General features: G+C 42.9%; 2 protein-coding genes across 6 annotated transcripts; one reads left to right on the forward strand and one right to left on the reverse strand.

Moving 5' to 3' along the window:
* Positions 1-14,857: 14,857 nt before the first annotated feature.
* traf2a (Tnf receptor-associated factor 2a) lies at positions 14,858-28,461 on the reverse strand. 2 transcript variants are annotated; one of them, XM_068605228.1, is made up of 11 exons: positions 28,031-28,461; positions 25,854-25,932; positions 24,374-24,472; positions 23,893-24,054; positions 23,548-23,622; positions 23,322-23,396; positions 21,568-22,053; positions 20,719-20,896; positions 20,480-20,628; positions 19,546-19,764; positions 14,858-15,559 (listed from the first exon to the last, which is right to left on the reverse strand). In XM_068605228.1, the coding sequence occupies exons 1-10, from the start codon at positions 28,216-28,218 to the stop codon at positions 19,546-19,548; spliced, it is 1,710 nt and encodes a 569-aa protein (XP_068461329.1). In that variant the 5' UTR covers positions 28,219-28,461; the 3' UTR covers positions 14,858-15,559. The 2 variants fall into 2 exon arrangements, with proteins under 2 accessions (XP_068461329.1, XP_068461330.1); XM_068605229.1 differs by lacking the exons at positions 14,858-15,559; positions 23,322-23,396 and having other exon boundaries at positions 15,841-19,764.
* A 417-nt stretch (positions 28,462-28,878) lies between these two features.
* On the forward strand, positions 28,879-40,843 carry rabl6b (RAB, member RAS oncogene family-like 6b). Of its 4 annotated transcripts, XM_068605103.1 has the most exons (18): positions 28,879-29,016; positions 30,536-30,932; positions 31,035-31,169; positions 31,282-31,296; positions 31,520-31,567; positions 31,766-31,795; positions 32,742-32,794; positions 32,941-33,029; positions 34,374-34,514; positions 35,734-35,839; positions 35,944-36,047; positions 36,852-37,237; positions 37,406-37,553; positions 38,449-38,646; positions 39,415-39,676; positions 39,848-40,034; positions 40,241-40,299; positions 40,503-40,843. In XM_068605103.1, the coding sequence occupies exons 2-18, from the start codon at positions 30,803-30,805 to the stop codon at positions 40,692-40,694; spliced, it is 2,283 nt and encodes a 760-aa protein (XP_068461204.1). In that variant the 5' UTR covers positions 28,879-29,016; positions 30,536-30,802; the 3' UTR covers positions 40,695-40,843. The 4 variants fall into 4 exon arrangements, with proteins under 4 accessions (XP_068461204.1, XP_068461206.1, XP_068461205.1 ...); XM_068605105.1 differs by lacking the exon at positions 31,766-31,795; XM_068605104.1 differs by lacking the exon at positions 31,282-31,296.
* The last annotated feature ends 11,552 nt before the right edge of the window (positions 40,844-52,395 follow it).

Raw genomic sequence — 52,395 nt, forward strand, 5'->3', positions numbered from 1 at the left:
GGATCTATAAAGAGTTCATTTACATCGCAGCTCGTGAGAACTGTTTTCATGTAGTTGTAATTCAAGCCAATACTGTGATATGAACAAAAGGATTAAATGACAACACGTATTGTGAAAAGAGCTGGTAATGATCAAGTCACAGAGAATCATCACCCGCCTCCGCAGTCCCCCTCGGCTCCACGGAGCTTATTTCAGCTCATAGTTTTGGTTTTCATCAGCATCATTTCTGGCTGCAGCTGTGTTCGGCAAAAAGTTGTAAAACCCACCGAAACTAAATCACTATATTTAACTACATTTTAGTCCCTTCTGCGACACATGGGCCCGAGATTCTGACATCGCATTCAGGCCTCTATCGTTTTAGCTCACATTACACTGCAGTGGTTTATAGCACATTTTAAAACCTATCGAGAAAGAAAGGTTAATAAATCTGTCTGTCTGTCTGTCTATCTGTCTGTCTGCCTGTCTGTCTCTGTCTGTGTGTATATCTGTCTGTCTGTCTGTCTGTCTGTATATCTGTCTGTCTGTCTGTCTGTATATCTGTCTGTCTGTCTGTATATCTGTCTGTCTGTCTGTCTGTATATCTGTCTGTCTGTCTGTATATCTGTCTGTCTGTCTGTCTGTATATCTGTCTGTCTGTCTGTCTGTATATCTGTCTGTCATCCACTCATCCGATCTACTTCACGCTTTGCGGGTGAATTGCTGGAGAGTTTTTTTCCTCAAATTTGGTGTAATTTTGAGACGCGACACGTTAAACATCAACACACTTTGAATGAACAAGCGAACAGCGGTCGGTGAGGTAGAAGGGGCGGAGCTTCAGGGCTCGACAGAAGAAGTCCAGCAAGTAGTTGGCAGCAGGAAAGACAGCGGCTCATCAACTGCAGTTCACTTTGAGACAAAACTCTTGATGCTACTATATAATAACATTTTTTAAGGGATTATATTAAATATTAATAACGTCCTCTCCGCCAAAGTACCTCTGCTTTACAACTGCATTGTTTAAATTTAAAAAAAGACGTCTAAACATAAATAATGAATCTTTAGTTGTTCGGAGACCTTTTACGCCGCTTACTCGCTTGTCTTTTTTCTTGAACCAGACTGTATTTCACCAGAGTTTCTAGTTTTATGTTGTCTCGACGTGTCTGTGTGACATAACTCTGTCGATGGAGGTGTACTCCTGAGGAGCCAAGGAACGCAGTCCTGAGAGGGAAGTTTATGTGATCGCTTTCCCAAGAAAGCTGGGAACACCGCAGACTAAGTATTCGGCCCAGTTCTGAACGGGATGCCGGCGTTTCAAACTGCCACACCTTGAACCTCTGCGTGTGGACGGTCTGGGTTCCCACAGGCCTTTCCCTGCTTGGTGTCTCTCTGCTGTCACTCCATTGTTTTCTGTTTTTTCATCTCCACAACCAGTGCCAGGGCCCCATCCCCTCCACCTACGGCTCCTTGGGGAATCTCTGGAATGACGGCTATTTACGGGGTTTCACCCCCATAAATGGATTTCACTGATGGGGTCAGTGTCAAAGCGCTTTTAATTACTGAAGTAAAAAAAAAATGCGTTTTCCCAGATTAAGATGTTTCTCTGCACCAGTTACACAGCTAAACGCCAATAACCGGACCTGCAACGGCTTTACAGCAGCAATAAAAAGCATCCGGAGGGGCCCTCGTACAAATACTGCCGTGCCACAAAGTTAGATAGAGAAAAGGAACTTTAAACTTGGAGTCCCTGAATCTCAGCCAGTAATTTGTTCAACACAACTCCAAATTCATCCTTCATGTCCACTGAGACGGCAGGAAGCCGTGTGTACCGCCGCTGACGCTTTGACTACCGGATCTGCCGGCATTTGTTTAGTCAGGCAAGTCGCCACAGCTACTGAGCCCCCAGATTAATTCTCTGACAGGACTCATAATAAATACAAGGGGGAAAAAAAGGAAAGCACTTCACCAGTTTGTGTAAATAGCAGGAGGATGAAACGTAAAGTCAGTGCTATCACCTCAAGGTCATATTTTTAATAAGAGCCAGGTGCGTTGGCGACATTTCTTTCCATTTGACACGTAAAATAAATGAATACACTGTACACGCATTGCTTCACATCGCCTTCTTCTTCACCTCTCGTGGATCCTCCTCGCCATATCTGTTTTGCAGCCTTAATGATCATGTTGAGATGCCCCCCATTCCATGTTAACATCCAGCTTTCAAACAGCAGTCGATGGCAATAATAACTATCATTATCTGCCACATAGCTGCACCCTCTAAACCACCAGGTGCTCGTCGTGCACCCGTCTTTGAACGTAAATGATCAAAGCCTTTTCGGTGAGAGCGCACAAACGCTGTCCTTCATATCAAAGAAAGAGCTGATATTTAGTCCTCAACGTGACACAGTACCTGTGACGTTGAGCTAAGTAGCAGCGGCTTGTCTAATGAATGGCTAGGTGAAGCGAGCTGGAAGGCCGCGGCTCACCCGGACATCTTTAGTGACGGGGTCAAGTGTCGGGACAGTGATTTAGAGGCAGGGCGTTGAAAGTGAAGCAGCCTTTCTAATTAGCGGCCCCTCACAGTCTTTCACCTGTTTTTCCATTACATAACCCAGCATGCTCTCTGTCTCCCAGAGTTTCCTAGCATCTGGAGAACACAACTGCGACATTTCTTTTTTTATTATCGCTAGCTTTTTTAATAATTTTGCTTGAAGTGAATCCACCCTTTTTCCAACATCATTGTGCTTATTTACTTGTATATTTGTTTTCAAGTTTTTATATCTTAGAATAGTTTTTACTCTTTTCAACTTGTTTTTATTGCAAGTGTTTTTCTTATTTTTTTAATCACCTTAGGACTCCATGACGGTATCTCCTGGTTTTAATACTTCTGTTATTGTTTTTTTGTTCTTGTAGAGTAATTTGAGTTGCATTTTATGTTATGAAAGGTGCTATATGAATTGAGTTTATTATCATTTATTTATCTATTTGGCTGGAGGGAGGTGAGTCGAGAGCTTTTGGGGGGAGGGGAAGCCAAAAGAGGGTATTTTAGATTTCTCTGCCAAGATTTCTATTTTTCGAGACTGCTCTGGGAGTCTGGGTCCTCGCCAGCTCCGTTCATGCACCAGCCTCAGTGAGTACACTCAGTGCTCGGTAGCCTGCGGATATTTTTCCTCCTGCTTGTGGACTTTAGGGAGACTCACTGCTGCTGTTTGGTTACACAACCTTTAGTGGCTGGTAGTGTTAGAATATGTTTTTGCAATTTGATTTAATAGGTCATTTTGTCGACGGTCGTGGTACGACACATTTTTGCTGATTTTCAATACACCCTGAAATGCTGTATCAGGTATTCGGCGAGTAATTCGAGTCTATGCCGCAATCCGATAACATGTTATTTAATTTATAAGCTCAAACAGAAACTAGTACTACACACCTGTGGTTAAACATTCTCATGCGCTCTGTTTCTTTTACCCCCCATCGCGCTACATTGTGAACAACAAATCTGTGTCGGAAAATCAGCAGGAGGAGTTCTATTAGTGGAAATAAATAATGTTGTTTTTGACTTTGACGAGAACCTTGAAAAAGTAGAGCTGTGTGATGTCTGCACAGAGAAAATATAAAAAAGATAGATGAGAGGAAAATTACGACCCGTTTGACATTTTGTGTTTTTAATACACTGGCATAGGAACGTCTCTCGACCCGGGCAACCGAGAAACACTCGCACCCACACCTGGTAAACCTGTGAAGTTATTTTTCTTCAGTTAAATTGTTAATTGAGGAAACTATAATTCCACTAAGCATACTCTTGGGATTGAAATATTGAATATATTGAATATTAGGCGGGGCCCCCACCTCAATCATTTTCATAGGCCCCATCACAAAGAAATGAAGTCCCGTGAAGATGCAGTGACAGCCCGAATGTGAGTCCAAGAAGAAATGTGGACCAGAGAGGAAGAGTTTGCCCGAATGAAGACGAGTATCTTAATGTGAAAAGCAGGTTACACACATCTGCAGGATATTAAACGTCGTGCCACTGAAGGCCAAGTCCGACTTAGACGACTTAAGCCACCGACCGTGATTTACATCCTTCTGCATCACATGACATCACATTTTCACAAAACAGCAACATCTGTGTGGCAGTCCGTGTTGGAGCTAAGCCGGGCTCATAAATCGAGGGTTTTAGGACAGAAGGCGTGATAATGAGAACCACACAGAGGTTTTCTTCTCCGGTGACTTTTAAACATTTTTTTTTTGACGTCGAAATGTTTTTTGCTCCACGAGCGTCATTTGGTGAGGAGAACTCTTCACCTCACGCTCTAACTGCGGCGCCATCGGTGAGAGTGCGCCGAGGCCTCCAAAGAAAACAGTAGCCGTTGACAAGGAAAACACGAGCCCCGGGGCCAGAGGCCCCCGGTGCTTCAGAGGATACTGCTTCCAGCAATGAAAATAAAGCCTCCTTTAGGTCCAGACCGTCCAGAGACAGACGGACACGAACGTCTCGGAAGCCGACCGCACGGCGATCTGAAAGGAGCGAATGTTCTGGCGGTTATGAGAATTGAAGCTTTGTAAGAAGGACGCACATCACGCTTTTCAGCCTGCGGAACAGTGGAGCGCTTCGACTGAAGAGCCTTTGTCTTCCAGGCACACTGAGGACCTGGTTGAATCAGCACAGTAATGATGGTCGAGTCTCTTATTTCACGAGCAGGAAGTTTGAGTCTGTATATTTACAAGAAATCTCAGTCACACCAGTGGAACCCTTCTTCTTGTTTCGAGAAATACTGCATTACTCAACCATATTTGTGTACAAAGATAAGTTGAGATTATTAAATTCTACCTCGGACCTTAGAGGTGATATGATTAGTGTCATATATCAAAGTCATTTCTCATAACTTTCGTCAATCAATTTGTTCCGAGTCACTTCATGTCATTTCTCTGTATTCGTTTTAATTAACATAATCCGACCAGTTATGGTTGACTGGCTGTTAAATCCACAATAAAATTACGCTCCAAATTGTTTTTGTCTGTATAATCTAAAACTCAAATGGAAGACGTATTTGTTTCTCTTAACCAGAAGAAAAGAGGTATCCGATGGAGCGGTGCGGCATGGCATAGGTGGGTGGCTCCAGGGTGTTTTTGCTAGTTGTTTTAATGAATACATTCCTGCAGGTTTATTAAGAGTATGTGCACATGTACTCATTCAGAAACAACCACTTTGAATCTTGTGCCATGTCTTTGATCTGGTTTCACTTCACATATATCTGTCTGTACACACTGTATTCTTTTGTTAGTGCTTACAATTTTTGTTGAACTATTCACAATGATGTTTTTTTTGTTCTTTTTTCTGTTTCAAATCTCTTGACCGCGTGACACTGACCTAAACATCAGGCCCGCCAAAACAAATGGGGAGCATCGGTCCGTCGACCGTTATTGTGAGTGAAGAGCTCACATCCTGTTTCATTTTGTATCTTCAACCTGGAGAATCACTCCGTCCTGCAGTGAGCGGCTGAAGAGCCCTTTGGGCACAACTGTTGCTTTTCACAGAGAAGCGCCTTTACAGAAGCCCTATTCATTATGATTTTTTTTGTGTCGCAAACCATACCTGAAACTTGTCTTTGTTGGAGTAGGACTTGGCGGGCCCCCCCGTTTGTCAAATTCAATCAAGCCCTCAGTGCGAGGACGTGGCCATAACCGCATTTGAGCGTGGAGTGGGTTGTTTTATTAAAGGAAACTTTGTATCGCAGATCCTCATCCTGAAGGATCCATTACACGTAATCGTATCAATGTGCCTAAAGTGATGACCTTCCCCCTTATAGCTGCACATATACACATACATATACATACACATACACATACACATATATATATATATATACAAATATATATATATATATATACACATATACATATATATATATATATATATATATACACATATACACATATATATATATATATATATATATATATATATACATATACATATATATATACACATATACATATACATATACATATACATATATATATACATATACATATATATATACATATACATATATATATACATACACATGCATATATATATATACATACATATACATACATACATATATACATACATATATACATACATATATATATACATACATATATATACATACACATATATATATACACATATATATGTGTATATCTATATGTATATATATATTATACATATATACATATACATATATATATATTATTTACTAAACATTGTGTTGTTTTTTAGAGTAAAATTCTAAGAATTACATAATATTCCAATTGATTTTACATTTAGGAGCACCATGCATGAACCCAGCTTGGTTAAATTCTCTAAATACTAAGGAAGGCTGCTTCTTATCTCCTTGAGCATCGTGAACACTGGAGTTGTCACATAGTTTCTTTAAAGCTACGCATCACTTTGTCAACAACGTCCTTCAACGTGAATCCTGACTTGAACTGTACAGCATTCAGTTTTTCACTGTGCTTATTTTCTATAGATGACAAATAAAGTTGGATTTTGTATATATTTTTAAACATGCGTAGTGTAAGTGCAGACATATTCTCTTAGCACTGTGGTCGTCTTTTCCTAAGTCCTTATGAACTCTCCTTCGAATCTTTCCTCGACCTCATGGTGTTTTTTTAACCGCGTCAAGAAAATGTGGTTTATGAAAAGGCATTCGGGCTTCATTTGTTTGACTATTCTCCCTCAGCCTTGGCCTCAGATCGCATATGATGTCAACGAACTGTTGAGGTTTCCTGAGTCAGCCAGCAGGGACCAGCCGAGGCAGCGGTAGCACACTTTCCTATATTTGGCGATGGATGACGATAAGCTGATGAAAGATACACAATCCGTCCCAACGCCCACTCAAATAAATGTGTAATACGTAGGCTGATATCTTATAATCTTAATATTGAGAAACAATGAATGATTTAACAGCACGTTTAAATGATGCATTAAAATGTTCATTCTGAATGTAATCTCTTACAGGAACGTTTCATTGTGAGACTCTTGAGGTGAGCTTATCACATAAATTGGACATGTATTTGAAAAATATTAAAAGTGGTTATGACAGTATGTCCTTTAACTATGAAATTGTTTTATGGATAACATCCCACATACCATATATTGACGCTTTTCCCAAGTTTAGCTTTTGTAATCATATACGTGATGTCCTACTTTTTACGGAGAATGTTTGAACTGTTGGGAAGTTCAGCACCGTTGTCAGGACCCGATTCCAGTCCACATCTGCAGTTCACATCTGTAGTCTGGATCTCCATTTCCATCGAACCGAGGACCATTTCCTTGCTTCATCCAAGACCCAACCCCATACTCGAACCATCAATCAAAAACATCCAACCCTCCATTTCTTTTAATTCATCCGTCTCACTTTCCTGCTGTGAGGAAAACTGAGTGTCTCATACTGAGCTCATGATTGTGAAGCGTTCTTAGACGTAGTATTTCAGCGATATCGGTGCATTCGTAACAAACTTCTGTAAGTTGCAATCAATCGTCGCCGACTCTCTGCAGAGCACGCCTTGTTATAAATGACAAACGGCTTCCGCCGAGTGTCAGCTGCTTTTTCATTCCGATACCCTGGAGACGGGACTCCTACATCCAACTCTCTCCATCACGCTGTGGCCCTCAACAGACCCGTCCTGGAGAAACAATGACTTGTGGAAAGGCCGAATAGCACCTGTGTTTTGCTGCATGGGTGCAGTGCATATGGCCATTTGATAGCCGTGCTCTCTGGCGAGTCACCAGGCCCTGTCAACTCCGCTGCCCATGCAGGTGAACCCTAACATGACCCTGACCGAATCGCTTCCCCATCTGGTTCAACAGGCCAGCCACATGTTGGCAGTGTTAGACGCGGGCCAGGCCGCCGGGGTATAAAGTTCTGGTGGACGCTTTCGTCTCAGTCGAAGACTGGGTGGCCCAAATTGGACATATTGGTCGTGGTGGAGCCAGTTTTGTACCACACTGAGTCACACAAGATCATACGAATGCCCTTAGCCAAGAGGGTAAGAAGATCTGACAGTTCTCGCAATGTTGCGATGTCATGGAGATTTTGAAGAAAACCTAAACAAATACAAGACGCTTCGTATTCGGCAGCCTGCATCCAGATGTTGTAAGAAACGCCTGTCCGTACAGTGTTTATGGAAAAAGTAATTCACAAGAGGAAGCTGCTCTCGCTTACTGCCGATGGTGTTGCCATGGCACCAGGAGCAGACGGTTTAGCTACCCCCCCCCCCCCCCACGCCGCCGTCACCTCCAGTTTGTTCCATTCCCAGCAGCCGCTGACTGCGCGCATCTGTTTCAAAGCGCGTATTCGCGAGGACTAATGAAGGACATTACGAGCATGTGCGTATTCGCCACATCAGCAGGGGGAGGCAGAACCACGAGATGGCGGTGGAAGTGAGCTCAGTCCACCAGAATGTGGGTTACGCCGGTTAAAAAGAAAGACCACATGAAAGGGGCTCCTGTGGGAACCCATGACTTTTTATTTTTCCCCCCAACGCGGGAGCTTTCCAACCATGTTCATCGTGGGTTAACGAGCGTTGCCGAGTGATACGTGAACATAGCAAAGCAGCTACTGTTCATTTAGCTACTTGCTGACGTACCTCTCCAGACCTTTCAACAACCACATCCGGACGGGGGGGAAACTATTCTATAATTGAGTGTGAGGTGAGGACGACTCGATCCCAACTGATGAACTCTGCCATCTTTGACCCCGAGCCCCGAGACCTGACGTGCCTCTGGCGAGTCAGTGCTAAAAGGTGGCGAGCGTTCACCACTTTTCCATCTTAACAACTTGTTGTTTTTTAGCTAACAGGCTTATTAAGGTTCAGTTCAAAGTACAAGGGGGGAGTGTTCAGTAACAGTCCTGCCACTCAGTGGGTAACTCTTTACGGTAACGATGAACAACACAGCGGGGAGAAACTCTTGAGAGCCCACGGCATCTCCTGAATGCCATTCACTCTTTCCATTGAGTAGTAAAACAGCTGCCGGTCCAGAGACAACAGACCAGAGAACACACAGTGCTGTTTGTCTGCTCCAGGGCCTCCAAAAGCGATAACAATAAGTGATTTTGTGGCGCAGAGTGATCTAAGACAAACATAAGAAGGGAGAGTAGTCCGGTCTATCTCTGCCACGAGAGATACCAAGGCGAACGAGACACTAAAACTCCATAGATAGATATATCTTTAGCCTTTTAAAAAAAAGGACGCCGCTCTGGTAAACAGCAAAACTCACTGCAGATAAACGTTATTGGCTATTTCCATCATTATAGTGTGTCCCAGGATGAAGCTTATCTATTTCAAGTCGGACTCTTTATGTTCCTTCATGACATGATTGATTTCAGTTGTGGAAAGGAAGGGCGACTCTGCCTCCCCAGTCCATGTTGACGGGCAAGATACTTTATCCCAGATTGTGTGTGAATGATTAGTTAGTGCTGATGGGTAGTGAATGCATGGGTGTGACTGGTTGAATGACATACAGTTGAAAGTTGGAAATCAAGTAATGTATTTAAGATTTTTTTTTAAATTTCATTTTAGTGTTAACTTGGCTTTAAAAAAAAAAAAGTAACATGCAATTCCAGTTAGCACTAATGTGTTCATTTTAAGGTCAAGAAAACTGTCATCTAAATTAAAATCTACTTGTTTTTTCTTTGGCATGTTATCGTGCTCTCAATGACGAGCTCAGTTACCGGTTCATTCGATACATAAAGCGCATGCCGTCTGATCAGTCTTGTGATACATCCTGAAGTTTATGATATTATACGGAGGCCAGGGGGAGAAATATCCTCCAGCTCACTTATAGTAAGGGAACATTAAATATGAGGGGACAATAAATTAAGTGTAATTAAACTGACAACGATGTGTATTTTAACCAGGGGGCAACTCCCGGTGTGAAAAGTGAAGCCAATGAGGAAGTGACTTAAACCTGCATTATGTCTAATGATAGGGGCGACTCCTCTGGTTTATAGACCATAAACTCTCGTTCCAAGTCTTCTTCAATACGGCATGACGTTCATTTAGTAAACGATGTTCCACTTGGACCACCCTGTACAGCGAAAAACCAGTTCAGTTAAAACCTGGGAATGAAGACATCATTTGACCTTCAAATTAATTCTTATTTGGGATATTCCACATTGTAATTCGCTGTGAAACGTTGCTAAACCGTTGTATAACTTGGTACGACTGATGAATGAAAGCCTGGTTGGCAGAGCTGGGGAACTAGAAGAGCCAACAACACACTAACAAGCCAGAACAGCAAGCAAACAAGGATCCAGTGATAACGTTACCATGAATCACCGTTTCTTTGTGAATCACTTCTAATGCAATGCTACCTGGTGATTCGTATTCATGGACAGCCTTAAACGTGTTCACTGTAACCAAGCGAAAATGGCGCGTAGCAAAATTCTCAATTCATAACACTTAAGTAGAAGAAACATGAATAATTAAACTGAGAGTTAAGAGTCTTGCTGGAACCCCCCCTGCATGGTTGATGTAGTCGCATCACCGTCCTGCAACGTACATGAGCAGCAGGAAGATTGCTCAGTGGAAGCCCTTTGAGACGGAGAATGGCTGCTTGTGTATCTAACAGAGGAAACACACAAGAGTCCTCCATGTAGATCTCGTCATAAACACCGGGCTAATAGAGAAATGTGGTTTGGAAACTATAGACCCAGAGGATGGTGTGTGTGTGTGTGTGGGGGGGAGGAAGGCGGAGGGAGTGGTTTTAAAATATCATTGAGAGGAAAAAGGACGCAGACTACTTCCCACAATGCCTGATCTCAGTGGGTTATGGTGACCATGCTGAGGAGGTGGCATGGCGGGGGGATGGAGAGACGCATGGATGGGAGACATTAATCATTCTCCTCACCTGCCACTCTATCTCCCCCCTTGTATCTCTAATGATACACACAGGTATATTGAATCCCACACTGCGACAGCGGCTGGATCAACGGATAAAAATACATCAGAGGAACACTTCTGGTGACTATACGTGAAACAGGAAATGGTTTGTGGTGTGAAAACACAAGAAAAGAAGCTCGAGGGTTGCTCATATTTAAGTAAAAACTGAGGCAAGCCTGCCCTCTGCAGAGCAACATGATGCACAAAGACATACTAAACACAACCCATATGGAAAATGTATGTTTCACTTTGATTGTTTGCCTTCATTTTCTTTTCCACATAGGTTTGACCGGCCTGTCTGAATCTGTTTTGCTGATAGTGATGATGGTCCAAACCATGAAAATAAGAATGAAGTCTTTATGAACCACAATTTTTCTTCAACTTAATCACAGGAAAGTAAAAAGCTGTAAAAGGATGAGACTGCTTATATTTCCGTATAGTAAACAAATCCCATAAAAGACCCAAACTAACAATGACTGTAACCATTAACATTTATTATGTGTGTACCCAAATATATTTTCTCAGTACAGAGCTTCATGGTTTTGTCCAATGTATCTATTAAAACCACACCAGTGAGTCATTGGGTGCATAACATGAACTGTGTGACTCCCAGATACACAATACTGCTGCACCAAGTACTCGCTAGACGCTAGAGCTCTAAATGTGAAATAATCCACCGCTGAAAACAGTCTTCAACAAATGTTTCTTCCTGTTTGACTCCCCTTTGATAAAAACTAAGGTGACCAGATGTTCAGGTGGTTAGATTGAGTTTTTCACCCACTCCATGCAGAGTTTATCTTCAGGCATTTCTTGCCTCCGAACAATTCTTTTCACAATGGTTATGGTTAGTGATGCTCCGGCCCACGCTGAACAAACTGGTCAATGCCGGGTTACAACACCTCAGACTCTTGGTTTTAGAAGCACAGCCTGGACTGTAGCCTGTATTAATATGATTATTGACATTTCAAAATAAAGTCCAGCACCACGTCACACCAGACCCAACAGGCGGGTGAAAATCTGTGAAGCAGTCCAGTTAATCCAGTTAATCTTATAGAATGTATTGACAGAAAACTTAAAATCAGCATTTAGTTATCTCTAGTCACGGTTGCAACAACGGCTTACATGTACATAGCTTGACTGAAGTTTTTGACGGAAGTTTGACTGAAATTTACTTGTTTTTTATTTGTGTTTTAGTCTTCATCGCATGTGACAAAATACATTTATCAAAATCTGGAGAAAGGAAGCATGGAGATTGGAATTATTTGTGGGGAGCGGACTCAGAGCCGGTCCCGCTAAGCTAAGCAAATGGTAAACATTACACATCTAAACTTCAGCACGTTAGCATTGTTATTGTCATCAGGTTAGCATTCTGAGATTAGCATTTAGCTCACAGCCCCGCTGTGCCGAAGTAAAGCCTCACAGAACTGCTGAGTCTTGTTAAGGTCGAGACAAATACGAGCTAAGACAAAGGACTAAGGGAATTCTTCGGGCCTGTGTCCACACAGTGCAGAGCACATGCGTGCAGCTGCCTCAAGGAAAAGACTCTGTGCCTTTTTTTATGAGCGCTTTGCCTTTTCTGTGCGAGCGCTTCAAGATGACTTTACAGGAAAGCGCTGGCGACAAGGACAAGATACTTTTGTCATCGAAACAGAAAAAAAAAACACTTTGCTGGCTTTAATGATGAAGTGCTTCCCAGCCCCCTGCCGACGCTTATCTGCCAGAAAAAGGCACCATGTGGAATCACATCTTAGACACCAAGAATAGTTGTCTGGAGGCTGGAACATCATCGACACAAAATCACTTACATGACGTTGTCCGGCCACTTCTTAAAGCAAAACTGTTTGGCACCCACAAACTAAAGATGGGTCAAAAAGCCATTAGAGTGAAGGATGACTGATGGGGCACATAGTTTCCAGACGACATTTATTGTTGCTTTAATATTTACCCACTGAAAGTGCTGCAAGCCGCTGTGTGACACATGAAGAGAGACTTTTTCATGAGAGGTTCAAATCCTGGTCCATTGCTGGGAGTGGCCAGCGTGTGTCGATTAGGTGGTTTTGGAAGGTAAAGAAGAAAAATAGAGGGCAGTTGTGAATTTGAAAAGGTGCACTGTGAGGGGCTTTTAAGCTCTGTCCCACAACACTTCGCTGGAAACATACTGACTGCATTATTCCTTTTTTTTCCTCAGTGAATTATACTAATTCAGTACTTTAACTGCCAAGTACAAACAAAAGGATCACAGTGACGTTGGTAATGAGGTCTCTGTTGAGGGAAAACCTCAATTCCACAACACTTAATCCACTTTTCAGCAACTGCATAATATTCTTTTGATGTGGTATTCCCCCGGAGAAGGCCTTTCTTTCCATTCTCTTTCCGGCCTGCATGGTTTCAGGCGGCATATTAACCTGGATCCACAGAGAACTGTAGACAACCATAGCCTCATTCATAGAAATGGCAGGCAGTGGTTTCTCCTCCTTGAGAAGGACTCACCGTATTCCCACGTGCCCGTCACTGGTCATTTCCTCGGCCCCAGTGGGGCTTCTACTTCTACACAAGCTCCGTCTTTGAAGCAAGGCATGGAATACCATTTCCTATCTGACCAAGAAGAAACCAAAAATGGGACCTTTGTAAAGGCTTCTTCATGCTTACCTCCTGAGATTTTTTTCCATCCCACATGGAAAAACAAAACGAGCACGGAAGTGATTCTTTTTTTTTTTTTTCAGGAGTTCTTGTGTGGAGCAAGTTTCATGACTTCTAGACAGAGATGTAAGCATTTGGCAGGTACCTTTTAGTTTTAACAGCCACAGAAATAATGATTTCACACATTTGTCAACGGATGTCGTTGCCACTCACGCTCACTGACACGGTGTGATTTACTGCCCGCCTCCACCATCAATCACGCATGAGGACGTTTGTCAGTGGTGCAGGGAGATCTTCCCCAGATGTGTGGGAGACATCAGCAGCTCCAAAAGGATTTGACCGAGAGCCGCCGATGACGTCATCTTGGACCAGATCAAGAAGAGCTTCTCTGTATGTGAATAAAGTCTGTTACCATTTTGGCATTTGGAGTAATCCAGTCATGAAATTTACTTTTTATTGTGCTAAATGTTATCCGTCCCATGTATTGCAACTTGTGCTGGGAAACTGATCTGGTCTGGCACAGGTTACGTCTGAGTTCTTGTGAGACTAACCACACGGGAGAGTGATGACTCTACAATCTGACTTTCTGCAGGGAAGTGCCCAAGATTTAATAGATTCAATATATTTTATTACATTTTGACCCGTTCAGATCCGTTCCAATGGACAAGCCTCTTCTAGAATGTGCAGATCTATAATTAATGTTATCCAAATCCAACCAAATGCACTAACTTATTAGAGTGAGTGTGTTTAAGCCATTCACATTGTCCCACGCCGTCTTAGTGTGCACACTCTTTATAGTCTGATTGCATGAACTTGAATGAGCTGTTTGGAAATGCTTTAGCAGCTCATTCAAGTCAGGTTTTGGACTTTAAGCCCCACGTTTCCTGTCTCACTTTATCCAACAGGCCTCATAACTGTTAATAATTCTGTATCTTGGTGTCGTGCATTTTATCGAAAGACAATTATTGCAAAAATCAAAGATGTGGTCATTGATTTAAGAATAAACCACTGACGCCCAGAGTAAGGACAGTGAGACCGTTGTTAAGTGCAAATGCTTACTCTCACAGACGAATACTGAAGTGTTCTGTGAAGACATCCCGCAGCGATCGAGTTCTCTTAAGGTGTGGAAAGCGTTCCCTGAAAAGACAAAACACTGGCTGCTTCATGTGCATGGCTTTGCGCTGTGCGCCCCCATGTGGTCAAACCGTGTTAATCAAAGCCCCAAAGTGATGCAGGAGCTTTCATCTCTCAGCAAATGTGTGAATGCTTACATTACAAAACTGTGCACTTCTTTGCATAGAGGGCATCTTTTAAACCTTTAATAAAACAAAACTAAATACAAATATGGAACAAAAGTTTCCGGTAGTACAAAGAGTTCACGAACACACGAGTCACTATTCACACGAACGTAGCAGAGAGAACAACAAGCGGATTTGCAGTTTGATGTCATTGCTACAGATGTAAAAGCTCCTCATCTTAATCTCAACACGGGCTTCAGAGAGACAACAGATAAGTGAAGAAATCAAACCACTTCCAGTTTGACTGCTCCGGAGTGGTATTTGAAATGCGCACGTCACATTGACACATTGTTTGTTCTGTTGCAATAACAGTGAGGCAGTGTGGCATCTCCTTAGAGTCAATATCGCTGATACAGCATAACATCTGCCGGGCTCCAAATGTGTGTTTGCCTTCGAGTGGCGTTTGAGCAGACGGGGATGAAAAAATGTGAAGCCCTTTTTTGTTGTTATGTTCGCCAGCTGTGAGTAACAGATGAGTCCCGGCCCGCATCGGGCAGAAAGAGCAAAAAGTAAACGTCCACGTGGCGCTGCGAGGGCTGTGGCTGATTTATTGGAGGCCGGGGTCGCACAAAGCAAAAAATGTCCCCTGCCAAATGTCGACAGCGCGTTCCGTCGAGGAAAAGGATGGAGGACAACGTTTCCTTAACAACAAGGGATCAAAGGGAGCGGAGAGGCTGCAACCTACTGGGGTCAGACTGCAGGCCGCATCTGTTCTGCAAACAAACCAAAAACCTGCTTTTAAACGGTCTCAACATACGACAGAATCCTCAATATATACAATCTATATGTTTCTCAGATATGTTTTCCAGAGCAGCACACACCTCAACCAACTCTATAACGCCATCAAAAGTGGTACCTAAATGTTATCACACGCTCATGTGCTCTATATATCAATCATAAAATCAAAATAATACCAGTGAGATATGTATATATATATATATATATATATATATATATATATATATATATATATATATATATATTACTGAGACATCTTGTGCACGGACAGCTTCCAGTATTTGTTGAGAGGTTTAAAAAACGTGCTGGATGTGTTTGGAGGAAGATGCCAAAAGCTGGTTGTTATTGACATTCTGACCTCATTGAATCTCTGATTACATAAAGGAATAGTGGAACATTCAATAGTTTTGTGTATGCAAAGCGAGACATTCTTAGTCACGGGGATTTCATCACATCAAAGAGGAGGGGAGAGAGTAAAACATACAAAAGAAAAATACACTGCACAAAATTAAGATTTTCACATTTTGGTAGGTTTAAACTCACAGGAAAGCACATCCACAGCTCTGTGGGCTCATGGAACATCACGAAATAAATTAATAAATAATAAAAATGTTTTTAAAAAAAAGAAAAGGTACAGGCACTTCTTTATCTGTAAAAAGTAGGTCAGTTTGAAGCTGTGAGGAAAGCCAAAAATAGGAAAATATTACAATAACATTAACCGTGTCCTCGTTTGATACCTCGGTTCTGCCTCCATCCGGAGGCCTTCCCATCTCAGGTCCAGCCTCCACGCGTCTGTGCTTGTAAGCCCGGCCGAAGGCTCCACCCATATGGAAATATCTGTGCGTCTCCACAGAAGCATCAACATCCCTTTCAGCATTTAGTGATATTACGAGTTCAATATCCCCACGCAGCTGAGGAGAGATAAGATGGTAAGTGTGTCTCTAAAAGCTGAAAAGCAGGACGGTGACGAATGTGGGTGCACGAAAATATTGAAAAAGAAAACGCTGATCCCATTGATCTGATTGCATTAAAAAAAAGATTCAGTATTAAAAGTCAGATTTGATGCATTGGCAGCCTGCTCTTGATACGACAGTTTTCCTAAAATTAGATTTGAGGAAACCGTTATGAATCGTCTTGCCTGCTGTATCGTCACATACATGACGGTGTATCACGGTATATGGCGAGCTATACGGCATTTGCAACCTCCGTATCATTCTTTCCAAGAGACCGCCTGAGTGATGGAGTAACTTGGTAGCAGCCTGTATCCATCACTCAGAAGGTATCCGGACACGTCTCCAATTGAAGAGACTGGTCGTGATTATAGAGAGCAAAACTTCAGCGGTTCATGCAGCAAATTATCTGCTTCACAGACTTCAGCGTCTGTCAACAAGAAGCAAACATGATCCCTGAAGGACTGGGGACGGTGAAAGGTTCTTGTGAGGAGCAAACCATGGAAATGCTTTGACAAATGGATGCTGTGTTTACGGTCTCACGAATACGGGAACCAAATTTAGGCAACACCACAAACTAAAATAATGTTTTTACTGGAAATGGATCCTTTTGAGAAGACACAGCAGTGGAAATATACCTACTGTGTAGGTGCTTACAAACCACTGTTTATCCAATACTCATACATATAAATGTTTTGAAATATTATAAAGTGGTTCCTTTATTATCTTTGATAAAATGGTTAAAGAAAGTGTCAATATGCAGACAACAAATAATGGAACTATCAGACTTTGTATAAAATGTCATATTTCCATTTGGGGGACATCGGCATGACTCGCATCGCCACCCTGGACGAACAGCCCAGAAACAGCTGCAAGCTAAGGTACAACTTCCACAGAGCCAACATGCAAACGGACAGCGAGGAAATGGAACAGCACGCAGGCGCAAAACACACGGAAATACTGCAACTCTGAATTCATGGAATTCAAGCAATGTCCACCGCCGCCAATGACTACCAATGAACACGAAGGGCTGGAGGCGCGGACGTCAAAGGAGCCGTAAACGAGTCCAACTGCACCACAAACCGTGCGCAGGGCTGATCGACACTCTGAAGGCTACATGGGCGTATCGCGTATCAGCCCCCACCCCTCAAAAAAAAAAGGAGTTAACTGAATGTCGAGCAGTACGCGGGTACAGTTAGCACAAGCGCCTCGACCCGCTTAAACCAGCGCCGTGTTTGCAGGCCGCTTAATCTGGGTAGCGCCGCTGCTCTGAAGGCTCGTGGTTTTTTTATTTAAAAAACACAAATCTGGGAATTTATTGGCGTTTTCAAAATTTCAAACTTAAATATAAAAAAATACAATACAAAAACCTAAGTGAAATCAGATAACAAAAATACTGTTAGCATCACCAGAACTTCGTAGTTTAACGAGTGCACTAGCTAATAGCTGTACGTTAACACCGGGCCTAATGACGACATGGAGCAGGGTCGGTCACAGCAACATAGTGAGTGAATTATAAACACAATCTTGCAGCTCCACAGCTGAAAGCCAGAGGCTTCAGGGGTTGGTGGAGACCAAGTGGATCTAAAAAGGAAAAGATTTTGGACTTCCGTTTAAGACACAACTCTTAATAGATGCTGATGTCACTCTGTGTCTGCTGGATGTGCAAATACGTAAAAGTCCCTCAACACATCAGCCAAATTAACTTCTAAAAGGACAACATGTGTCACATGTGTCCTTTTTAGCTTCTTCCTAGCTTGACTTGCGTTAATGTAGTTATGAAAGCTACTAGTTAAGGCTCAGTTATTTTGGAACATAACTACCAGCTAGCAGCAATAACTGTTCTTTGAGAACTTATTCACAAGAATAGCCGTGTTTCCATTCACATATTTTTACACACATTTTGAAGTATCGCATTAAAACAAAAAACCTGTAAAGAACCGGCAAAGTTCCCCACACTTCCTTAGTGGAGCAAAAACCTTTTGACACTTGCTCCAGGTGGTTTTTACCTTTGCCAAAAAAATAGTTGCCGAACATTTAAAAAGAGCCAGTGTGTAGGAATCTAGCGGTGAATTTGCAGATTGCAACAAATGGTGTGCAAAGTTAAAATGCAAAAACACAAATGGCCCTGTCTGAAGCCAGTATTTGGTTTGTCCATTCTGGGCTGCTGTAGAAACAAGGCGGAGCTACTTAGAGGAGCCAAGCTCACTACGCAGATACAAACGGCAATGGTTCGTATTTTCAGGTGATCATAAAATCAAGAAAATCTAATTCTCATATTCTATTTCTGACAATAAGATTCCCCCTAAATAATACACGCTGGCCCTTTAACTCTCAGGACTGATCAGCTGTTACTGCTGTTGCAGTCTCCTCCAATATTCCCAGAATAAATATTTGCAGACAGCATGAAAGAACAAAAAAAACTGCTTGTTACTTGTTATGCTGTAGCAGAGTTTATTTACTGCCAAACCAGTGGGTGGAAACGCGCCAAAATGCGATCGCTTCAAATTCGCTGGACAACGGAAAAGGAAACGCAGCTGATGTTCGAAGGTGAACGGACATAATATCCACGTGAAAATCGGTGGCGCAAGAAGTTACAGGACGATGACTGGAGATTAAAGACAATGTCATCTTAGTTGTCGACTTCCACAAGCGTAATATTCCACACAAGTCTGGCAACGCGAATACGATTGTAGCGTCGTCTGTAACCAGGGAAATGCGGCATAATAATATAACATTCACTCCTCCAGTCACTTTTGGTTGGTAATGTATGTTTTTGTCAAATGAAAACTCAGATTTCTAAACCGACAACCACTGCACCCTCACCCCCTCAAAAAAAAAAGCATCTTACTCTTGTCGTGTGCATCGCCACCAACAATGGGTACCAAACCCAAAAGAACTAGACAGACCCGCGAACAACTGCCAGTTACTGGTGATGCCAAAGCCCGTCGATTCAAACAGGTTAGTCGCGACCAAAGGCAGGGGCTGGACTGGTGCCCTGCTCCTTTTACCTAGAGCCCAGTGAGGTCTACAATGGCCTTGATGAAGATGGTGTCGTCGCGTATGTAGGAGTTCTTCGAGTCCAGCTTGGAGAGCGGACAGAAGAGCGGGCAGCCGCTGGCGATGTTCATGTCGCTGACGGGCCTCTGGAAAGACGAGGAGGAGACATCGGGCCGGAAGGCGTCGATTATGTGCTCCCTGTTGTTCTGGTCGAGCAGCATCAGGGTGACCTGGGTACAGGCGATAGGAGGAGAGCCTGAGGCACGGGACTTTAAGCTGCGTGTTGCAATACCAGCAACGGTTTGTTAGAATTTAGTGATGGTTTGTAGAAAAAGTCATTAGTCAGTCATTAATACAAATTATTGGAGCAATAATGGTAGAAAAATTAAATGTTTGGAATTTCAAAGTAATTTAAAAACAAGTAAGCTACTAGCAATACACATTTGATTCAAATATCCAAACTGATGAGACGATCACAGTTCTCACTCTTTATGTTTAGGTTTGAAGCTGGAATCAGGATGGGTTTAGCCTAGCGTAGCATAAAGACGGTTAGACGACAGAAAAACCACATCCCAACTGCAGCTCCATACTTTAAAGCCACAGCGACATGGAAGTTACAGCATGTTGAGCTCGTGGGTGGGCTTCAGTTCTGTGTGGATGCATGTATGCAGGGAATGAAAAAATACTCAGATGTTTAACTTCAGGAAAAGTAACAATGACAGTCCAGAAATACCGTGTTACAAGTAAAAGTCCTACATATAAAATGGTAATAAAAGTATAAAACGTATTGGCATCAAAACAAACTATTTTGCATGCGTTCATATCCTCACAGTTGCAGCTGGTAAAGGTGGAGATTTCAATCATCAGTTAGTATTTATATGCATTGCAGAAAGTAATTCTTGTTGTCGGGTAGGATTACTTAGGTCTGCTTGAAACGTGTGTTACCTTCTGATTGAAAGGCCACTTGAGGAGCGCGTCGCTGTGTCCTCTCATCACCACAAAGAACAGAGACAGGTGGGTGCCGCGGCCCGTCCCGTCCCCGTTCAGGTAGATCCGCAGGCACATCTTGTAGCCGTATTTGCTGGTGTAAAAGGCTGGAAAACAAGTGGAACCATGTCTTTCACTTCACCACAAGAAGCGGAAAATCCCTTAAATCAGACACACATCAACACACAAGCGCTTACCAGGAGAGAACATGGCGGGGGCGCGGCCCGCCACGGCGTCCTGCCTCTTCTTGGTGAAATCCGAGATCTTCCAGACGAAGATGCCGTCGTACGTGGCCGCCGACATCTCCCTCATCTTCCCCTCCATCTCCACGATGGACAGGTCCCGCAGACTCACCGTCCTCTCCAGCTGACGAACCTGCAGCGCGATGAGCAATAATCCACTGAGGTTACGTATGATAGAGGTCTACAAAGCCAGATCCAAAAAACAGAGACACTGAAGTTTGATTGAATGAAGCATATTTTCAAAGAATTTACCATATTTCATGGTTTGAATTCACTAATGGACCAATACGTGTCTCAGACGTTTCGGTACATGTATAGATATATTTCAGTTAGGAAGAAAGTTTGTGTTCAAATTAATTTACAAGCAAAATCAGCAACATAAGATTTAGATTTTTTTCCCTTTCAAATGTTATTTACATTTATGGATCGTGACCAAAAGAAAAACGGCAGGATACCTTGCGGGGAATGGCCAGGTTGTGGAACCAAAATCCCGTTTGAACCACTTTTTCACGTTTTTTCACGCTCATTTTCATTATTGTGGATGAAGGTTAGAAGTTTCCAAACCTTTAAATTTCTGGTAGCTTGACCATCTGATTCTATTTCTTCATCATGCTGCTTTGAGATATATTTCAAACTCTATAGTAATCATCTCGCCGCATTGTGTGTCTTCACTTGCCTTTTGATTTAGGTTATCAATATAAATACGCTCTTAAGTTTGTACTTGTACAACATCTTATTTCCAATATTGACTCATACTTCATCTGGAGGAAACCACAGCAGGACCACACGCGTCGTTTGGGTCACCTTGTTGTTGAGGATCTCGATCTTGTCCTGGTCCAGCCGGTGCTGGCGGTTGTAGGCCTCCATGGTGGTGCAGGAGCGCTCCATCTCCCGGTTGAGGACGCACACGATGTTCTCGAACGTGCCCACTTTGAGCTCCAGCTCCTGGCAGCGCCGGCTCAGCTCGGCCACCTTGCCCTTCTCGCTGTGGAGCTGCAACTCCAGGGCGGCGCCCACTGCGCTGGGCAGCGGCGTGAAGGAGGCGGCCAGGGTCGGGGCGCACGCGCCCAGTGCGGGAGCGGCGGCGGAGGCCCCGCCCATCTGGCTCATCTTTAGCTCCAGGTCCCTGAGCGACTGGTGGAGCTCGTGCAGCTTGTGGCTGGCCACCTCCAGGCTCTGGGGCTGCAGGCTCTCCAGGCTCACCTTGATGCCCATGATGAAGTGCAGGAGCAGGTTGAGGTGCTCGTACGAACACTGGCGCTCGTGGTCATGGAGCTTCTCTTTCTCCACCTCCACTCGAAGAAAGACACGAGCAGAAGCACGTCAAGAACACTGCGATGCTCATCTGTTGCATACGAACAGAGCGGGACATTTAGGGCGTTGTGTGACATTGTGCCACAGAATGAAGAAAAGAGAAAGCTTACAGCAGAGAAATAATGGAGCTGATAATGGAAATACACGCCATGCAAAGTATTCATCCCCATAATTTTCCATGCTTTACCGCTTCGGCACATTGACACTGAACAGACACCCAACATACATTATCTCTACGCTACGTTTTCACAAACAAGAAAGTGAAGCGCCACGTTGAGGAGGCCTGGTCGGGTACCCGCGCTCGAGTCTGGACACGTCTGTGCATTGAATTATGGCCAAAGATCTGAGTTTTGTAAGGTCACAGTGACCTCTGACCTCCAAATTGCAAGACATAAAATAAGAGTTAACTTTGTGAATCCCCGGGGAAACTCTCATGCCAGAGATTGATCATAAAGTACAGTGAGTTTTTTTTTAATAGTGAGTAAAACATATTAAGTGTTTAAAATTTAACACTGACACCAGTGCAAAATAGAATAGCAATAAGATTAAAATTAATATAGTAAAAGTAGAAGAAGTGAATTGCAACATAAGAATAAAAACAAGCACACAAAGTAAAACAGCAGACCACGATAGAAAGTAAAATAAAAAAGTTAACATTGAAAAGTAATAAAAAGTTACATTGCGGTGGGTACCATGTTCACAAGAACAGACCGGACAACCCCGAAACATATTTTAAAAACCGGATAAAGAAACCCTGTCTGAGGTTCAGGGGTTTATTTTGCTGTGTGAACCCCGAGAAGAGGAGCTGCTGCCTTTGTGGCAGTGAACTAATAAACTGCTATCAAATGTGCGCTTTATTTTTGCACTTAACTCTCCATAAACGGGTCTGAACCTACTTTTCCCATTTTCTCTGCTGATCAGTGTCAAAAAGCAGAAGCAGCTCCATTTCAGGTGTTTTTATAAAAGAGGAACTTGTCTTTATGTCGGCTTCATGCAAACACACACAGGCTTCATGCTCACTAATCCAGGGTGCTTTCACAGGCATGCAGCAACTAATTATGCAATAACTGTTGTTGTTTTATCAGTAAGTATACATTTATTTTCTAATATTTTAGAAAAATGATGTTGTAACCGTTAAATCACTGGTCTGAAAATTGATTTTGTGAACTCATTACACAATCCAGTCGTTGTTGCATTAGCCACTGTTACACATAGAGCAAATTATAACAAAAATGTCTACTTACAGATGTATCGCAGCCAACAATATGAAATCTGCATGGTGCTTTACATTTACTGCAGAACTTAATATGGTCCACATACTGCAAAACAAAACAAAAAACAATAAAATAAAATGAAAGAAGCTAATGATCGATAGAACATGTTGTAGAATTGGATCCCGAGCTTAATGGTTAATGAGATCAATCCAACAGAATTATGAGAAATCACTTGGAAAAGAAATATGTGGCAAACCTTTTCTCTGGGGATCTTTTTCTTCGCACAGCCTTCGCAAATCATCGGGTACTTTGGACAGATTTCATCATGGGCCTCAAGGAATAAGGAAAGGTACTTAAAGTTAGTTCACTGTGAAAGAAATATTCCATCCTGGTATATCTTGAGGTATGAAGTTGAACTTCTGTTCATTGGCGACAAAAAAAAACACGACTCGCTGACAGACGAAATTCAAAATGGCCGATGTACGTTCACGTCTTATTTACAGTCTTTTATGTTACAATATGAAATCCCTGAATAATCTTCTCCCTAAATGAATGTCACCTAGAGTGAGGTACTTTGTTTAGTACTGGAGGGAAGGCTGACCTTGATGTTCTTTAACAGGAAGGGTTCCTTGCAGTATTTGCAGTTGAGCGTCCTCTCTGGACATTCCCTCTCGTTGTGGCGCTCCTGTTCGTTGGCCCTCATCAGCTCTTTGCAGGACGGACACAGGATGATCATGAAGTCACAGTGGCCCTCGTGGCTGGCCTGCAGGCGACCGACAAAGAAAAAAAACTAACTTGAAATGTTGACTTACTGTTTGATGAACTTGGATGCACCTTGATGATGTCACTAGATTGATTGTTGCGACCGTGTGTTGGAAACGTGTGTACGATGAGGTCATGCTGGCTCTCGACATAACGTTAGTTCCACACAGGCGCCAAGTTTCCAACTTAACAGTCCTCATCAAAATAAGTATTTATGTTGTTTATATTGAGGTTAATATCTACCCAACATCAGACGGCCCTCTACATGGCAATTTTGGTCTCACCATAGAACAGAAACAGCACTTATTACGAATTTGCACCTCAAATTCTTTGATGGTCCCCGTCCACGTGCATCCTTCGTTGGGACAGACGGCCGCCAAGGCCTCCACTTCTCTCCGAGCCGCATTGTCGGGGAAAGCCTGTACGGAGGAGCAGAGGTTGTTGTTGTCGGTTGCGGTCCGGTTGGTGTCTTCAGTTACAGGCGGCGGGATGGCGTTACCCGCCCGCCCCGCCTCAGTTTCCTGGGGATCAAATGTTTTATCTGCTGGCTCTAATTTCCCCCGGCACATATGGTCGTTCTCGGGACGAGGGACTAAAGTGGCTCATTCTAATTCTTACGCTTGCCAAGAATGGTTGAACAATCAAAGTTTCTAGTGTGCTGGCATCACACTCCGGCACACCGGATCTGAAAACAAACACTGCCTGTGACAGTACAGTGCCGAGTAAAGACAGCAAGCGAGGCCGAACGCTGCCGTTATTGACAGACTGGTGATTATGTGAACAAACTACGGGACTTATGCTGCATTCACATGGAATCAGGCAGACGGTAGAAGGTGCAGGAAAAACAAACAGTACAATGCAACGGCAGCACGGCAATCAAAATAAATTAAATTAAGTAAGTGTATCTCGGCCAGGAGTAGTCACGCGATCGATCGCGTGTGTTAGCATCCGTGAGCGAGTGAACCCTGCGTCTGTCCACGTCTAATCTCCCACTCAGCTGCAGCACACTGCATAATGTTTTGGGTGGTCAGTTGATGGCTGCTTTGTCAAGGACCTCTCTTGGTTGCGGTGACTCAAAGCAACTTTTCTTGACGGTTTTATACTGCCACTAAAGATAACATAGCTGAGTGCATCTACCCTCTTATTCCAACTGAATGCAGCATCGACCTTGTAGGAAAGGAACTTTCATTTTATGTTGAATGGTTGTCCCTGTGGACAAAAAAAGTAGCGCTGCCAAGCCTCAGATTCCCTGAAGAACACCTCTCATTTCACTGCAGTAGGTTCCCTCACGCATCCCTGGTTGTGGTTCTCTGAGTAGTTAGCAATACGGCCTTGGCCTCCAGCAATGCGGTGTTGGCATTCAGCGGGACGCAGCGAGCAAAGTTTTGCCCCTGGTTGGGAGAAGGGGTCCCTGCCGCTGGGCACGGAGTTCTCCATCTGCCGCCGGAGCTCCAGCTGAAAATTGAAAGCAGCGGAAAAGCCGGATCTAGGTCTTTCCTTGGCAGGCTGGTCGCTGCCGGAGGCCACGCTGAAGAAGTGTCTGGTGAACCTACACAACTCCATCTGATGGCGCCAGAATTGGACCCGGCGGCACAGACGATAAGCATTAAGGATAGCGATAGAGAAACAGCCAAACTCCTCACTGGTGGTCTTGTTTGCTTATGTAGGTCAGAAAGAGGCAACTGTTTCACAACCAATTAAAAAGTTCCTTGTTGCAACTTGAAATGAAACTAATGCAATATTGAATCTTACTATGAAGGAATAACCAGATGAAATGTAGGGTGAAGAAAATGTACATACACCGCCTTGCTTGAGAATGGAGGTAGGTTCCTCAAACAAGTCTTCTTTGATGCAAGCGCTGCACTTCTGTGGCCCAGCACTTGAAGAGAGGAAAAGCAAATATTACATTAGTGTGTCGGACGATACAGACGCTTGATGTTCCAATCTCTGTTCTCTAAATGCTGGTATCATTCTGAATAGAGTACCTTTGGGTGTTTGGACTGTTGGTAGAACAAACTATTAATTAGAAAACCTCAATTTTGATTGGAAGAAAATGTGATTTGAGAAAAATTTGAAAAAAATCATTGACCGAATTATTGTGGAGAACATTGTCAGATTAATCAATAATTAAATTATTAGCTGCGGCCCTACATTTCATTCAAGGTATTGCAGAAGCTAGAGGCATTAGCTTTACTGCCTGAACTTCCTCAAAAAAGAAGAAGCTTAATTCACAAGTACTGTTTATTATCCGCATGAAAAACCAGATGACTGTGGTATAAGAAATAACAAGAACCAATAACGTGTTTGTATTGCAATACTCTCACTGCAGAAAAAATGCTGTCATTTAGTTGTGGGAACTCTTATTAAAAGACTCTAAAATCTAAATTCACAGTTTTTTTTAAAATTACATTTGTAATTAAATATTACAATGCATTTAGGCTTCGAGACCGAGCATCAGAATGAGGAAAAAAAGGGATTTAAGTAACTTTGAGCAGCAGGATGATGCACCGTGTCACAAAGCTCAAAACATCTCAAACTGGTTTCTTGAACATGACAATGAGTTCACTGTACTACAATGAACTACAATGACCTCCACAGTCACCAGACCTCAGTCCAATAGAGCGCCTTTGGGATGTGGTGGAGCAGGAGATTTGCATCATGATGTGCAGCAGACAAAGCTGCAACAACTGCATGATGCTATCATGTCAATATGGACCAAAACATTTGAGGGATGTTTCCAACATCTTGTAAAATCTATGCTACAAAGAATTAGCCAGTCCTGAAATCAAAAGGAGGTTCAACCAGGAACTAGCAAGGTGTACCAAATAAAGTGGCAGGTAAGTGTATATGTATTCCCCACCTTCGAATTTAGCACTCAACTAAAAACATATTTTGGAATATGGACTATAAAAGCATAATATTAATTAATTTTCAACAATTTCAACAAATGGGACCCTCTCACTAGAGCGATAAATTCTACATACTCCACTAATCTACACAGGACCTCAATCTGAAGGGTCACAGATTTATGTGTAACACCAGTTTCTGACGGGTCTTTTGAGGAAAGGTGCTTCCCAGAGATGCAGATAGGAGAAGTCTTGCTGTGGTAGAAAATGTAACTCTTGGCGACGCTTGAACCAAAAAGGACTAATCCAAAAATACAACCATATCTGAAAATTAAATGAGGAAAAAAAACGGCGTGCACACATGCGCACTGCAAGAATGAAAAATCAGTGATCTCACAACCAAGCTTGACTTCTTGCTGCGCCGTTAGTCCGAATATAAAGAATTATAATATGTGGTTTATTTAAAAGCCTATTCCTATTTCTGTTTCATGACAAAAAGAAAGACACTAAGTCAATCGTACTCTTGTCCATACTGCTGTCATTCTAAAAGAGAGAAAAAACTACTAAAAAGTACACGTAGTACACGAATTTTATTAGACTTGTCAGGTCACCTTATCTACCATATGGATAAAGGTCATCAAACTCCGATCAGAAAATGACGAGTTTAATGTTGGCTCGCTTATTGACAAAGATACTGACTGACTGGAGTACGTTTTTAATATTTTAACAGTTGCTGGAGCTTCTAGTTAATTCGGCATACCAGTCAACCTGATATTACCTCAATACTAAACAGTCAAGTTCAACTCTTCGCCATCTCCACTGCTTGCTCGGGCCAGCCACACCAGAGGTTAGCGGGGCTAGACTACGGGGACAACTGGCACAACCCGTCACACAAATTCATATTTTATTGGGGTCAATTGGTGATTGGGGATTTAACTGCACGCCGAATTATTTAGTGGGTCTTCGTACTCAATTTATCCTACTTATCCGCGTGGTTGCATACAGCGTTACGAGGAGCAACACGCAGGGCGGCGTTAAATCGACAGATATTTAAAGGAGGGTTGGTGACGAGTTCAGGTCGCTCGTTCGGGCTACCCATCGAGCTAGCTCCCGAGCAACGACACTACTCACCTCACAATTTTGTTGAAACAGAACGAACAAAAGCGGTGACCGCATTGGGCTTGCAAAGGCCTTCTCAACACTTTCTGGCACGAGTTGCACAAATGCTTGTCCTCGAGGCTGTTGGCCAAAATTTTCTTTGGGAAGCCGGGTTTGTTGCCTTCCAGGGAAGATGGTGGAGACTGCTCCTGTGCAGCCATTATTCCCCTTGAACAATATCGAGGTACTCAGCGGGGTGCGTTCAAGACAGCGAACACGACTGAATGTAGTTTGAGAAACAATCGCCAGCATCGACCCATTGCCCTTTGACAGTTTATTCAAATATGCCTCCCTGCTTATGTTAACAACGCATATTTGATCTTCATATGCATTGGCAAATAAGACCGGGCGTTTTCATGTGATAGATGTGACAGCTGAGGATGCTACGTTCAGTTGTAAATGACCACGTCTACCGCTAGGCGCCGCGAGCCCGTTAGAAGAGAGCAGCGACGGGGCGAGCACCACCAGGAAGCAGGCTGCTCTGCGCTGGATTGGACCACCAGAGCTGCGACAAAGTAACTACATTTAAAACGGTGCAATCTCGGAAGTGTTTTCAAAATAAAATCAAAGTTTTTGTTCAGTTATATGATGTGCTGAATCACATAGTAGAGAGCGGAGGACTATGATAGAATTAAGGAGATCCCAATGAAATTATTTACTGAATGGACCTTGTGGTGCGATTGCTTTCTCAACTGCTGCGTCCAGGGTCAAAAACTAACTTATCGGCTGGTCAAATGTATGTTTTTCTCTAAAGCGCGCAGGAGTGCGCTCGTGTGCTTTATTTTGACAGATGTAGCGGAAGTTGTAAATGTGTGTCTCGCGCTTGACGCTTGGTCTATGTGGCTGCTCGCTTTTGCAAAGGAATGTCGCTGCTGCTATATCTCTGTTGGGATGGAGGACGGACAGATGTTTTGAAAAAAAGATGTCGCGACTGCAACCTCTCCTGTTATTAAATAACTGTGAGTATGTGTAGCGTATGCCACCCGCGAAGAAAACAGTCAGTCTGGCAGCGCTTTAATGCCAATGAGCGGACATGCTAGCTAATATCGTCTGTCGAGCTAACGCTAGCTAAAACAGAGCCGATGGATAACGTTACCTCTCAGCAGGTGTAGGTGACACACCTGGCTGCCTCGTCACTCTTTGACTGTCGACATACCCTTCAGAGTGTTTTAGGCTTTAATATTTTAGGCATAATTGCAATCAAAACTTCGATATATAAACCCTCTTACGAGCGCGAAAACAGCCTTAACGGCTAATGCTAGCGTGAAGTGCGTGACATTTAAGGGACATTTGTCCCTCCTGAAGAATCGAGTCACGGCTCGACTTCACGCTGGAGCTGTCCCCTATTTAAGATGACCAATGTCATCTGCATGTCACTGCACTAATGTCAACTAGAGACAGATCCCGAGGCTGGTCTGATGGTGAATAATTGATCCGCCTCTGTGACAGCTGGGACCCGTTTGGGATTTAATAGGGAAGCGGATCAGCTAAAAGGCCTTATTCAGCATTGCTTTTTCTATTCAAATAATCATAATAATAATAATTAAAATAATCGATTTGGCTCCCCCCCCGTTTTATGGATAAGGAAGAAATGGCAAGATTTTTGGAAACCGGTAAAACAAAAGAAAAAAAATGTTATAGCGTACTGCAAGTTTATTTGTACAGCATATTTTGGACACAGTGTTATTTCATGTTTTATACATAAATGAAAACATCAGTAGATACAATCTAGTTAAAAAACAGAACGAAGTAAATCAAACGGAGTACAAATTAAAGGCAAGTAATTTGAAAGAAAATCTGAAATGCATAGAAGTGGAATAAAAGCATTGTAAAAAGAAACACAGTAGCATTTTAGCTCTTTGGCCAGTTTGTTCCAGTTTCATGCAGCATCACAGTAAAATGGGGCTTTGCTTTGTTTAGTTGGAAGTCTGTGCTGTTGTAGCTGAGAGAGATGTATTCTGGGCCTAATTTAATGTCTGCACTTTCAAATATGTATTCTGTAACTAACAGGGAAGCCTAGTGTAAAGATTTCCTAACTGGAGTAATGTCCTCGGTCCTTTGAGTCCTGGATAAAACCATGGAGATGGACTATTGTTTCATCTAGGTGGTTCAATGGGTGTTTTAGGTTTCTGGAAATACATTTAGAATTCACAACAGCTAGTTTAATGACTGTGAGGGCTTCTTTTCCTGGTGATCAGGAATTTTATAGAATAATTATTGTGCAGAAAAATGGACACTTAGTTTTATTGTGTGAAAAGTATGAGAGGCACAAGCCATTGTCAGTATTTTGGGAAATTGACATGGTCTTTTTAAAATAAGTGTTGAGCCATGTCTTAGATATTTATCAACAGCAATAACCAGAATATCATATGTATACTTTTGTGTACAAATTTCGTTTTCTTTTATCATTCTGATACCTTGCAAGTGAATTTCCAACCATAACTTTTGTATTCCTTTGTGTGTGTTTGTTTTTCACAGATGATGCTCAAAAAAACATAGTAGTTACTTCCACCTCTGACTGGCGACCAAAAGCATCCAGTCAGATTTAAGAGAACTGCTGCTGAATTCAGGGACAATATTTAGTCGAATTGGCTTCATATGTGCTTCTAAGCATGGACCCGTAACTCCCTCATCTTCCAGGACACGCTGTTACACAATCCCATCGGTTGTTGTGTGACGATCCATCCCGGGGAGTTCCACCACACCACTGCGCGTTACTGTACAAGCCTGTGACGCACCGCCGAGATGTTTTCAGCACTCAAGAAGCTGGTGGGGTCCGAGCCAGGCCAGCTCAGGGACAAAAACATTCCGGCTGGCCTGCAGTCCATGAACCAAAGTTTGCAGAGACGCTTCGCCAAAGGGGTCCAGTATAACAGTAAGTGATACAGCCGGTCACGCGTACAGGCTTCCGCTATTGCTTGTTAGTGAAGCGGATGAGCTGTTTACTGACAAACTCTCTCTCTCTCTCCGTATCAAGTGAAAATAGTGATCCGGGGAGATAGAAACACCGGGAAGAGTACTTTATGGCATCGACTGCAGGGCAAGAAGTTTGTGGAGGAGTACCTACCCACTCAGGAGATTCAAGCCACAAGTATCCATTGGAATTACAAAAGTAAGTCCTCATGTGGTCTCTGAACTATGTTTGATCACCAATGCTCTTGCTGTGTTTCTATTTTGGCGAATATTTGACATCTGCCGTTCTGTGCCTCGCTGATTTATTTCAGTGGCTCCATATCAAGGTAAAATTTAGACCTAGCCTCAGCTAACCCTGTTTTAGAGTAGGTGTCCTCTATTTGTGTTAGTCACTTCATACCAAGCTGACCTTTTTCCACCCTACTACCTCTAGTATTTGCCGTTGTTGGATTCATACTAGACTCGCTTAACCGCCTGCACATTTTAAGTTTTGGAATCTGCGTCCTAAGAGTATGAATAATGCAAACACCCTTTCTGTTTCCCCCTCAGCTACTGATGATGTGGTCAAGGTAGAGGTGTGGGACGTGGTAGACAAAGGTAAGTGTTGACACAGAGGCTCGCCTCGCTCTAAGAAGTCACGCCTTTGTCTCTCTCTCTCCACTGCTGTCAACCAGCCGCAGTATTTCACGACGCCAAACGGACACGTCGGTTTCTGCTTTGTTTGTGTTTCTGTCCTCAGTGTTGACGTTGTCTTCCTTTTTTTTTTTTTTTGCACCTCTCTTGCACTCATCTCAGGTCAAAAATATCCTCTTCCCGAAGGTGTAGGTGAGCGCCACCGTAGTGTGTAGAGAGTGAAATGGCATGTGTGCTGTGGGTTTTGAGCCCCACCTCGTCACGCTCTTATCTGAATGTAAATATTCCCAGAGGTCTGCTGCGTGGCTACTTTTCTGAGTTTGGCTGACTTTTCTGCTGTGTGTAGCTTGAGCCTGAGTTTGGTACTGTGTGAGCCGTGACGTGTACCTCTTTCACACCAGGGGGCTCTACCGAGGTGGAACTAGCGCCGATTGTGTGTCCAAAAGGGTTACCCGGCGTTGAGCGGCAATCTAACGAGGGTTGATTTTTATTTTTTTTCAAAGCAATTGCCACACTATCAATGTCGAGGGGACGGGGGCAAACTACGCCATTTTTTTCACCGCAAATACCTCACACTAGTTTTTTCAGCTTGATTTTTTTCTGTTCCGTTTGGCTGACATTTCAGCTTCATCTGGAACTGACAGTGAAGCCACGGGTAGTCAAGCACTAAATTGAGTAACTTCGCCTCAATTCATTCATCGTAGACTGATACTTGCGTATGACAGAAAAGATATCTTCCAGCTGTGATTGGTTGTTCGTCATCACAAGACCTGCTGAAGCGTTTCAGCTGCAGCAGGTCTTGTGACCCAGGTCCTAGATGAATAGTCATGACCAGGATTTAACTAAGTGTTGATTGGTTTGAATTGACAAAAGAAGATTTGAGCGCAGGTCAGATAACCCCGGTCCAACCCTGCTCATCGGTGTGAAAGGGGTATTAATGCCAGCAGTATGTGTGTGTGTTTGAAGGACGATGTGAGTTAAAATACGGCTGTAAGATGCTTTTCCATAAGAAAAGTGGCTGCGCTGCTCTGCTTCTTTTACTCACCAGGATCTAACATAAAGCAAGTAGCTAAGCTGTCGGCTGTGATGTTTCTTTTCTCTTCAGCTCGTCTAAACTCGTGATTTCTTGTTCTTTCAGGCAAAGGCAAAAAGCGCGGAGAGAATTTGAAACTGGAGAATGAGCCTCAAGAGGTGATTATCACATGGCTGTCATGTGTTTAGGAAACTGACTCCTTTCTAGTATGTGGGTCAGGGAAGGAGTTAGAGTATGGTAAGAAGTATTATATTTGCTTCCGGTATCATGTGATTAATACATGTGTTTAACGTGTGTGTTGTAGTCGGATGAGGTGGCCCTGGATGCAGAGTTCCTGGATGTGTACAAGAACTGTAATGGAGTCATCATGATGTTTGACATCACCAAGCAGTGGTAAGTGGGCTGGCCACAAGAATACTTTATTATAACGTATATATATGGGCACGGTCTCATTATATTTTACGTTATTGACTTATTGTACAATATATGGACATGACTTTGATCATTTTCGCTGACCTTGATGCTGCTCGTTATATTTACATGTGTTTGTTTATATTGGACTTTTAGCCAACATGATGCCAACATAAATAGTTGGGGTTCTGCTACTGTTGTATAACATGGGCATTGCACAGACATTGCACATTTTAATGAACAGATCCCAATAGTCCATTTAACTTATTGTTTTGGTTGTGTCGTTATATTGCATTTATGTTTCATTTTCTCACATTCATTCACGTTTCCAATGTCGGATTAGCTTTTAAGAATGAAATGAATTGCTCTTAAATGCAGTACATGTAGTACTGTGCTATCATACTAACACTAGAAGTGTGGCATCAAATGGTCTTAAAATGAGTTATCGCAATTGTTGCTGGGACAATTTGCCGTCTAAAGCAATAGGAGTTATTGTGACGGGCCGAGTGATCTGAGCTGTTGTCCTCTCGCCGTCTCGTCAGTGAGCTCTCGTGCTACAATATGCATGGGCAGATTAGGTTTCGCTGGGGGATTCTGTTCAGCTTCAAAGGTAAAAAAAACCTCTAAAGACATTTCAACACGGCTATTTTTGCCATTACGTCTGAGGGAATAGATGGAGATGCATTGTTTTCTCCAAATAATATCATGATGGACGTGGTGCACCGATAGATGTTGAATTGTTTGTTGTTATTGTGGCCATGGTGTACTGACGTGTTACTTTCAATGTCGTAACAGCACTGGTACTGCTGTTGGTGCCCAACTCTCAGGTGTAAATTACATTGTTTTGTTGTTCAGCAACACATATAGGAGTTACACGGTATATTTTTCTTTACCATTATTATATAATATCATTTTAAATACATATACTTGGAGGAAAACTGCTGGATGGCAGCTTGTGGTTTATCTCTTTAGTTGGGAAAGAGAGGACAACTTTCTCAATTAATACACTTTTAGTAATGTTTTATTATTATTACCATAATTCTTTAGGCCTCCACTGAACTTCAATCATGATTTGAGATGACATTTTGGATATGGTAAGTGTTTCTCCTCCTGGTTTTAAAGGCTGCATCGCTTTTTGAACTCACCAGACGGTTCCAGCTGTTCAATTGTTTGCCTTCACCGATTTACCGACCAAGGTATTTGGTCAAAATGACATGTAAATGTATTCCATATTGCTCTAACTTCACTCAATTGTTTCCATCAGATCTGAGCGTCTTCACTTTTTCCGCTCGCCCACCCACACACACGTGTTTTTGTCGATTGCAGGACTTTTAACTACATCCTGAGGGAGCTGCCCAAAGTACCCACCCACGTGCCGGTGTGCGTGTTGGGCAACCACAGGGACATGGGCGAGCACCGCGTCATCCTCCCCGATGACATCAGAGACCTGATCGCCGGACTGAACAGGTAGAGAGCAGCACTGGGCTGCATGAAGCCTCGTGAAGCTTTGAGGCTTTCCTTCTGTTTGTGCCGCTATAGATGCGACCGGAACACTGACATTTGCTGGTTTGTACAACGTGTAGCAGCCAACATGTAATGCATAAATGTAGGTATGGTTGTGCAATATGTAGCATTAACAATAACTAATGTATTGACCAAAAAGCTAGGATACAAAGCATTTTTGCTGAGTAAACACAAATGTACTTTATTGTTGTACTTGAGGTGTCCACTGTGGGAAACTTAGTTTGAATCAACATGTGATGTGAGAAAAAATTACTTTTATTACATTATTGTTTAGTCGAGCGTGAGGGATGGAAACCTTAAACTCTTCCTGACGAGGAAGTCTTTGTATTTGAAAGTAAAGTCTCCGGCCTGATGACAAGACTGCATCACACCACGTGATGGTCCATGGAACTCTAACAAGGGTTTTTCGGAGGAACTATATTACTCGGGGAAAGACATTTGATGAAGAAGATGAATTATCTTGCCCATACTCAAAACAAAAGACCCTCATTTTGTGTGATCCTCGATGAGGTCTTTTCCTCTTGATTCACGTCACTTCTGACACATCAATTAAAATAAATGAATTTTAAATTATATTTAAGGACATTTTTATTTTCCTCAGCTTAGTAGACCAAAATATGTTAAAGTGGCATTTATTAATATGTTTGCAAGAGCAGCGGATAAAAATCTCTGCGTGAACAGTTTGAAGAAGTTGCTCACAGTGACAAAACCCCACATAGTACGGTCAGCCAATCGTAGTTCCCATTTCGCAGAGATTTTTAATCCAATTATTTTGGTTTTACTGCCCACAAACGTAACATAAAGCAGCTGGTGAATGTAGAGAAGCATTTAGCGGCCAAAGAGACAGACGTTCTTCTCTGGAGTCTGCAGAGACCAAACCAGAGCAAAAAGGAGAGGGGAACATCAGGCAGACTGAAACGTGACGCCAAATGAACGCTCGATAAGAGAGGGGGTTTGCTTATACGTTCACCAACTTAAAACCGGGACAACCTGTCAGATGTTGCTTTTAAAAGCTCGTTCTTCTGCCCCCAAGTGGCCAAAAAGGTGATGAATGCAGCTTTAACATGTTTGCGTCTCTCTTTTAATACAATACAAGGACCACTCTGACAACTATGCTGCGTATGTAGGAAATTGTCCTAAAAGTATTCCTTGTGTTTTACAGACCGATGGGAGCGTCTTACATCCACTACGCCGAGTCCTCCATGAAGAATGGGTTTGGTCTGAAATATCTGCATAGGTTTTTCAACATCCCTTTCCTGCAGCTGCAGGTACTTTCACTCTTCATTTGCCCTTTTTAAGTTCAGGATTTTAATGTATCGGCTTTAACTTAAATGAGAAACTAAGGTGTGTATGTATGTGTGCGTGTGCGCAGAGAGAGACCCTCCTGAGGCAGCTGGAGACAAACCAGCTGGACATGGACGCCACTCTGGAGGAGCTCTGTGTCCAGCAGGAGACTGAAGATCAGAACTATGAGATGTACTGTCTGCTTTGTTCCTCTCTCGACCCGAGTACTGTTGTACAGACGGACGTGAGCAGAAGCTTTTTCGTCCACAAGTTTCTCGAGCACGGCTGCAATAGTGTGTAGGGGCAATATAGGGGTACAAAGAACATTACAATTTATGGAGAAATAACTCCTATAAAAGTCTATTGAACTCAAAGTCATATATTCATAAGAGAAAAATAATATGGAATGAAAAACTGAAGTAATTGTTGTGCCGTCTGTTGTTTTGACATTGTGACGGTTCAGGGTAATTTCTGTTTTTTAGTGTTATCAGTGCTGAAATAAGACACGCGCCCATTTAGCCAAAGATCTACTTTCCGGTACCTTCTTCAACATTAGTGTGTGATTCTGTTCATATAGATGAACATGTTTCTTTCAGGACCTCCACCTACGGCAGATGGTGCACCTGATGCTTTCTTGTGTGCACGAGAAACTTGAAAACAAAGTTTTTGCACATGTCCACTCATTTTCATTATGATTAAAAGCTGAATTGTATCAAGGACATGTCTTTGTGTGTCTGGGCACAAAGACAAGTTCCATCTCAGTTTGTTGCTAATTTCTTGTCACGTTAATGAACGGTGATCTGTTTTTCAATGCGACTGATGAATCCAAGCTTTGAACTAATGTTAACTAACTTAAAGAGCAGAACGTCGTCAAAACATAAAAATGTTACCGACGGCTTCTCGATAGCATCATTCACACTGCCCAGTCTTTATAGCTTCAGGTGACATTACAGGTGCCTCATACTTTACTAACCAGCCTCGTTTTCATCCCCGCAGTTTCCTGGAGAACTTGGAATCTCGCAGTAAGGGCTTCGGCTCTCCTGGTCCCGCTAACGGTCAGAGTCCCGACTCGGGCTCCCAGTCCCCCATCGTCCCTCCCAGCGGCGCCTCCACGGGCAGCTCCAGCCCCAGCACCCCTCAGCCTCCAGTTCCCTCCCCAGCGGTCCCGCAGTCGCCGTCCGTGTCCGTCTCCTCCCCTCCCCCTCCGCCGGCAGCTGTCAGCGCGGCGGTTCCCCTCGCTGTTGAGTGGAAGCCGCCGGCCCAGTCGCCCGAACACCTTCAGGCCTCGGCCGCACCGGGAGGCTCCGCCTCCCAGAAACGCGGCTTCATGTCCCGCTGGTTTGGTTCATCTCCTGCCGCCGAGGCTCCTGCTTCTGCGCCAGGTGAGTCTTTCCTAAACACTGCCGGAGCAGGAAAAGACCCTCACCAGTGCACACACCGTCTGCAACCATTCTTGTTGCGCTCGTCCTTTGGTCTGAAACTTAGTAAGTTTAAAATGATCAAACGGCTGCAATTATTTTGAGACTTATTGGGCTCTATGTTCCCCTCAGACGACCAACCCGCACCAGTGTGCCCTTCTAAGGTTCAGAGTGTGGATGACTTTGTGCCAGATGAGAGGCTGGATAGAAGCTTCCTGGAGGACAGCCTGCCCTTCAGGACCAAAGGGCCTCAGCCTGCACCGGCTGTGGACAGCGACAGGTCAGCCTTTTGTGGCATTTTGATTCGGACCATTTTGTTTTTTTCTTCCTAATTTTTTTTTTAATTAGCCTCAACATGGCTTTTTAGTTATTGATGTGACGAGATTTATAGGTTAACTTGATCAGCATTCAAACAAGTTGTGTTCTGTACATTTAATGTCACTGAGCTTGTGGGATGCACAAAACACCTTAAGTTAAGATGTTCCTAAATGTTTAAATGAAGATTCCCTTCAAATATAATGAGTGGCCCAAAATTCCTCTTACGGTTTCCTTCAAGTTTGTACTTGAATACTTAAAGATTTTCTCCTCATCTTGGTCTTAAGGAATGCCTTAAAGTTAGTCAAACTTTTGCAGAAATACTTAACTCCAACATGGCTGAGTTCATGTCACTAAATGAAAGCAGTAAACGCGTGGGACCGGGAGAATCCAGAGAATTGATTTGACACTATGATTGAACAAAGCCGTAAAGGCTCGCCTCAAAACGCCGCCATTTGACATGAGGACCTGAAACCGACGGGTGAGGAGAATAGCAATACATCTTTGATGGATTGATGGTTGCACTACAGGTTTTGATCTTTCCAGTCAGTAAGAGGCAAGGCATTTCATATCCAAGGGTCAACGGTGTTCAGGTTTAAATAAGAACAAAATCAACTTCCAGCCAGCCTGCATAATGAAAATAATATCACCAGTGTTGTAGCTCAATTGCCCAGCAATGCCAATAATCAGTCTCCATGGAAACTGTAGCATCTTGAAGCCTTGCTCGTCTCTGCGTAACCACCTGGCTGTTTGGGCAGAGATGCTCAGCAGTTCCTAGTAGAAGACCCTCCCCCGTCAATGAGTAAAGCAGGAAGAAAAGAAAGAAAAGAGACCATTGTCCTGTCTTGTGTCTGTCCCAGTGACGGCGAGGACAGAGGAAACCCCATGGTGTCTGGTTTCCTGGATGAGCTGGATCCTGAGGACACGGCGCCCAGCCTTCCCCAACCGAAGACCCTGCCGCCCAGCAAAGACGTCACTCTGACCAGTGACGAGGATGACGGGGTTCCAGCGGCCGTCGCTCAGAACCAAGACCTGGACAGTGAACCTGAGCTGAAAGCGTAAGTCCTTCCTCACACTGGCACGGATAAATGTTCCTGAGGGTCAACGAGGCGCCAACGTGGCTGAACAAAAGCAGATGTGTCAGTCAAAGTTAACTAACCGGGGTATTGATATTAACCAGCCACTTCTTATGTAAATAACCACAATAATGCTATGAGTGCCATCACCAAAGAGAAGTCTGAAGGAGTGTATTTCAACAATATATTGTCTCTGCATTAAAGGGAACATTCCAGATGTAAATGCAATGCATCAAAAGTCGCGTTGTTTGAATTTCTACCGAGATCAAGAAAGGAATTAAATCTATTTTGGCTTCTGGCTTATTTTCCCAAAGTTGGTGCCGTGGCTCTTTGCTGTGCCTTTATCCTTTTTAAATGTCAACAGGCTTAATATAAACATTGTTTTCCTAGTTTTGTAAAAACAAATCATAAATATAAATATACTGAATAGTTACTTATTAAAATAATGGCTTTTGTCCCTGCTACCCGATCCCACTATTTGAGTATTGGAACTATATTCGTTGTAGTGATGTAAAAGTAGTTGCTTTTCAGTGTTGCCAATGCAAAGATTTCTACTCCCCCAGTTTCTCTCTACCATGCGTTTCTTTATGCGGGTGCTTCTATGACTTTTAGATGAGAATCCTGAACGGCAAAAGGTCCGAGTGGCATCGCAAAAAGAGCATGCGGATGAGAAAATAAAACCTGGAGGGAAAGATAACAATGTACAAAACGTTGAATGAAATGCAAACGTTCCACGTCGCCCCGTTTCAGACCTGTGACCCACATCACCAAACCAAAGGTGGCCTCCAAAGCTGCAGAGCTCCGAGGCCAGAGCGCAGCGCCCATCTCCCTCACTTTAACCCCCGCGGCGGAGCAGCTGCCCCGACACCAGGGCAAGAAGAAGGGAAGCCCACCGAGAGCCGAGGACTCCGACACGGACCCCGAGGCCCCTGCGGCCCATCAGATCCTCTCCTATGTCATGGACGACCCCGACTTTGAGTCTGAGGCGTCAGACACGCCGAAAATAACGAAGGTAAAGTAGAGCCGATTGAGGTTCACTCGACTGTTGGATTCGAGTCGTGTATGTTTTTGTCATCCAGTGAATTCCCCAACGAGAGGCTTTGTTTTTTCTCCCCCTCCTTTTTTTTTCCGGACAAATCCAAAATTTTGTTCGTTCATGTTCCGACTGACCGTCTCTTCACAGGACATATTTCCAGTGAGAGACGAGCTACTGTCCGACCTCTCCGACGATGACATGCAGTTGGCCAACGTGCCAGAGCCCCTGAAGCCCACCGTGATCTCCTTCAAACAGAAGGACGACACCGACCTGTTCGGCCTCGGCATCCAGGAAGAAGCTCCCGCGGCCAAGGAGAGCAGCGAGGAGCAGGAAGGCAAGTCCTGTAACATCTGTCCACGTGTCTCTCTAACTCCTAAGTGACGTTTTTATCAACATCACTGTAGTGTCCACCAATAAGCTGTTCTAATGAGTGCCTTAACATTATATGAGTCAGCAACATATGTTTGTATGTATGTATGGCAAAATGCCAAACTTGAGTCTTAAGAAAAACAAAAACTGGTGTCTCTGTTCCTCTTTCAGACAAAGAAAGTAAACATTCCTCCAAAGACAAGAAGAAAAAGAAGAAGAAAATCAAAGAGGTAAAGGTGTGTGTGTGTGTGTGTGTGTGTGTGTGTGTGTGTGTGTGTGTGTGTGTGTGTGTGTGTGTGTGTGTGTGTGTGTGTGTGTGTGTGTGTGTGTGTGTGTGTGTGTGTGTGTGTGTGTGTGTTACACACACTGTGAGCTGTAACGTGTCTAAAAGACGCCGACGGCAACACAATAACTCGCGCTCTTCTGTTTTCAGGAAGACGAAAAGACCAAGAAGAAACACAAACCGAAGAAGAAGGAGAAAGACGAGGCTGCAGCGGGAGACGAGAAAGAGAAGAAGAAGAAGAAGTCCCGAACCAAGAAAACGGAAGTGGACGAGCTGGAGGACTTTTTGGGCGGAGGAGCAGCGTCGATCAAAAGAGATGACGGAGATTATGAAGAACTGTAGAAAACAACGCTGACCCTCTTGGTTCCTTGACTTGTACGAGCATAAAGCATCTCCAAGCCATACGCAATACGCAAGGCTACCGACAACAGCCAGGTAAAATCACTAAGGACTCTGGTACCTGTGTGTTCCTTCTGATTGATTCCTCCATCTGCACTACTGCGGCCCCTTCCATTCCAGCCGACAGGAAACGGCGGGAAGACCCACGCGAACGCGCGTCCAAAATGTTAATGATTTGTACTTTGACTCGATCGAATATGTTGGCTGAAGATTTTGTCTTTTGATTTGATTCACTCCCAATCCGCAACTGTAAATAGGGTCACACTAATTCTGATTTAGTATGTTTTGGTGTAATATTGGAGAGCATGCTTAAAGTAATGAGTGACTTTTTAGAGACTCCATTGTGTTCCATCTTTTCTTTCGTTCCTTCTTGTTGGCTCAAGCGCTCAAAGGCAGATGGTCTGAAAAAGAAAACAAAATATTTTAAACATTTCATCTTTTGCTACATTTAAAAACATTTTTGCTTTGTTTCAGTCTCCATCCGCACTTTTACACACCAAGGACGTGACTATTAAAAGACAGGGAAATGCAAAATACTCCTTCAAATATTTAAATAACAGGAGGCTATGAATACCAGGAGGACCAACTGCAGTACAGCCTTCGATACTGTAAGCTCTTTTACTGAGTTTCTCTCTCGTGAAATGGTCTGAGGGAATTTGAGTTCCCAATGAAAAAAAGTTACGCAGTGTAGCTGTCTAGGGCTTTTATTGTGAAAGGTCGGTCTGCATCTGTCCCAGCGGATGTAGACAGTGTGTTTGCCGGTGAAAGGAGGAGAAAGAAGTGTGACGATTGTGTTCCTCATCTTTTGTGCGTCAAAGTGGAAGACGAAAGATTCAGCATCTGGGACGCCTCGGTGTCCTGAAGAAATGTAAATGTTATCCTAGAAAACTCCTGATATTGGGACAGTGAGTCGGTCTGTGTACTGTAGTCGGACATGTCCAGACATCGTAAAACAAGTCGACGATGTTAGATGATCTCGATCATGTCCGTACATTGTAAAATCAGTCGATACCCCAATTATGGTCACGGTCCTCATTTAAACGCACAAGTCTCTGTGACTTGATGAACTCAACTATTGGTCATTGCGTCACTCTCCTGCCTTGTTGGCACAAATAAACACCTGCCAGCGGTCGCCTCTCCTCTGCTTCACCTCCCCGGTTTTCTGCAGTTTGCCTTAAAGGAGGTTTTACTCCGAGGGAAGGACTTTCCGCCGTCCTCATGAACCGTTGTTAAAGTGTTCTTACTGTAAAGGGTCGGCGAGCCGTCGATGGGTGAAATTAAGAGTCTCTGTCGTCGGATCGCAGTGGATCAGGACGCCCGTCTGTCTTTTTGCTTTCCTTTTGATCCTCGTTGAAGGGCAACACCCTGCCGAGGGCGTGTCGAGGATTTGCGTTATAATTTCTCTCTACGTGAAATGTCTAAGATTTGTCCCCGTTGTTTTATCCGCGTGTTATTTATTACTTCCGTTTGTTGTGTTGTTGCAAAGCGTCAGGGTTGAGTTTGCGTGAGTTTGTGCTGAAACTTTCCTCAACGATCAAAACACTTGCGGCTTCTTACAGATCAGAGCTGTGCATATCGCTCTAATGGTTCACTCTACTTACTCGAGTTACTGCTTGTAACGACATGTGCGTGGTGACACAAACAACTACCGGTGAGCATCTTCCACAAACCACCACTTTTTCTTTCTTTTTTTTTTCAAACTAGAGAAAATAACGGTGTGTATTTTTTGGAGAGATTTCATAAGGCCTCCATCTCCCATTCATACATAGTTTACAAATATCTTGTGTTTGATATTCCAAAGTTGAAACTATGCAGCATTGATCCTGAATACTGTGTGCTCTTTTTTGTGTTTGTATTTTGTCATGTGATTGAGGATAAATGCTGAAAGCCCAGTTTCAAGCAAAGCATGAGACTTCAATGTACAGCAAGAAAAGAATGTATAAAGTATATAAATAATATCCATCTATCTGAAGAGCTTTGTCCCAACAATGATGCCGTGTGGAAACAATGTCTGAAATGCTACGAAATGATCTGATCAAGAAGGTAGCGACGACGATAAGGATTTGTACTTCCAGGTATTTAGTTTCTCCAGATGGTACGGCATCTTGGAACGAAAGCCTTCATTTATTTTTCACCCCATGACATGTTCCATCTTTACACTGTGTGAGTTTGCCTATGTTTGGTTTGTCCAATAAATGCAAACTTATTTCTTCATAAAAAAAAAACATTTCTTGTGTCTTTTAAAAACAAACAAAAATTAGGAAAGTTGCTGTGGTTTAAATGATTCTGTGCGTTTCTGCAAAGAAAAAAGAAAAATCTGAAATGAAGCAGGGCCACCCTCCTCTTCACTCCAGCACACAGCAAGACGGACCAACCAGAGCTCTGCTCACGAGGATGTCATCAAGAAGATGATGTCATCTGGTTAAAAAAAAAGGGTGAGTCCCAGACTGAGGCCCAGAAAAAAACTAAAAACCTGTCAAACCTTGTTAACCATAGTCATTCCCTATACAGGTTTTGAGGTTTGATCAATTAACATATTTAAAAAATAAAAAAAGACTGAGGCCCAACCCCCCAAAGCCTTTAAACCTTGAACCCTCGGGGACTTCAGTTGTACTTGTACAGTACAGTTGTGGGGTTTTATTTTGCTGCCTGATTTTTGCTCTTAGCAACAGAATGAGGTAATAATTTTAAAAAATGTCTTTGTCAAAACATCTTCAAGAAGACGAATTAACAGACAGTCGATGAATAAACCAGGTGTGTTATTGAGTCTCTGATTTCATGGAGGCGGGCTGGAAAAATAAAGACTCGAGTTGGTCATCCTTTCTGTACTTAATCACTTCGAGCGTCGCCTTATTAAATTTAAAAAGTTGAATGCAGCTACTTAGGTAGCCACCTTGCCAACATGGCCAGATTTACTCGTTAGACATCCAGCTGTTAAAGTAGCTCCCAGCCAGCTGTTAGATGGGGTCATCCCTCTCCATCTCCAGGCTGGAGCCTGCACCAAACCCTCAGCCGGCTCTCAGCTTCAGCTCCAGCAGCAGGCAGCCCCCTCTAGTGGAGGAGAGAGGAGCTGGGAGGCGGTGTAACCTCCTGCCAACAGAATGCAAAGAAGACAACCACACTTTCACAGTTTGTTCCCTTTACTGATTTCTCTCACTGTGAAAAGGGTCGACGCCCCCTGTGCGTGGATGTTATTGAGGTGCATGACCGGTACGTCAAGTGTGTCTTTGCTTTCACTTTCTAAACAAATTTATGAGTTCAAATGATGTGGATCCTTCAGCGGTGTCTCTGCTGGTTGGTATATCCTGAGCAGATACACACACACGCGCGTTTGATTGCGTTGATATATATTTTGTATGAACGTGTTTTCTGTGCTATAGACTGAAATATCTGCAGGCTTAATATGAACTGGAAAAATTACAGGTAAGGCGTGCTCAATGAATTAGTGAATTTTAATAAAGGATTTTTCAACTTTGTTTAACTTTATTCTTAAACTAGTGAATAATAATATTAACTTTATAACCACTCATATTGTGACAATTGTTTCTCCTCAACTGAGCAACCTGATATCGGTTTTGAAAGAAAGGGAAACAAAAATAACGTGCATGCAAGGCCACATGCACGGTCTAACACAGTGTTAGATGCCTGGGTTAGTGCAGACCTCCCTCACACTGAGCTCATTAACACTGCTGGGTTGCAGCCGCGGGCGATGCTCATCCTTCCATACTTTACCTCCTCAGGGGCGCGATCCATCCGTCCATACTCACCTCCTCCGCGGGAGGGAAGGCCTACAACCTCCAGGGAGGCCTTCACCTGAGAGTTCACAACCCAGTCTCGAACTCGGGGCTCTCGTGCGCCAGGCGAACACCATACCCAGTGCACCACCGTGTTAGACAAATATATAGATATAGATGGATATATTTATCTTAGTTTTACTGGTTTGATATGAGTTGCTTGAGTGAGTTACGCCAGGACGACACGCATGGATAACTCCGTCAAGCTACTAAGCTAGCATATCAAGCTAAGTTAGCATCACTACCCACGGACGCAGGACTGCGTTAAAGAAACACAACAAGGTGGATGAAAACAGGCACATTTTTTCCAAAATAATTGATTGTGTGAGTTTTTTGTGGGCTTTTAAGCTGCCCTTGCATGACGAGAGACTGAGTCCTGGCGGAGCAAGACAGCCAAACTCGTCAAGGACGGCACAACACGAGCTGTTGGACGGCATGTTGTCGGTTAATAGATATGTAAGTAACCCAGTGTGTGTTCTGGCTTTAGAAATGGTTTGTCAATCAATACAAACGTTGTAATAACTGTCAGTTTTTTAGGAAATCAGTGTGTGTGTTTAGGAAATTATCAATATATGTGAAATCATCAGTGAAGTATAGGACTATCTTTTGGAGGTTTATGCAACATGATACATTGTGTGTGTGTGTGTGTGTGTGTGTGTGTGTGTGTGTGTGTGTGTGTATAATTTCCTGCAGGAAAAGGTTACGCATCACTCACAGAAACACAAAAATATACAAAGTGTGTCAACACGACAGACGAAAGACCTTGCAAGAGATTCAAGGTTTTTATTTTGCCATGTGTGCATAGACCCACATTGCAGACACATTGGAACTCTTTTCGCAGGGCTCTCTGAGTCAGATTTTTAAAATAGAAACACACTATAGTGGGAAGGAGAAAGAATATAAACTATGGAGAAAAACACTATGCATACATACTTATAAAAAACATTGTTAGATAACAAAGATTGTAGTTCATGTGATAGTTGTGTGTGTAAGGTCCCGTAGTCGGCTGGATTTTGGCTGTTGAGCATCCTGCTGCAGTTTCCACTGATCCTGTTTCAACTCTTCAATGAAGCCATCCTCATACAACCTCTGGAGAGAGGTGTTCACATGGTACTCTCCATGTTCATACTCTGACAGATACAAGAACATTGCTTTTCATAAAAACATTGCAAATCTGCACGTAAAATGTATGTTACTGTTGTGTATGTTTTATCATTTGGTGATTGTCATTGATTTAATTCAATGTTTTCTTTCTGGAATGATCCAGGCCCTCTCTGGTTTTGTGGCTCTCCTGGACATGGTCAGACACACAGAGAGCGCTTCATCTCCAACAGTTTGACTGAATTCTGAAGCTCCGACGACCCTGCAACACACACACACACACACACACACACACACACACACACACACACACACACACACCCTCCGTTACGGCTGATGACAAAAAGATGATGTGTAACTTTTTGTATTACACAGTACATTGTTTTATTTCCTTCACACAAATGAGAATGAAATAGAAAAAAAGGTGTGAACATATTTATTTTCATGTTTTAGTCACATTATATTCCACGATTGTATGTTTTTGTAGCATTGCAATAAATGGAATGAAACACACCGTATCCAAGAGGTCCAAAGGTTTTGGCACTGTTGCACTGTTCCATTCTTGGGTACATGGATGAGGGAAACCTGACAAAGAAGAGACGTAACTCAAGATTAATCTGAATGTACCTCAAGATGTACTAATCCACGTGTGTGTGCGTGTGAGCGAGCGAGTGAGAGTTGTGCATCATTGTTTGTACCGTAATTATTTAGGCTATTATAGTTGCATAGTAATTATAGTTCTTTAATGATATCCAATATGCTCAGTTGATATATATTTTGTATTTATTTAGATATAATAGGTTGTTTTGCACTATAGAATGAATTATCTGCAAGATCAATATGAACTGGCAAAGTTACAGGTAAGGTGTGCTCAATGAATTAGTGGATTTTAATAAAGGATTATGCAACTTTATTCTTAAACTTTATTCTTGAACTAGTGAATACTAATATTAACTTTATAACCACTGATATTATGACAATTGTTTCTCCTCAACTGAGCAACCCGATATCGGTTTTGAAAGAAAGGGGGAAAACAAAAATAACGTGCATGCAAGGCCACATGCACGGTCTAACACAGTGTTAGATGCCTGGGTTAGTGCAGACCTCCCTCACACTGAGCTCATTAACACTCTGCTGGGTTGCAGCCGCGGGCGATGCTCATCCTTCCATACTTTACCTCCTCAGGGGCGCGATCCATCCGTCCATACTCACCTCCTCCGCGGGAGGGAAGGCCTACAACCTCCAGGGAGGCCTTCACCTGAGAGTTCACAACCCAGTCTCGAACTCGAGGCTCTCGTGCGCCAGGCAAACACCATACCCAGTGCACCACCGTGTTAGACAAATATGTAGATATAGATGGATATATTTATCTTAGTTTTACTGGTTTGATATGAGTTGTTTGAGTGAGTTACGCCAGGACGACACGCATGGATAACTCCGTCAAGCTACTAAGCTAGCATATCAAGCTAAGTTAGCATCACTACCCACGGACGCAGGACTGCGTTGAAGAAACACAACAAGGTGGATGAAAACAGGCACATTTTATCCAAAATAATTGATTGTGTGAGTTTATTGTGGGCTTTTAAGCTGCCCTTGCATGACGAGGGACTGAGTCCTGGAGGAGCAAGACAGCCAAGCTCGTCAAGGACGGCACAACACGAGCTGTTGGACGGCATGTTGTCGGTTAATAGATATGTAAGTAACCCAGTGTGTGTTCTGGCTTTAGAAATGGTTTGTCAATCAATACAAACGTTGTAATAACTGTCAGTTTTTTAGGAAATCAGTGTGTGTGTTTAGGAAATTATCAATATATGTGAAATCATCAGTGAAGTGTAGGACTATCTTTTGGAGGTGTAACATGCAACATGATACATAGTGTGTGTGTGTGTGTGTGTGTGTGTGTGTGTGTGTGTGTGTGTGTGTGTGTGTGTAATTTCCTGCAGGAAAGGGTTACGCATCACTCACAGAAACACAAAAATATACAAAGTGTGGAAATCAGTGTGTGTGTTTAGGAAATTATCAATATATGTGAAATCATCAGTGAAGTGCGGGACTATCTTTTGGAGGTGTATGCAAAATGATACATAGCGTGTGTGTGTGTGTGTGTGTGTGTGTATAATTTCCTGCAGGAAAAGGTTACGCATCACTCACAGAAAGACAAAAATATACAAAGTGTGTCAACACGACAGATGAAAGACCTTGCAAGAGATTCAAGGTTTTTATTTTGCCATGTGTGCATAGACCAACATTGCAGACACATTGGAACTCTTTTCGCAGGGCTCTCTGAGTCAGATTTTTAAAATAGAAACACACTATAGTGGGAAGGAGAAAGAATATAAACTATGGAGAAAAACACTATGCATACATACTTATAAAAAACATTGTTAGAAAACAAAGATTGTAGTTCATGTGATAGTTGTGTGTGTAAGGTCCCGTAGTCGGCTGGATTTTGGCTGCTGAGCATCCTGCTGCAGTTTCCACTGATCCTGTTTCAACTCTTCAATGAAGCCATCCTCATACAACCTCTGGAGAGAGGTGTTCACATGGTACTCTCCTTGTTCATACTCTGACAGATACAAGAACATTGCTTTTAATAAAAGCATTGCAAATCTGCACGTAAAATGTATGTTACTGTTGTGTATGTTTTATCATTTGGTGATTGTTTTCTTTCTGGAATGATCCAGGCCCTCTCTGGTTTTGTGGCTCTCCTGGACATGGTCAGACACACGGAGACCATTTCATCTCGACAGTTTGACTGAATTCTGAAGCTCCGACGACCCTGCAACACACACACACACACACACACACACACACACACACACACACACACACACACACACACACACACCTACACACACACCCTCCCTCCCTTACGGCTGATGACAAAAAGATGATGTGTAACTTTTTGTATTACACAGTACATTGTTTTATTTCCTCCACACAAATGAGAATGAAATAGAAAAAAAGGTGTGAACATATTTATTTTCATGTTTTAGTCACATTACATTCCACGATTGTATGTTTTTGTAGCATTGCAATAAATGGAATGAAACACACCGTATCCAAGAGGTCCAAAGCTTTTGGCACTGTTGCACTGTTCCATTCTTGGGTACATGGATGAGGGAAACCTGTCAAAGAAGAGACGTAAATCTAGATTAATCTGAATGTACCTCACGATGTACTAATCCAGTGTGTGTGCGTGTGAGCGAGCGAGTGAGAGTTGTGCATCATTGTTTGTACCGTAATTATTTAGGCTATTATAGTTGCATAGTAATTATAGTTCTTTAATGATATCCAATATGCTCAGTTGATATATATTTTGTATTTATTTAGATATAATAGGTTTTTTTGCACTATAGAATGAATTATCTGCAAGATCAATATGAACTGGCAAAGTTACAGGCAAGGTGTGCTCAATGAATTAGTGGATTTTAATAAAGGATTATGCAACTTTATTGTTTAACTTTATTCTTAAACTAATGAATAATAACATTAACTTTATAACCACTCATATTGTGACAATTGTTTCTCCTCAACCGAGCAACCGGATATCGGTTTTGAAAGAAAGGGGGAAAACAAAAATAACGTGCATGCAAGGCCACATGCACGGTCTAACACAGTGTTAGATGCCTGGGTTAGTGCAGACCTCCCTCACACTGAGCTCATTAACACTCTGCTGGGTTGCAGCCGCGGGCGATGCTCATCCTTCCATACTTTACCTCCTCAGGGGCGCGATCCATCCGTCCATACTCACCTCCTCCGCGGGAGGGAAGGCCTACAACCTCCAGGGAGGCCTTCACCTGAGAGTTCACAACCCAGTCTCGAACACGAGGCTCTCGTGCGCCAGGCAAACACCATACCCAGTGCACCACCGTGTTAGACAAATATAGAGATATAGATGGATATATTTATCTTAGTTTTACTGGTTTGACATGAGTTGTTTGAGTGAGTTACGCCAGGACGACACGCATGGATAACTCCGTCAAGCTACTAAGCTAGCATATCAAGCTAAGTTAGCATCACTACCCACGGACGCAGGACTGCGTTGAAGAAACACAACAAGGTGGATGAAAACAGGCACATTTTATCCAAAATAATTGATTGTGTGAGTTTTTTTGTGGGCTTTTAAGCTGCCCTTGCATGACGAGGGACTGAGTCCTGGAGGAGCAAGACAGCCAAACTCGTCAAGGACGGCACAACACGAGCTGTTGGACGGCATGTTGTCGGTTAATAGATATGTAAGTAACCCAGTGTGTGTTCTGGCTTTAGAAATGGTTTGTCAATCAATACAAACGTTGTAATAACTGTCAGTTTTTTAGGAAATCAGTGTGTGTGTTTAGGAAATTATCAATATATGTGAAATCATCAGTGAAGTATAGGACTATCTTTTGGAGGTTTATGCAACATGATACATTGTGTGTGTGTGTGTATAATTTCCTGCAGGAAAAGGTTACACATCACTCACAGAAACACAAAAATATACAAAGTGTGTCAACACGACAGACGAAAGACCTTGCAAGAGATTCAAGGTTTTTATTTTGTCATGTGTGCATAGACCCACATTGCAAACACATTGGAACTCTTTTCGCAGGGCTCTCTGAGTCAGATTTTTAAAATAGAAACACACTATAGTGGGAAGGAGAAAGAATATAAACTATGGAGAAAAACACTATGCATACATACTTATAAAAAACATTGTTAGAAAACAAAGATTGTAGTTCATGTGATAGTTGTGTGTGTAAGGTCCCGTAGTCGGCTGGATTTTGGCTGTTGAGCATCCTGCTGCAGTTTCCACTGATCCTGTTTCAACTCTTCAATGAAGCCATCCTCATACAACCTCTGGAGAGAGGTGTTCACATGGTACTCTCCTTGTTCATACTCTGACAGATACAAGAACATTGCTTTTCATAAAAACATTGCAAATCTGCACGTAAAATGTATGTTACTGTTGTGTATGTTTTATCATTTGGTGATTGTCATTGATTTAATTCAATGTTTTCTTTCTGGAATGATCCAGGCCCTCTCTGGTTTTGTGGCTCTCCTGGACATGGTCAGACACACGGAGACCATTTCATCTCCGACAGTTTGACTGAATTCTGAAGCTCCGACGACCCTGCAACACACACACACACACACACACACACACACACACACACACACACACACACACACACACACACACACACCCTCCGTTACGGCTGATGACAAAAAGATGATGTGTAACTTTTTGTATTACACAGTACATTGTTTTATTTCCTTCACACAAATGAGAATGAAATAGAAAAAAAGGTGTGAACATATTTATTTTCATGTTTTAGTCACATTATATTCCACGATTGTATGTTTTTGTAGCATTGCAATAAATGGAATGAAACACACCGTATCCAAGAGGTCCAAAGCTTTTGGCACTGTTGCACTGTTCCATTCTTGGGTACATGGATGAGGGAAACCTGACAAAGAAGAGACGTAACTCTAGATTAATCTGAATGTGCCTCAAGATGTACTAATCCACATGTGTGTGTGTGTGTGTGTGAGCGAGCGAGTGAGAGTTGTGCATCATTGTTTGTACTATAATTATTTAGGCTATTATAGTTGCATAGTAATTATAGTTCTTTAATGATATCCAATATGCTCAGTTGATATATATTTTGTATTTATTTAGATATAATAGGTTGTTTTGCACTATAGAATGAATTATCTGCAAGATCAATATGAACTGGCAAAGTTACAGGCAAGGTGTGCTCAATGAATTAGTGAATTTTAATAAAGGATTTTTCAACTTTATTGTTTAACTTTATTCTTAAACTAATGAATAATAACATTAACTTTATAACCACTCATATTGTGACAATTGTTTCTCCTCAACCGAGCAACCGGATATCGGTTTTGAAAGAAAGGGGGAAAACAAAAATAACGTGCATGCAAGGCCACATGCACGGTCTAACACAGTGTTAGATGCCTGGGTTAGTGCAGACCTCCCTCACACTAAGCTCATTAACACTCTGCTGGGTTGCAGCCGCGGGCGATGCTCATCCTTCCATACTTTACCTCCTCAGGGGCGCGATCCATCCGTCCATACTCACCTCCTCCGCGGGAGGGAAGGCCTACAACCTCCAGGGAGGCCTTCACCTGAGAGTTCACAACCCAGTCTCGAACTCGAGGCTCTCGTGCGCCAGGCAAACACCATACCCAGTGCACCACCGTGTTAGACAAATATGTAGATATAGATGGATATATTTATCTTAATTTTACTGGTTTGATATGAGTTGTTTGAGTGAGTTACGCCAGGACGACACGCATGGCTAACTCCGTCAAGCTACTAAGCTAGCATATCAAGCTAAGTTAGCATCACTACCCACGAACGCAGGACTGCGTTGAAGAAACACAACAAGGTGGATAAACCTGGACTTGTACAGAGTCAGGAGGCGGGCTGGAAAGATCACTCTGCAGACCCCTCACACCCTGCAGGACACAAGCTGTTCCTACTCTTTCCCTCTTGGGGGCGCTACAGAGCACTGAACGCCAAAACCACCAAACAGAAGCAGCTTCTTCCCACTGGCTGTAACTCTGATGAACAATTAATCAGACAGAGAACAGCACACCCTACACATTCAATCATCCACAAAATGTTTGATAGTAACACAGTTAGAGGCACAGACAGCATTGCATGAATTTAATCCATTTCAGAATAAGGCTGGAACATAAAATGTGGAAAAAGTGAAGCGCTGTGAATACTCTCAGGTAGCACT

Source organism: Clinocottus analis, unplaced genomic scaffold (genome assembly GCF_023055335.1).
Source record: "Clinocottus analis isolate CAN_PGR_092001 unplaced genomic scaffold, fCliAna1.0.p SCAF_7, whole genome shotgun sequence".
NCBI classification, from domain to species: Eukaryota; Metazoa; Chordata; class Actinopteri; order Perciformes; family Cottidae; genus Clinocottus; species Clinocottus analis.

Coding starts and splice junctions, on each gene's coding strand:
- rabl6b (XM_068605103.1), top strand. CDS start 30,803: ATGTTTTCAGCACTCAAGAAGCTGGTGGGGTCCGAGCCAGGCCAGCTC. Junction 34,515..35,733: donor CTGATCGCCGGACTGAACAG/GTAGAGAGCAGC, acceptor TGTGTTTTACAG/ACCGATGGGAGCGTCTTACA. Junction 37,238..37,405: donor GGCTCCTGCTTCTGCGCCAG/GTGAGTCTTTCC, acceptor TGTTCCCCTCAG/ACGACCAACCCGCACCAGTG.
- traf2a (XM_068605228.1), bottom strand. CDS start 28,218: ATGGCTGCACAGGAGCAGTCTCCACCATCTTCCCTGGAAGGCAACAAA. Junction 22,054..23,321: donor TTGTTGGCTGCGATACATCT/GTAAGTAGACAT, acceptor CTTCGAGTGGAG/GTGGAGAAAGAGAAGCTCCA. Junction 20,629..20,718: donor CCCCGCCATGTTCTCTCCTG/GTAAGCGCTTGT, acceptor CTTGTTTTCCAG/CCTTTTACACCAGCAAATAC.